We start from the raw sequence: 66,990 nt of genomic DNA, 5'->3' as shown, positions 1-66,990 counted from the left end.
GCAAAAAGGGAGCAGAGATGTAGACAAAGGGCGATTAAGAAGATTTTTGGCAAGTCGCCGAGTTCCTTCGTCGACCTCAATCTTCTTAAAAAAAGTTATAGAACCCAACATCAGATAAAGCATGAAATTAAATGCAAGATGGGGATCTTTGGTGAATCGCTGAGTGATTCAACGAGCTCGACCCAGCTCGCTTAACGTGCATACTTTCAATCCAACTTCTATAATTCAACCCCGCCACCCCAAAAATAAAATCAAAGCACGCAGTAGTCAAATTAAAGCAAGACTTATAACACCCCCCCCCCCAAATATCAACCCTAAAGAGGAAAAACCTAAAGCCTAGGTATGAATATCATTGCCAGAGTTACCTACAGATTTCATTGCGACGAGGTCATTACTATCGATTGCGACAGCGGCAGGAAAGCCTATTGCGATGGATAAAACAACACAAGATCGAACAACGCCAAGTACTTCTAGGGTTAAGATAATCCTAGACTTACTGAATAAGCATCCAAATCGTCTAAGACTACAGTTTTTGGAGAAAGAATCAGGTAAAATTATTGAACATTATTAGAAAATTGTCTATCATAATCACCGTATTGCACTCATTTTAAACATCAAGCACATGAAGAAAATATATGTCGCTTGTTGATAAGGGAATCAATGTCTTGAGGTGATGAAGTTGGGCAAGATTTTGCACTTATGCAACTTGATTCCGAGGCTAACAATACAGAACAATTAAATGGAGATGAACGTGTTTTTTTGAATGATAAGAGAGTTGGGCAAAAAGATATTGAAAAACCTGTAGATGATCAAAATATTTGGCAACAATTAGCCGAGAAATTAATTCAAACAAACATATTTCTTTGGTTATTTCTGAACTTAGAGCTTCGGAACTAAATGTCTATGTTGTAGCGACAATAGAGAATCAAATTCTTGTTCCAATAGAGAGATGGTACAACACCAAATGGATGTATCAGGTGGCTGCAATAATCAACAAGGTGTGGCTATTGGTGATATAGTTGATCATGTTGGAGTTAAAGAGCACAATAGTGAAACAATTTCAAAAGGTTTGGTCACAGCATCGCATGGCGATTCGGGGCAGAAACTAAATGGCAATGATGTTGGAGATCAAAGCGTTACTAATGCGAGGATTAATCTTGACAAATAATTTGATTATCTCTAAGGAAAAACAAGGAGAGATAAGTGTTTCTAGATGGGCAGATTTGGTTGATGAAGATGCACAAGTTTCACCTCCTTCTTTAAATAGCAAATTAAGCCCAGAGGCTCCAATATTTGTTCCCAAAAATGTGATCACAAAGAAGAATGAGTCACGAGCCTTAACATCATGAATTAGCCAATATATTAATTTGGGAAAGGAACTTTTTTGAAGAGGATGATGATTTGGGACAGGAATTCTTTAAAGAGGATGACAAAGATAATATGTTAGATATATGTTTGATAAAGTCGATATGGTGGGGGATCTTTAACCTAGGCAACAAATAAGTGGAAGCAACAAAAAAACATGGAAGATAACATAGTTGGGATGGTAAGGTGACTGAGGAATTTGTTCCAAGGCACCTACCTATGCGACTGGAAAAGAAGAATCAAATGACAATTTCAACAACTTTGACAAGATCCAATAAGTCCAATAAGAAGTGATAAACTATCAAGTGTTATTGGACGGATATGAAGTAGAAGACAAGATGAAAATACTTCAGGTTACTCTAGATGGACAAACTATCTTTTTTAGTTCATACATATATAAAAAGAAGTTTGTGGTTGATAACTCAACCTTCTTTGTGACGTATATATTTCTGCATTATTTAAGTATCTTCATTTGTCATATCATCATAGAGTGTATAATAAACTCTATGATGATCATAGAAGACTTAATTTTCTCTAGCTCTTATCTTCATGCTTGTTATATAGTAGAGGTTTATTACCTCATTAGGATTGGTAAGGTAAGGTCTAGTCCCCTTGCTTGTACTTGTTCACGTTGAGGTTTTTATGTTATTATTAATAAAAGGCCGCTAGACATCATGTCACTCTTAATTTTACTAACTCAAAGCTTGAGTCTTAAAACAAAGTTAAAACGTTTGTAAAAGACTTCTTAAAATACAGTTCATGCCAAATTATGGACGTGAACGTTTCAATGTAAGGTTTTCAACAACCATAGATAGAACTCACTACTTGGATCTCAAGAACTTCAGTGATACTACTCATTTTGAGAATTCTCAACTCATAGGGGTCATGTGGAATTATGAACATGAACTACTCAACTCAAGCACTCAAAGATACTTCTCATCTCAAGAATGTTCGACTTACAGGGTTCATGCGGAATTATGGGCATGAACACTTCAACTCAAGGACTTCATGGGTAACATGCAATAGTCCCATATTTATAAATATAATCTCAAAGGGTATTGAAAACTCAATTCTCAAGACTTAGAACATGAAGATGCTACTCCTCTTAATGATGCTTAAATTATGAAGTTCATGCGGAATTATGGGCATGAGCGACTTGACTCGAGGATCTACATACCAATATGAAACTCGTTTACACGAATCTTCTTATTCACATACTTACTTCCTCAAAACTCTATTTAAAACTCAAGTGTTGACTTTGAAAGACTTCTCAAGATTTATAACTCAAAATATGATTCATGCTGAATTATATACATGTACAAATCAACTCAAGGATCTTAATAAAAATATAGAAACTCAATAATTAGGAATATAATTTTTAAAAGAAACATGAACTCAAGAACTCAAATCAACTTATCTAAAAAATACACTGCTTCTATGTTTTAAAATATTATACCCACAAACACAATAAAATAATATTATCAATAAAAGAGTGAGAGACAAATTTATCTAACAAATAACTTTTTTGAAGAGTAATATCATTATCATATAATCAAATTATCAAAGAATTACATAGAGGTCTTAAGAGAACAAATTAAATACTTTTTAAAGAAAAACTCAAGATTTATATCTTCATGAACACATAAAAATGATATTAAATGCATGATTTCAACAAAGAAAGAGTTGTAATTATATTTGACATATCAAATTATCTTACCTTGTAAAATCAAATTATGCAAAAATGTCTAACCATTTTTATTATAGATAAACCCCTATGATTTGCAAAATATGATTAAATAAGTTTAAAAAATTATCTAGCAAAAGAAGAAAAAGATAAAGAATAAGGAGAAAATTGCATTTAATCATAAGTCCTCCTACACATATAATTAGTTTTGGTCAAAACACAAATAATTCAAGAAAAAAATATTACAATAGAAACATTACTTCTGACCCTCTTCTTTCCGTTCGGGTTGGGTTGACCCAGAAGTAAAGGTATAGAACCACTGGAGAGTCATCTTTGGTCAAGTTTGACTATAGACGACTGACTTTGGAAGCAGAACGCGAACCTATTTTCGCTATTCGAGTTCTTATTGAGTGTAGTGAAATCAAGGTTGATGATAAAGTCAATGAAGATTCCATGGTGTTCTACCTTTACATAGTTTCGGTCCACAGTGAAAGGCTCCACACCTATAAGAACCTAAAGAAAAAATAAAAAAATTAATACATATAGCTCAAAATCCAGTAATCTCCATCTCTGAATGATTTCATTTCATTCTATATACAAGAGGGCATGAAAAATACACTACTAAAAAATAGTGAATACCGACCTAAAAGTTTCGACCTCAAATGGAGGTCGGTATTGTCAAATAGAATATAAAATTCAAAAAAAAAACTTAATAAAACAAACTACAAGTACGATAAAATAATCAGTACTTATTAACATTAATGACCTCTTGATATAGGTATTAAATAAAATAAATAAATAAATAAGAATATTTTATTTTTTCCATTAAATATATAAAAAAAACTTGAGAAATATGTTGATTTAATTTTATTTAAATATTCTTACGGAGGACGATTTTGTATAAAATAAAAAATAAAAAATGTTATAATACCAACTTTTGAAAGTCGGTAAAATTAAATAGTACGTAATTAAATTAATTTTCATTAAAATATTTATATAGTGACTTCCATAAATCAATATATTAACGTTTTCAATTAAACTTTAAATAAATCATCTTCCGGATGACGATTTTACATGAATTAAAAAAATAGTCTAATATATCGACCTCACTAGGTCGATATTTTTATTTCATCCAAATACTTTAAATAAAGCCGAAATCTGGAGGTAGATTTGTTTAAAATGTTTCTATTAACAATAATTTTTCTAGCCTATTACTAAATTTTAATTTTACACGGATAATTAATTGTTTAAAAAACTTTAACAATTTTGTATACTTTTATAAATAAAAGGTTAGAATACGTGGAATAACCAGATTCATCATTAATCCATATTTAGAGTATGAAATTGCGTTAATATGAAAACTAACCACAAATAGTCGATTTATATGCAAAATGTAGAGGGAAAACCAAATGCCTACCTCTTGAGGTCGGAATTCATTCGAAAAAATGAATTACAATAATAACCGACCTCTTGATGTTGGTATTAAATAAAATAAATAAATAACAATATTTTATTTTTCCTCAATTAAATATAACAACAAAATTGAGAAGTATTTTGATTTAATTTTATTTAGATCGTCTTCCGGAGGACGATTTTGCATGAAATAATAAACAAAAATATTATAATATCGACTTCGAAAGTCGGTAAAATTAAATTATGTAATTAATTAATTTTTATTAAAATATTTATATGATGACTTTCATAAAATTAATAACTTAATATATTCAATTAAATTTAAATAAGTCTTCCTACGAATGACAGTTTTATACAAGTTAAAAAATAAATTAATATATTTCATCTTATTAATTTTAATAAAAGCAACTTTTGGAGTTCGATTTGTTTAAAATGCTCCTATAAGTCATAATTTTGCTAGCATAATACTAAATTATAATTTTACACCTAAAATTAAGTGTTTGAAAAAGTGTAATAATTTTGTATACTTTTATAAATAAAAAGTTAAAATTCATGGAATAAAAAAGATATTTATAATTCATATACAGAGTATGAAACTACATTGATATGAATTATGAGATAATTTGTCACGACCCAGGCCGTCATGATTGACACCTACACTAACTTTCGGTGGGAGAACCACTACAACTAAAACCAAGCAACTTAAGCAAAAACTAAGACATTTAAGTTACAAAAGCAAATTAAATAAGTGAAATAAGAAGTTCTCATAAACATTAACAAGGATTTTAGTGCACTAACTAAATATATGCCGAGGAAAACAACCTAGAACCTGAAAGTAAATGTAACAAAACTACTGAACGATAACTAAGTCTTAAATAAGAAGGGTCATAACCCCAACTATCATAAAACATCTAAGAACTAGTGTAAGTCCGAAATGTGTCCATAGACCCAAAGAGAATCCAAAACGTCTCGGAAAATGTTAGCTCTCCCATGAATTTGGAAGAAAAGTCTGTCAATAGCCACAGGAAGATTCCGTGTAGTCAATAAAAATAAGAGCAAGTGCAATATCAGTACACAACCACCGAGTACTGGTAGGATCACGAGGGTATCCCACTAAGTGCAACATAAAAAAGTTAATACGATAATATAACCATGCAATATGTCAAACATATCCACATTTAATATCATATGCTTCAACAATACACATTTATCACAAGCAGTTAGTCCTCTCATGGAACCCAAACCGAAACTGTTAGTGCATCGAAATGTGGCAATGCGATCCCAGTTAGTTATACAGGAACGTGGTAGTCCCATCCCATCAACATACCACAACCACAAACACAAGTGTACTTTCAAATCATATAATCATTTATCTATATCATTTTCAACAAGTGTGAATTCAACAATGCAACATTCGCATACATACATGCATCATAATAACAAGAATACATCACACAATCATAGAATCACAACCATCACCTACATCGAAACAAGCTTGAGTCTTGATCCTTCCTTTTCCTTATTCGGTCCGCTTGTTCTTGTTCTACCAATAATTAATACGATACGAACATCATTGCTCATCCACTAATTACCCGAATTTCTAACAATTCTTTAAACCGTAGATCGTACCCATGCTCCACGTACCCATCTAACTATTATGTACTATGGATCAAAAAATGGATTCAGAAAGTGAAAAGATTACATTTAGCCTCAAGAATGGTGAAAAATGAGTAGGAGTCTCCTGGAGTTCATTACTTAGCTCTAAAAATTGAAAAGTGTCAAATAAGATTGTTTAGGGGTGTATTAATGACATTAATCGCGTCTCGCCCACCACAGTGGCACCCATCCCGCCAGGGCAGCAAAAACCAAGACCAAAGCAACATTTCCGAGAAAAAGATCAATCTCAAGAATCGCAAAACTCCCATTTCACCACACTTCTCTAAACAATGACACTGCAAAAATATCTTTCATGCCAAGATCTATTTCCGGAGTTCTACTCACCCCAATTCAATTCCATAAAGTTGTATGGATTCCTTAACGAGTTATCAAACAACTCATACAATAAAAATTATAAATGTTTCACTCGATTGCTACCATATTTTTCCGCACCTCAAAGACTTTGATTTCTTTAAAATCTAGACTAGGTTGGAAAAAATTCAAATACTACAAAAAAGTTTTCCAACCCCAAAATTTTTCCCATTGGCTTTTCTATAACGGCAAAACTATAACAACCCAAACCGTCATTATTTGAGAAGAGAAAAATTTGCAAAAAATTTTGATCACTCTCCTTCTACAGCGCGACAGGCACCGCTATAGCGACAACTTACCCTACCAAAGCCGGATCGGCGAGGAAAATTCAAATTTTGAGAAATCCTTATTTTTCCATCTTTGCAAAAATAACCTATAGGTCATAAATTACCCTAGAAATCCAAAAAAAAAAGTTGTTTCAAGTTAGGGAAAGAAGGAGAAGGGGATTTCTAGTATGAGGATGGAGGAATCTTGCGTGATCTTGGCCAAACTCACAGTAGCAAATTCGAAAAAGCTGGAAACGAAATCATTCTCTGTACAAATTTCTTGGCCCCCAGGTAGGTTAGATTTTATGAGTTTAGTAGTTGTAAATACATGATTACCATGTAATATATGAATTCAACAGTATGTGGTATGTGTAGACCTTCATACACCATGTAAATTCCGTGGAAAGTTACTATAATTTAATGGTTATATAGTTAGTGTCATGTTGAGACTGTAACCACTCGAGGTTGTTGTTTGTGTTCTTGAATGGGTTTTTGGTTAAGTTTGGTACCTGAAAGGGGAAGGATTTATGAATATACTATTTTCAAACTTTGTAGTGATAATTGTGATAAAGAGTTGTAGTTAGTTTAAAGAAAACTAGTAACAAAACTTTACAAAGAACTAGGATTGGAATTGTGTAATTCTATAAGAAGAAGCTAAGGGAACTCATACGTAAATAAGCATGTTACTAGGTGATGGTTGAGAATCTATGATGATATGGTACACATTTATTTTGTTTTGTTGTGATACTTGTATATATATGCATGTTAAAATAATGGTCTTAGATGTTGAAACGAGATATGCGAATTATCGATGCTATGAAAGTTTTGCGTAGATGTGTGGTCTTGATGTGTGATTGGGATCAGATTGCCACGTTCCAACATACTAACTTGGATCGTATTGCAACATTCCGGCATACTAACTAATATCAGTTGCTAGTTTCGGCATAAAACTTTGATCGAATTACCATATTCTGGTATGCTAACTGGGATCGATTGCCATGTGTCAACATAATATTTGGATCGGATTACCACATTTTGGCATGCTAATAGATTGATTTTGGGTACCCCAACTACTTGTGATAAAATGCGCACGGTGGAATATGTTATGCTCAATATCGTAAGGTGTGTATATGTATCTATATGTTGGTGTATTTTATTTACGTTTCCATGGAACCTTAAGGGTGGTAGTGGTACTTGTAGTATACAATGTGGTTAAAATGTTTAAGTTATGATCTAATGGAACCTTAAGGGTGGTAATGGTACTTGTAGTATACAATGTGGCTAGTATGGTTAAGTTATGATCTAATGGAACCTTAAGGATGGTAGTGATACTTGAAGTATACAATGTGGCTAGTATAGTTGAGTTGTGAAATAATGGAGTCCTAAGTGTAGTAGCAATATTCGTAGATTACAAAGAGGTTAGTGTATTTAAGTTGTAACCTCGTAGAAAAAAGATAGGTGGTAATAGGAAGGCTAACTAAGAAAATGCTAGGATGGAGAAGCGAGGGGTCTAGACATGATCTTTTACTGTTCAATTCATATATAATAAGGTGGACATCGAGTTGACCGGAGATGCCTATCAGTATGTGTCGTTGTATTGATACTACTCTTGTTATGTCTTTTGACTTAGTCTGGATGCAAGATTGCCGATGTTTCCTTAGATGAAGACGAAGAAATCCTCCAACAACTTTGACGTTTCATTCCGCATGGTGAAAGTTAAGTCTTATGTTTAGATGGCCCTATTATTCTCTTAGTGACTGTTGTACTTATCAGACTAGGTCCTTGGGATTGATAAACTATTTTGTATATTTTAGTAAAGTTGTATTTCAAATGGGTTGATTCTTAAACTTCCTTAGCTTGCCTTCATTTTCATTAAATTCCGCATGTTTTCTAGTTGTTGGGTTATGAGGGTTCTCTTACGTAGGTATGAGAGTAGGTTCCTACACGGCCCGGTTAGTTAGGTCATGATAGGAAGCAAGTCATTAAAATAAATATCAATTTACCCATCACTTGTTCTCAAGTGACAAACTTAAGAAGAATATAGGCTAATGAAGGCGTGGAGTAGTACCTGATTTGATGAACAATTGGTGATACTTGTCTCGCACATATTTCTCGGTTTCCCAAGCAGCTTCCTGAACTGAACGATGCTTTTATTGAATCTTAATGGACTTGATATCCTTGGTCCTCAACTTACGCATGTCATGATCAAGAATTACAATCAGTTCCTCCTCATATTAGAGGTCCTTATCTAACACAATTGAGTCCCACATAATGATATATTCCCCCTCATCATGATACCTCTTCAACATAAACAAATGAACTATCGGATGAACACTCGATAGGTTAGAACGTAAAGTCAATTTATATGCTACCGTCCCCATACACTCAAGAATTTCTAAAGGACCAATGTACCTAGGACTTAGCTTACCCATCTTACCAAATCTTATCACCCATTTTATGGGTGATACCTTAAGAAGAACATTTTTACCAGATTTGAACGCCACATATCTCACCTTATGATCCACATACTTCTTTTTTCTACTCTGGGTTACTAGAAGCTTATCTTGGATACTCCTCACCCTATGTTGAATATCCTTTACTAAATAACCTCCAATGGTTTCACATACACAGTCTCGAACCGTCATGTGGGTGATATACATCCCATCCCATAGAGTGCCTCAAATGGTGTAATATCTATGCTGGAGTGATAACTATTGCTATAGGATAATTCACACAAAGGTAGGAAATTATCTCAATGCCCTCCAAATCAATCACACATGCTCTCAACATGTCTTCTATCACTTTAATAGTCCTTTCGCACCGCCCTTCTGTCTGTGGATGGAAAGCGGTACTAAAAGTGAGTTATGTGCCCAATTCATTGTGGAATTTATTCCAAAACTTGGAGATGAATTGGGTACCATGATCTAAGGTGATAGAAAATGGTACCTTATGCAACCTCACTATCTCTTTCACATATACTTTAGTCAATTGTTCCGCATTATAATCAATTCTTACTAGAATAAAATAGGCTAACTTGATCAATCTATCAACCACATCCCAATAGAATCAAACTTTATCAAAGTCTTGGGAAGACCAAACATGATATACATGGCTATTCTTTCCAACTTCCCATCCGGAATTGGCATTCTTTGAAGCAAACCCATAGTCCTTTGATGTTCATACTTCACTTGTTGACAATTTTCACACTTTACCACAAACTCTGATATGTCTTTCTTCATACCCCACCACCATTAAATTTGTTTAAGATCTCTATACATCTTGTCACAACCGAATCAATAAAATATTGCGAACAATGAGACTATGCTAAAAACTTTTCATTCAAGTCATATACTCTAAGAACACATATTCTCCCTTTAAAACTGAGTACACCATTCGCATCAAGAGTGGTCTCTTGTGCCTTATCAATTGTAATCCTCTTTCTAAGTTCCTCTTAATCTTCATCTTCAATTTGTCTAGCCTTGATACCCTCAATGAATGTGGCCCTTGCTTCAATACTAGCTAACAACCCACTTCTTTCTGAGATGCCCAACTGTGTTGACTTAGCCTCTATGTTCTGAAATTCTTTTGCCAAAGATCGCTTGGATACATACAACCAAGCTAGACTACCCATATGCACCGCTTTTCGACTCAAAGCGTTTGCCACCACATTAGCCTTGCCCGGATGATATTGAATGGTCACATTATAATCTTTGAGTAACTTCATCTATCTTCGATGTCTCAAATTCAGATCCTTTTGAGTGCACACATGTTTCAGACTACAATGATCGGTAAATACTTCGCATTTAACACCATAGAGGTAATATCGCCAAATCTTAAGTGTAAACACTACCTCTCCCTACTCCAAATCATGTGTTGGAAAATTCCTCTCATGCCCCTTAAATTGATGCGACGTATAAGTTATATCATTCTCCTCTTGCATCAACACAAAAACCAATTCAGAATGTGAAACATTATAATAAACAATAAAATCCACACCAACCATTGGCAATGCTAGAATAGGTGCGGTGGTCAAGAGAGTGTTGAGCTTTTGAAAGCTCTCCTCACATTTTTCAGTCCATTCAAATGATATCTCCTTTTTGGTCAAATTGGTCAAGTGAGTGGCAATAGAAGCAATCTTTCTTCACAAATCAACAATAATAGCTAGCAAGTCCCACAAAACTCCTAACTCAGTTACCGAACTTGATCAACACAATTCTTAATCGCCTCAATCTTTTGAGGATCTACCATTACCCCTTCCTTTGAAACTTCATGCCCCAAAATTCAATTTATTTCCACCATAATTCGCACTTGGAAAATTTAGCATACAAATTGTGTTTCCTAAGAACACCCAAGATAATACTAAGATGGTTGGCATGCTCTTTCTCGCTTTTTTGATAAACCAAGATATTATCAATAAAGACTATGACGAAAGAATCAAGAAATGGTTTGAACACCACATTCATTGAACTCATGAAGGCTACAGGCACATTTGTTAAACCAAAATACATAACTAAAGCTCATAGTGCCCATAACGAGTTCTAAAAGTCATCTTGGACACATTCTCAGGCCTAATTTTCAATTGATGGTAATTGTACCTTATATCAATCTTAGAGAAAACTAATGCCCCTTGCAAATGGTCAAAAAGATCGTCTATTCGAGGCAAAGGATACTTGTTTTCGAACAGTGACCCTATTCAATTGTCAATAATCTATACACATTCTCCTGCTGCAATCCTTCTTCTTAACAAACAAAACTGGAGCACCCCATGCAGAAGCACGAGGGTGAATAAATCCCTTATCAAGAAGCTCTTGAATTTGAGGCTTAAGCTCTCTTAATTCTGTCAGAGCCATGTGATATGGAGGGATGAAAATGGGACGAGTATCAGGATCAATGCAGAAATCTATATCTCTATCTGGAGGCATATCAGACAAGTTATTACAGAATGCTTCACTAAATTCAGACACCACAGGAATAGGCCCAATGGATGGAGACTCAATCTCAACATCCCTAATATGAGCTAAATAATCCAAACAACCATGCCTACTAATTTACTAGTCCGAATGGAGGATAATCTAAGCTTGCTTAGGCTTGTGCGCTCCTTCTCACTTTAATTTTTCCCTTTTTGGAATTTCTAGAGTCACATATTTAGTATTACAATTTAATACAACATAATAGGGGGACAACTAAGTCATGCCTAAGATTATGTCGAAGTCATTCATATCCAAAATCACCAAATCAGCCCAAGTCTGATAACCCATAAACAACATAGAACAAGCACGATAGACATGAGTAACTATGACTGCTTCAACTAGGATGAAAACATAAATATGACATCCAGATTGTCATAAATCATATCAATAGGCAAATTTCATGGATACATAAGAATAAGTAGAACCTGGATCAAACAACACATTAGTCATCTAGTCACAGAAAAGAATAGTATATGTGATCACTACGTCAGATGCCTTTACCTTATTCTTGCCTGGAAAAACATAACATTAAGCCCTCTTATATTGACAAGATACCTCCCTGCCTGGTTGCGAGTTACCTTTGCCCACGTTACAATTTACTCTACCTCTAAGGCCTAGTTGATTACCTTCTCGTCCACCTTGTGGATGTGTAGTACCATTATTACCATTCTCCGCGAGTACCACTACTCTAGATGACTGCTGCACGGAGTCCAGCACACGTGGATGGGGGGAAATCTCTCCTCATATGTCCAAGCTCTCCACAATTTTAGCAAGTATAATCAAAAGAGGTTTTGTCTTCTGTTAAAGGCGAGTTCTTGGCTATCCTAAAAATAATAAGATGGAGTTCCCGAGTAGTTACCTGTAGAGGCGAGCATAACAGACTGAATTGGAGTGGCTGTCAGCGTTATTATGCTGGATTCTATAGAATGGGAGCCTTAAAAATTTCCAGAATTCTTGTCTTTCTTAGCCAATGCATTAGCCTGACTGTCTTGCCTCACCCTCTCCATTTTCTTAGCATAATTTCTTATCTCACTAAAGCTCCTCTCTGCAGAATTCATAAGGACAGATAATACTTGCAATTTAGAATTCAATTCCCTAATTAAAAAGCGGATCCTTTCCTTCTTTGTAGTCACCAATTGAGTAGCATATCTAGACAAAGCATGGAACTTTCCCTCATAAGCAGCCACAACCATACCACCTTGCTCCAATACCATAAACTCGTGTTTCTTGATACCCCTCAAGGTTCTAGGCACATATTTCTCTAATAATAGAGCATGAAACATGGTCCAAGTGAGTGGAGGTAAAGTAGAAGAACTACACTCCATATAAGCTATCCACCATTGTTTGGCCTCACCTTGAAGTTTGAAAGACACGAAGTCAACCCCATTTTGGTGAACTATACCCAATTTATGCAGCCTCTCATAGAAACCCAGAAAGAACTCATATGCATCCTCACTCTCAGAACCAAGAAATATCGGAGGCTTAAGCTTCAGAAACTTAGTCAACATGTCATGCTCATTGCTAGTCATAACAAAACCCAACAAAGGATGGAAGAATGCATCATTATCTTTTGTTTTACTCACTTTAGAAGCAGTACAAGCAGTAGGAGGATTGACGAAAGCCTAATTTTCATGGAAAGTGGGGAGAATTCCAAGACCAACCAACCCTTTCAAGAATAACATGATCTATTGCGTATAGTATCCTCTAGCACCTCTTCTTCTTGCACAACTTCCTCAACATCCCCAACCTCAATATCCTCTTTTATCTCCTTACGATGTGCATGAGAAATCTTATTCATATGATCATTTTCAACCAGTACCTCATTTCCAGCTGGCACTACTCTTCCACGACCTCTACCCCTAGCTTTTCCTGTACCCCTACCTCGACCGTGACCTCTCGCTGCAGGTTCTTCAGATGGCGCATTGATGGGAGCGACGGGACGAAAACCATTGAATCTACCAATTTGTATTACCAGATACCAATTGGATCCAAGTTATAGCATGAAAAGTGACAATAGAAAAATATAGAGAGTTTCTAAAGTCATATAGCCTCTCGAAGAAAAGTAAAGGCATCCACGTATCGTTCTGCGAGACTTTACAAGACTCATTTTGGTAGTCCAAGATCAATGAACCTACGCTATAATACCAAATTTTTCATGACCAGACCATCATAATTGGTACCCACACTAACTGTTCGGTCGGAGAACCACTACTATAACTAAAAACCAAGCAACTAAAACAAAAACTACGACATTTAAGTTATCGAAGCAAGTCCATAAACTTCAATAAGGAATATAAAGAACTAACTAAACAAATGAGGAAGAAAATAACCTAGAACCTAAAAGTCAATGTACCAAACTACTAAACGATAACCAAGTGTAAAATAAGAAGGGTCAAAACCCACACTATTATAAAACATCTAAGAACTAGTCTATGTCCTAAATGTGGACATAGACCCAAAGAGAGTCCAAACCAGCTAGAAAATGTTAGATCACCCTTGAATTTGGAAGAAACGATCACAAATATTCTTAGAGTGGTCTGTCAATAGCCGCTGGAAGATGCCTTGTACTTAAAAAGAAAATAGAGCAAGTACAGTATCAGTACACAACTATCGTATACTCGTAGGGTCACACGACTATCCCATTAAGTGCAACATAAGCAAGTTAATATGATAATATAACCATGCAGTATATCAAGCATATACACATTGAATATCACATGCTTCAATATTACATATTTATCACAAGTAGTTGGTCCTCTCATGGAACCCAAACCTAAATTGTTAATGCACCGGCACATGGTGCCCGATCCCATAGTTATTCCAGAACGTGGAAATTCTAGCCTAATTTTATCCCGAAACATGGCAATCAAATCCTAGTTAGTTATGCAGAACGTGGCAATCCGATCTCATGAACGCACCACAATCATAAAAACAAGCATACTTTCAAGTCATACAATCAAGAGTGATTCATGACATATATTCATGCATCTATCTCATTTTCAACAAGTGTGAATTCAAAAATGCAACATTCACATACATACGTGCATCACAATTAAGCAATAATAAGAATACATCACACAAGCATAGAATCACAACCATCACCTACCTCGTAACAAGCTAGAAACATTAAGAATTTTGATCCTTCTTTTTTTTGATTCTATCCACTTGTTCTTGGTCTACAAACACTTAATACAATACAAAAATTATTACACACTCACTAATTATCCGAATTTCTTACCATTCTATGAACCCTAAATGGACTCATACTCCCATGTACCTTATTATAACGACCCCAAAAATGAATAAGTGAAACTAGACTTGTGCGTGTTTGAATATTGTGTGAAGTTTGAGATGGTTGTATGTTGTCTTGATCCATGGTTGAGGTTTTTAGGGGTTAGACTTCAAGGTAAGACCCCCCAAGGACCACCCTGGAGTTCCTTGAAGAAGACCCTAAGTCTAAACCCCAAGACCCTAAGGAAACAACCAAGTTGGCCAAAACATGGTGACCTATGGATGGGATTCACGCCCCGTGGATGACCTCCGTATATCAAGGGGAGTAAAAGCAAGTTGCAGCCCCAGATCATGGACCAGAAACACGACCCTACAATGGACTCACGGTCCGTGAGTCCAGGGCGTGAACCATACCTGTGTAATTTGGTTTTGTTAGGCCAAGTATAGGAGTGAATTAGTAAATTCACCCCCAAGTCCTAATAAATGTTTGGACGGTTATTTTAGGGTTATTAACCTATTTTAATAGTATTAAAACATTAAAAATACTATTTTAGATTCATTATTCAATTTTTCCAAATCAAAACCTCTCTCTTAAAATATCTTCTCTCAAGAAATCCATTGAAGAACCAAGAGAAAAAGAAGACCTAGGGCTTGAAAAGAAGGGCTAATTGAGTGGATTTGATGTTTTCATCTAATAAGGTGTGGTGATTCTTCATCTAGGATTAATTTTCACTTAGAGTCAATTTCAAAGTTTTCAAGTTGAAGTAAAAACCAAGTTTTACTCAATCTCATAGGTTCTTTCATCAAACGGTTTCAAAGATATTTTAAAGGAATATAATGATTGTATTAATGTTTGATTAATGATTTATTATGAAAATACTGTTGTGATGAAAAGATAAAACCAAAAATCTAACAATAAAGAACACCAAGTTTAATGTGGAAAAACCATTCAAACCGAAGGTAAACACCACGGGATCGACAAGATCTGAATTGCTTCACCATAACAATAAGAGGGTTACAAATATTCTTTTAATGTCTACACAACAAGTGCCAAAAGAGAACAAACAATAGCTACACCAACAAAAGATAAAGAGAAAGAAACACCACCCAAACTCAACTTCTGTTTGAGACCTAAAACATGATCTTGCTGACCTCAAAATTCGATCTTCACCATTCAAATCAACCACCAAGATGTCAGGGACACTCAGTCCAAAGTTCAGCCCGATCCAACAATTAGTTAATCGGGAAACACGATTTGAATGTGAATGGTCGGAGAAAAAACTGCAGCAAAAGAACCCTTTTCTTTCTCTCTTTTTCTCTTGTTGAAAGCTCTCTCAAAAACCTTTCTTATGTTCTAATGTATTTCAAAGACAATACCAATGATCAATTAATTATTCTCTCAAATCAATCCTCTATTTATAGAGTTGTGCTTTTCCTTACAAAACCAAAACCAACTACAAATAGGATTACTATTCCAATCATTTTCCTAATAGAATTGGAAACCAAATAAGGAGAATAATTCCAATTGTTTTTTCAAGTAGGATTAGGCCATGGGCCTTTGGCTGGAACATGGGCAATAGCCCAACAAAATCCCCCTCCAGCCAAGGGGCCAAATGGTTTTCAAGTAGATGATCTCTTGACGGGCTTCCTACCTGCCACACTTGTACAAAAACTCATGATTGTCTACGATGAGTTCTTTCCACTTATATCTATGAGTATCTAACATGACTTCATCATAACCTTCAGGTTCTCCCATATTAGTCAATAGAATTTACTCATCATCCATGGCTTGCTCCCACTTGATCGAATCCTCCACTTGTAGGGCCTCATCAAAAGACCGTGGTTCCCCTCATCAGTCAACAATAAATAGTGTAATGAAGGTGAATACCTGTCTGGTGCCCTGATGGATCTGGATGATCTCCTTAACACCTGCTCAGGTGTAACTTGCTACACTTCAGATTCTTCAGTAAGAGTTGGTTGAGTATCTGCTTCGACATCTCTGGGGTTACTCTTCTCCAACTCAACCTCAACTCTCACTTGTTTTGTAATCTATAGAACCTTCTGCTCTCTGTCCTTGTACAGGACAGACTCATCAAATGTCACGTCACAATGTCTCAGGATCTTTCTGTTCTTTTCATCCCAAAACCTGTAACCAAAAAAATCAGAACTATAGCCTATGAAGTAAGACTTCACAGCCTTGGCATCAAGCTTGTCTCTCTTTTCTGGATCAACATGAACATAACCAGTGCATCCACTCAAAGTGTTTTGAGCAACCCACAGTGTATCCTCATACTCCTTGCACGCTCATTCAATGTTCTGTTCATCCTCTCAGCAATTCCATTCTGCCTTGCCTTACCAGGAACTGTTCTCATCAATCTGATTCCCTCAGCTGCACAGAATGCCTTGAACTCTGATTTGTCATACTCTCATCCATTGTCAGACCTTAGACATTTGACTTTCAAATCGGTCTGATTCTCAACTTCAGCTTTCCACTTCTTGAAAGTTGCAAACACATCTGACTTATGCTTCAAGAAGTAAACCCATACCTTGCTGCTGAAATCATCAATGAAGGTAACATAGAATCTGGATCCTCCAAGTGATGATACTAGAGATGGTCCCCTAACATCTGTATGGACCATTTCCAACTGCACTTTCTTTGTCTCTCTAGGAGTCTTTGTGAAGCTTACTCTTTTCTGTTTGCCCATAACACAGTTCTCGCAAAGACCCATATCAACAGACTTCAGACCCTCTAATGCTCCTTTTTCAACCAGCATCTTCATTCCTTTAGTACTCATGTGTCCTAGTCTATTGTGCCACAGACATGAATCGGAAGCACCTTCAGCAACAACGTCCATGTTTATACACCCTGCAGTGGTGTAAAAGGTTCTAGATTTGGTGCCACGAGCTACTACCATAGCACCTTTCACGATCTTCCACAAACCTTTCCAAAACTCTGCTGCATATCCTGTGCTATCCAACTGACCAACAGAGATCAGATTTTTCTTGATCCCAGGAATATATCCGATATCCTCCAATGTCCACCGGTTTCCCGAGGTGGTCTTTATGTAAACATCCCCCTTTCCTTCAATCTCTAAGGCTTTATTTTCAGTAAGATATACTTTTCCAAAATTTCCAGATTTGAAATTTTGGAACAACTCCTTGCTTGGAGACGAATGGAAAGATGCACTAGAATCCAAAATTCATGATTCAACCGGGCTGTTCACACTAAGGTTTAGAGCATCCCCAATGTCCTCTGCTGAATTTACAGAATCATTGTCATCTCCAAATTTCTGATTCTGTTTCTTCTTTGGCTCTGCACAGTTCGTCCGAAAGTGCCCTTTTTCTCCACAGTTCCAACAAGTCACATTTGATCTGTTCAGGGATTTTCCTCGATTCTTTGATTTTGATCAACCATGTTGATTTTTTCCTTTCGTCTTACTTCTCCCTCTTCTATCAACGCTGAGAGCACTGCCTTCGTCCGAAAGTGCCCCTTTTCTCCTCAGTTCCAACAAGTCACGTTTGATCTGTTCAGGGATTTTCCTTGATTCTTTGATTTTGATCGACCATGTTGATTTTGTCCTTTCGTCTTACTTCCCCCCTTCGATCAACGCTGAGAGCACTGCCCGATGAATCTCCCACTTCTCATTTGCAAATACTTTCGCTAAGAACAATATCACAGATTTCATCAAACTTCAGTTTCTCAGATCCACGGGAACTGCTAATCGCAACAACAAAAGTATCCCAAGACTCGGGCAGAGATGACATCAAAATCAACGCCTTAATTTCATCTTCGAAATTAATATCCACATAATTGAGTTGACTCACAATCATATTGAACTCGTTTATATGATCAGAAACGGATCCATTCTCAGACATCTGTAAATTGAACAATCTATGCATCAAATATACCTTGTTCATAGCCGATTGTTTTTCATACATGTTTGACAGTGCCTTCAACAGACCGGATGTAGTCTTCTCCTTCACGATGTTGAACGCCACGTTTCTTGACAAAGTCAACCGGATCAACCCTAGAGCCTGGCGATCTTTGAGTTTCCACTTCTACTCCGTCATGGATTCCGGCTTCACCCCGGTCAACGGTTCGTGAAGATCTTTCTGGTATAGATAATCTTCGATCTGCATCTTCCAAAAACTGAAATCGGATCCATAAAACTTCTCAATTCCAAGCTTCGAACTATCCATCTTCAGTGATCATGTTGAATCTTCTTAACTCTGATACCAGTTGTTGTGATGAAAAGATGAAACCAAAAATCTAACAATAAAGAACACCAAGTTTAACGTGGAAAAACCCTTCAAACCGAAGGTAAACACCACGGAATCAACAAGATCCGAATTGCTTCACTATAACAATAAGAGGGTTACAAATATTCTTCTAATGTCTACTCAACAAGTGCCAAAAGAGAACAAACAATAGCTACACCAACAAAAGATAAATAGAAAGAAACACCACCCAAACCCAGCTTCTGTTAGGGACATAAAATAGGATCTTTCTGACCTCCGAATCCGATCTCCACCATTCAAATCAACCATCAAGATGTCAGGGACACTCAGTCCAAATTTCAGCCTGATCCAACGGTTATTTAATTGGGAAACACGATCTGAACGTGACTGGTCGGAGAAAAGACTACAGCAAAAAAACCATTTTCTTTCTCTCTTTTTCTCTTGTTGAAAGCTCTCTCAAAAACCTCTCTTATGTTCTAATGTCTTTCAAAGACAATATCAATGAGCAATTAATTATTCTCTCAAAATCATCCTCTATTTATAGAGTTGTGCTTCTCCTAATAAAGCCAAAACCAACTACAAATAGTATTACTATTCCAATCCTTTTCCTAAAAGAATTGGAAATCAAATAAGGAGAATAATTCCAATCCTTTTCCAAGTAGGATTAGGCCATGGGCCTTTGGCTGGAACATGGCAATAGCCCAACAAATACTCTATGAACCCATGAGATCTATCAATTACTCAATTTTGCCTTTAAAAAGTGGGTTTGATGATGATGAATGCATGTGAATATAATTTTCCTAAACTAATTTAGATACTAAATTATATCATTATCCATGCCTTAATTATAGTGAATTATTGGTGTGTCGGTGATTTGAGATTCATGGACTTGAAGGCAAGTCAATTGTTAGATGAATTAGAATTAAGAGTTTGATATTGATCCACTTGAAATGAGGAGGTGTTCACTTGATTCGTATATATGGAATTGAATTGAATGTTTTCTTCCTTGTATCTCTATATGCTTGAAGGGTCTATGTACTATCAGAAAGTGAAGTATATGTGCCATCTCTATGAATGTATTATGATTGTGCCTAGAATGTGATGATGTTAGGATTGAAGTTTTATTCTTAATTAACACTCATGAATGATGATGATGGAACGTGAATTGTTCTATAATGTAATATTGAATATCTTGAATTAGTAGGCTAAGACATCATTTTCTTGTATTGATAAACGTGATCATGAATGAAGCATCTAGAATTGGTAGGCTTAGGCATCATTTGCTTAAATAATGAATGTATCTTGTCTTAATTTCTAAATGATCATGAAATAGTAGAACTAATGTTGGTAGCCTCTTTATGAATAAATGAATGAATGTCTTGGATTGGTAGACCTAATGTCGGTAGTCTTTCTATGAATAAATAAATGATGAAGTAGTCTAGGCTAAACCTTAGATTGGTAGACCTAGTTATGGTAGCCTTTCATGAGGAGTCTAGGTGCTAAAATGAATGTAAAACCATCAAACGGTAGACCTAATGGTAGTTACCTACTTCTTGTGTGAAATGATGAACCTAGGAGCGATAGATCTAATGGTGATGGCTCTTCCTAGGAAGATTAATGATTTATCTTGGGAAAAGTACTTTAGGTCAGTAGGCCTAATGTTGGTGGCCCTCTCAAGTATACTAATGTAATGTTAATGAAACTACTCCATGGGAATGTAGACTAAGCATCGAGTAGATATGGTAAGATGGAAACTCTCCCAACATTAGGTTAGGGTCGAATAAACATCTTCCTATGCCATAATTATGTGCCCATATAGAGGTATATACTAGTCAGTTGTTATCAACCAAAGCTATGATATCACCTAGTCTACCTTAGGCAAGTGGACACTCTCCTTTTGGTGTGAAAGCAAAACACCAAATTTCATGATCTAGCTTTCGTGGTCTATGTTGTTTAAACGCTTATTCCCATATGAGATGTGCATTATGGTTCTTGAGAAGTTCTATGGCGTATGGATGGCATTATGGAATGCCATCAATGCATTACACGAGCAGGCTTTAAGAGGGTCATAATGAGTTCTCTAAGTCTTAATGGTTATTGTATGGAAGTCCTCTAAATGTATGAATGTCCTCACATGGTAAGGTTGATTAGAATGATGACTCAAGGTTTAATGAATGAAAGTAATCAAAATGAAATTATTGAAGAATGTTGACTTTTTTATGCTTAAATGTAAAGATGCATGCTATATTTGGATTGTATGATGAGTTACTTCCTTGTCATGATTTATTGTATATGAATGTTCTTGTCTAAGGTGACTTCAAAAGAGTACGTAGTGTGAATAGTAGTATGAGATGCTACTTGCACATTACATAAGTATGACTTAAAGTTATCTTAATTGGTCCTAATATGATAATGTGATTTATGTAATGTTTATGTTTCTTATATGCTTATTGTGTAAAGGTGATATGGTAAATTTACTTTTGGTGACCTTAGTGTTATTCCTCAGTGTGGGTGGTGGTAAGAAACGATATCCATACATTGCACAAGGTATATCATAAGGGTTACTTGAGGTGAAGCTCTAAGGTTAATGTAATGGTTTGTATGTGAAAGTGTCTAAAGGTAATGTTATGACTTGTATGTTGGTTGTGACTTATATTATTCCTCTCTTGTTGAATGATCATGAAGTTTTTACAAAAATGAGATAAAAGCATGACTTTCAAAAAAATGTCCCCTTTTAAGCATGTTTTTGCATGATCATCATTCTTCATACATTTTTGTATGATCACTCATATTTCTTCATGTTTTACTATAAGTGTAGGTTCTGGCAAGTGATTTACTTATCCCTAGTTGAAGTTCATGGATTTATATTCCTCCAAGACTTGGTATGTCCCCATGGATTCGAGGATGAGAAATCTTAGGGGCTGTTTGGTTACACAGTATAAAAGGGTGTGTAATTCATGTTTAAAACATTGTATTAAGTTTTACTATGTTTGATAAAAGTTTTTTATTATATTGAAAAGTCAACATGATTTATACTATGTTTGGTTGATAAATTCTAAATATTGTATAATAGTTATTCTTGTATTAGTTTTATACAATGTTTGGTTGCCTTTTTTTTTAATTCTCATAATTAATGCCTACATAACTTATGAGGGAATCTATGTATAAGTTATGCAAGATAGAAGGTGGAAGAAGTTATGTGTGTATTATTTATACATGTATTAAGAATATAAATTACACATTTATTCCTATTAATTTATTTTTAAATCTTCTTTTATTGAAAACTTTACATAACTATTCTATTTTTCTAGCTATTTTTGTTTCTTAGTCTTTTTTTTATAGGGATAATGCACAAGTACCCCTTAACCTATGTCTGCCATCTCAGAGACACTGTATCCTATACTAAGGTCCTATTACCCCCCTGAACTTATTTTATTAATAATTTTCTACCCCTTTTCGGCCTACGTGGCACTATCTTGTGGGTCCAATGTTGGTTGACTTTTTTTCCGAGTTAGTGCCACGTAGGCCGAAAAGGGATAGAAAAGTACTTATAAAATAAGTTGAGGGGGTAATAGGACCTTAAAATAGTATAAGTGTGTCTCTGGAATTTCGGCATAAGTTGAGGGGGTATTTGTGCATTTTCCCTTTTCTATACAAAATTTTTTTATTTATTTTCATTTAAAATCAAAAAAATATTTATTAATATTATGAATAGGAATGTATAGCGCATATGCTAATTATATATTTGCATTTTATATTACTAAATATATCCACATATTTAATTATCACGTATTAATTTTTATTTAGAATGTGAATTTATATAATATTTATAAATTTGGTATACTAAAAATGTAGAAACAATATATGCATCATATTGATAGAAATTTACATTATATAAAATAGGATAATATAATGTACTTGAAATATATTAATAGTATTTTATTTATAAGCTTTAGACATTAAAAAAAACACAAAATTCCTAATTAAGTATAGAGAAAATTTCTTTTTTAAGGGAGAATTTATAGTTTGTGCTTACTTATTTTATCTGTAAATAGTATCCATTAATTTATATTAAAATCAATATTCAATAGATAATTATTCATATAACGTAATCTCAACATAACTAAATAATATCTACATAACTAAATCTTGTATAACTAAATCTTGCATAACTAGTACTTTGCATAACTAAACTCTGCATAACTAATACATGTACAACTAAACCCTGCATAACTAATACCTCATAACTAAACCCTGCATAACTTTAACCAGTAACCAAACGGACCCTTATGTTTTATTTTTCATGTTATAGACATTTAGTAATCTTTTTAATTGTAAAGTGTTGTGTCCCTATTATGTTTTGAGAATTGTGTCTAAGACGACCATGTGACTTAGATTTTTTCTATACTTTCAAGTTTTCTTTTAAATAAAGTTTGATAGTTGAACTTAAATGAGTGTTAGTTCCGTCGTGTACGTCGTGTCATGCCTTGGGGGTGCTCTCGGGGCATGACACTAATTTATTGTTGTTTCCACCTTAAAATCTAGGGAAAATGCACAAGTACCCCCTCAACCTATGCCCGAAACCCAGAGACACGCTTTACTAAGGTCCTATTACCCCCTTGAACTTATTTTATAAGTAATTTTCTACTCCTTTTCGGCCTACGTGGCACTAGTTTGAAAAAAAAGTCAATCAACATTGGGCCCACAAGATAGTGTCACATACGCCGAAAAGGGGTAGAAAATTATTAATAAAATAAGTTTAGGGGGGTAATAGGACCTTTATATAGTATAAGTATGTCTCTGAGATTTCGGGCATAGGTTGAGGGGGTATTTGTGCATTATCCCTAAAACCTGTATCAAAACCTTTCTCTATCATTATTACCCATTATATTACATTCTACGGATTGAAAAATAAATTTGGGGAGTGAAAAACTTACCTTTAGCCTCAAGAATGGTGAAAAACGAGTAGAAGTCGCCTAGTTTTCGTTCTTTAGCTCTAAAAATTGAAAAACGTCAAATGAGATCATTTTGGGGGTATGTTAACAACATTAAGTAACGTCTTGTCCGCCACAGCGGCTCCTCCAGGATGGCAGAAACCAACCCCAAAGCGGGATTCTACAGAGCTATCTTAAGAATTACAAAACCCCTATTTCACAACACACCTCTAAAGAATGACACTTCGAAAATACCTTTCACGCGGAGATCAATTCTCAGAGTTCTAGTCATCGAATTCAATTCCATAAAGGTCGTACAATTTCTTAACGAGTTATCTAACTACCCATGCAATCAAAATCATAAATGCTTAACCCGATTGTTATATGATTTTCCCACACCTCAAAGACTCTAATTTTGTCCAAATCTGGACTAGATTGAAAAATATTCAAATACTACGAAAAAGTTTTTCGACTCCAAATTTATCTCATTGGCTTTTCTATAGCGATTGAACCCGATCGTTGTATAAATATACTTATATTTCTAGAGTAACATACAAATTGTATCAGTCCGTCGTCAAATCATGAACTTAATATATCATGTCACAATGAAGAGGTGAAAAACTAACATATAATCTATTAGAGTATGAAATGAATGATAATATTGTTATATATGTTCGATGTTAAATGGATGTCAAGTGTAGTGATCATATCGTAGGCAGTGATAACATGTAAAAGATAATTTATCGGAGTATGACATACGTCGAATAAATATATACTCCTCGCGTAGTTTAACAAATCAAGTATTTTATATATATATATATATATATATATATATATATATATATATATATATATATATATATATATATATATATATATATAGTAAAAGCAACCACAAAGAAATGAATTTATATTAAAATGAATTAATAAATACTGACTAAGATCGATATATTAAATTATTATTTTATTTAAATAATATTGACTTTGCAATGTCGATATTTATTAAATATAAACAATTATTTTAAATATTTATAAGGAAAAATTAGCAAACTAGTCAAAATGAATTACTTAATTAGTAAAAAATTCACTTCTTTAAAAAATGTTAGTTAAAATGTCAAAAATATCATTATTTTGAAAAGAGAATATATATCCTAATTAAACCCCCATTTTATCTCCTAAAAAAATAATTTATTTACATTTTCATATATATATCTATAGTTAATTTTTTCCAAATTATTTCAATTTAAAAAAAAATCAAAATCTACAAATTTTCCCCATATCTCTCTCTTACATATTTATCCCATAAGTAAAAAATTAAAATTCTCTCTTTCCATATTTTCATGTTCATATTCCCATTGAAACTTCAAATCCTTCTTCTCTTCAACTCCAATTTTTTTAATTATCTTCTACCGAAATGTATTTTTTTATCTTCAAAATCTGGATTCACACAAATTCGTCTAATTAAGGTATTTTCATTGTTATCTTCTTCTTTTTTTAGATTTATTTTATGATTATATTGTTCTTTAAATCATTGACGAAAGTAGGATTCTTCTCGCTTAGAACTATAAAGTACTTTTCAAAGAATGATTCTAATAGACACTATTCATCTTAGTAAAATGATTTCTAGTGATTTTCCATCATTTAATCTATATATTACTCAAGAAATAGCGGATATTGTATGATCTGTTTCTAAAATTAGGAAAGAGAGACAACAAGAATAAAGTCTTCATCAAATTCAGATTGAAAACATAACTCGTAGGGTTTCAAGAAAATGACGGTGAATACCAAATTGTTGATGAAGTGGTATTTAAATATTTTACATGTTTAGATTTTTTGATCTTGAGTTGAAGTTAAATAACAATTTGTTCAACATGTGCACTGAATATATTTGTAAATTTCTTGTTATATACATTGTGCAATATTTATTAGTACGTATTTTTTATTCAATTGTTATTTTATTTTTGTATTTCGGGGTCAGTTTTTGTTAATTTTGATAACGTATTATTTTTTCATTCCTTTGTATTTTTTCACATTTGTAGATATTCACTTATTTATTTATTACATTTTACATGACTATGACATTTCAGATTTTATTAATGAACTTTTGTTGAATTTGTGTTGTATGCTATGAAATTTTTATGTATTTTTATTTGTAGTTTTTTTTAATTTTATATCCTTTCTCAATTAGTATTCAAATTAGTATTAATTCTATTAATATTTATATTCATTCAAAATCTCATGTTGTATAGTTATAAATCTTGTATTTATTCCTAAATGAATCCATCCCAAATGTATACTAACTAGATATGTATATTATTTAAATGAAAAACAAAATCCTATTAGTTTCTTTTTATATAAATGTATATCCTTTCTCAATTTGTATTTAAAATCATATGTATATAATTAATTTTTGTATTCATTCAAAAATTATGTTGCATTGTTTAAGAATTTGACATTTTTTTCTAATTTTTATTTATTCTAAAGGTATGTCAACTAGTTATGTATTTTATATAAAAATGATTACACAAAATATTCAATTATTTCTTTTCAATTTTATATTTCATTCTTACTTTTTAATCATACTAATTTTTTGTATTTTATATATTATTATACAAAATTCAAAATAAAAACTAGAATAAATAGAAATACAAATAAAATACATATTGAAATTAATGCATACAAGATTTTTGAAGAAAAAAATAACTACAGATGGAAAAAAATATATGAATACAGATATATTTCTTAAACGACTATATGGATACATTTGGCATACCTATTGGAATGAATAAAAACTAATAAAAAACTATAATGAATATAAATAGATATACTGTGGAATAAATATAATTTAAAAAGGGTAAAAGTTTGGAGAGAAAAAAAGAACAAAGTTTAAATTTTATTTGAAAGTGTAACTGATGAGAACATTAAGTGATCCTTACCTTTTTTTTTGAAATGTTCTCACCCTTGATTTTCTCCCTTTTGTTATTAAATAATTATATTCTTTAAATAAAAACAAATAATAAAAATATAAAGAAGATACATAACAAACTAACATTTGACATTTCTACTAAATATTAAAAGTGTTGTTAATGAACCCTCTTAATTATCAAAATATTCACATTTAAAAAAATTCCCCTTTTCTAATTCATCTCCCAACTCTCAGTCTTCTCTCAGGTGGCCCATTAACCCACCCGACCCAATGTAACAATCCTAAAAAAAACCGAATAGATAGGTACTTAAGGTGATTTAATTATTATTTAAAAATCTGAAATTTTAAGGGCATAATGGTCCTTTCACGTGTAAATTAAAATAGATCAAATTTGTATTAATTTAATTAAACCCTATTTTGACTAAGTCTTGAATTTAGTTGTTCGCTGAGTGGTGTAGACGTTGAGGTAACTTGGACAGACTTTTGAGAGAGTTTTGGGCAGCAAATTCTTCGTTTGAACATCAATAAAGGTATGGGTTTCTTTCCTCTTGGTTCCTTTCCCAAGAGACCCCTTAAGATTCAAGATATTCACCCCGAAAACTATGATTGTTCCCCTCTTGCATGTTCCTGTCACTAGCTCCCATTGAACTTTAGGTTGGGTATGTTCGTTGATACAAAGTAGGGATGAAATGTATTTTCGTGATGTTTATGTTTATGTATGCATGTTCGAAATTATATGAAAAAGTGATGTGTGTCTGTGTGTGTGGCAGTGAAATTGGTCATTGTTTGGAGGTGTGCAAAGGCATGTTAATTTTGTATTTTATGTGCTAAAATTGTGTATAATGTGATGTTTGTATGGTGGGTGAAGTTACTAAGTTTGGAGTGAAAAGCCTGATTAATATAATTACTAAACTACACCTAACAATGCACTAAACGCTTGGTGAAACGCTCTAAGAAGCTAATATATAAAGGTTGGCAAAGGGAAGTTAAATTTTTTGAATAAAATTCCAGTTTAGTGTACTTAATTTCGTTCAAAAAGGGAGACTGAAATCTGGAAATTTTATATATTTAAAAGAGGTGAGGCCACCAGGATTAGCACTTGTGACCTCACCCCTGGCCCTGTCTTGCTTGAAAGGATAAAAGAAAAATGGGGCTGGGGGCAGGGATCGAACACGCGACCTGGGGAATGAGAAGGAGAACATTTAAGTAAACAAGTAAATGGGAGGCGTGGGGATCGAACCCACGACCTCCTAGTACACGAATGGGAGAAAAAAATGTGAGGCGTGGGGATCGAACCCACGACCTCAGCGCTGAAGAGAGAGGTGAAATAGCAAGAAAATAGAGTGATCCCACAACCTCACTGTCACTCGCCCCAATAAAAAAATGATGAAGATAGAGGGGTTGTGGGGGTTCGAACCCACCACCTCACAGCTCCCTCCTCAACGAAATCAAAAGAAAAATAAGGGGTTGTGCAGGTTCGAACCCACAACCTCCCTATTGTAGCAAATTTAATTTTAAAAATCAAAGGGGTTGTGGGGTCTCTAACCCCCAACCTTTCGGTTAACTAAGAGAAAAATTAAAATAGAAAATTAACTCTTTCATGTTAATATTGAGATTTAATTTAGAATTTTAACAAAAATAGAAAATTAATTCTTTCATGTAAATGTTGAGATTTAATTTTGAATTCTAATTAAAATAGAAAATTAATTCTTTCATTTAATGTTGAGATTTAATTTAGAATTTTAATTTAAATAGAAAATTAATTCTTTCATGTAAATGTTGAGATTTAATTTAGAATTCTAATTAAAATAGAAAAATTAATGTTTCATGTAAATATCGAGATTTATTTTAGAATGCTAGTTAAAATAGAAAATTAATCCTTTTATGTAAATGTTGAGATTTAATTTAGAATTCTAATTAAAATAAAAAATTAATTATTTCATGTAAATGTTGAGATTTAATTTAGAATTCTAATGTTATGAATATTAGAAATAAAATCAATGAAAAATATAAATGATATCCAAGTGATTCATGATTTGGGTTCCCGTGCCCAAACCTCTGTATTGATACATAATTCATACGCGAGTAAAATATTCAAGAATAATTCCATCAACTTAGATCAAAAATCAAGATCTTGGCATATATACAAGATACATAAGTCTTGTAATACATAATCTTAGGAAAGTAAGAATCACTCAATGAACTATGAATGAAGCCCTATGGCTCGTATGTATAGACACATAAATCTAATATACGTTTAAAAATTAAGTGAACCTAATTTTAGGTGCAGGCACAGGTGGGCGGTAGAGCTACAGGTTCGTTGTTGCAGCTATCCGGACGTCAGCATTCATCCGGAGTTTGGTAGGTCCTCATGCTTTCGAGGATGTTACTATTTTACATTCTAGCGTAGTTTTAGAGTTGAGCGTGGAGCATGTTCCACTAGCGTTTCTTTCCTGTTTTGGTTCAGACTTTGTATTGGTGCTGTTTTGGCCGTTATACAATTAATACTTAATGAATTATTTCTTTCAGTTGCTTATCTCTTAAATGTTAGATGGTTGATGATGAACGATTACGAAATATTAAGAATGTTTAGCAAGTATGTTTAAAAAATCAAAAAATTCAAGTTCGCTAAAATTAACCTACGTAAAGTAAGAATGACCTAAGTAGGCTTATTTGTGACCTCTGAGAGGTTAACGACGCCGGTCTCGTCTGGGGTCTAGATTCCAGTCGTTAAACCCAACCCCAGCCATCCCTGCTCCACACCAAGACACACCACCAAGCCCGACCGGCATTGCCTTAGCAAAAGCATATTGAGGGTGGTCGCAGTAGCAGGAGGAGGTTCTTAGTTCGCGCCTCCATCCAGATCGGGGCCGCTTCCATCAGCTGCTTTCTCTGTTCCCGCCGCCTCCATAAGGTTTGTTCTGTTTATTTTCTCAGGAATACCAACCCACTCACCTCTCTCTAAAACTATATAAAATGATTGTTCATTGGCCAAATTGCTGTTGATTTTTTTATGGGTGTTGATTAATTACTAGTACAGTGCGAATCCAGAAACGGAAAAAAGGGAGTTTGAAAGTGATATATTCGTAAAGTCCTCAAGAAAAACTTGAGTATGACCGCTTTGACCACTATTTGTACAACTTGAGTAAGACTCCATTCAGAAAAAATGGAGTTTGAACGGGAGGCTAACTTATTTTAACACAAAGTATGTCTACATTCTTTTTTGAATAATAAAACATATAATAACAGCTATAATATGAGGAAAACTTGACTTTAAAATCTAAGTATTTAACATTATTCACATTAATATTTAGATTTATTTATGCAAAAACAGTAGGAAAAAGACCCAAACAAAAAAACTCCACTTCAGAGCATGTGGGGAAAGGACAATTTTAGTTGAGCTTCATTCATGAAAAACATAATCATATACCTATAGACCAAAAATACATAATACAACAGGACTTCTCTACAAGTTTCCTCTGTTTGTACTGTCCACTCTTTGTGATAGAATGTATGCCTTCACTTAACGAGTAATTTACCAGGTCCCTTACTTTACTTCAGAAAATTACCAGAAAGTTAAATCTAGTAAAATCAACACAATGATTTTACGTGGAAACCTCCTTTCTTAAGGGAGTAAAACCACGACCTGTCTCACAGGATTTTCAATCGTTTTCACTAATCTTCAAAAGCAAAAGCGAAACACGATTACACCAAACGTAAGAAAGAGTTATCAATCTTACCGTTAAGCAATAGACCTCTACTGCTCAACAAGCCAAAGTAGAAAAACAATCTACTCACTAAGCTATCCCACCTGGACAACCTAGACTTTGAACATAACACACCAATTCCTTTATAGATTTAGTAGTGGTTTACAATTTAAGAACAAGAGAATAAATTCCTAAACAACTAGACGAAAAGCTCCAGATGTTGCTGTTGTCCTAGAAATGATTCTGCCTCTGCTTTGTATTAGCCTTTGCAAGAGTTCTTGAAAAGTGTTTATCAAGTTGCAAAAACTAGAGAGAAGTGTTTAGGAAAGTGCCTTTTATATGGGCAAGTCACTTTCCTAAACTTCTTTGCCATTGGCTGGAAGGGTCACACTTTCTGACGCCATCGAGAAGTGTGCACCTACTTTCTGCACCATCTCCAGCTGGCAGTTGATTGGCTCGTCATCATGAGAGCCTGGTACCTCTATTAGGTCCCTGAGTTTTGTTTCATCTGCAATACTTCGAACAATACACCTACAATACTCAAGTAGAAAACCCGGTACCTTTATGAGGTCCCTAAGTTTGTCAAATCATCAAAACTACAAATAACATTTTCCCTCTTTTTGATGATGACAAACAATGATACCAAAATCGTTCCCCCTGACTGTGTATTCCCCCTTACTGTATATTCCCCCTGTATTCCCCCTTACTGTATATTCACCATTAAAGTATGTTCCCCCTTATTTAGCTACTTACAGTTTACTTCCCCCTTTTGGCATCATAAAAAAGATATGCAGTAAACCATTGAGTCAACATAAATACTGAACAAGATCAGAGCGAATCAGCAATCAAACAGTAGAGGAAAAGCATTCACAAAAGAACATAGGAAGAACAACAAAGGAATAAAGTAACGAACATGCCATTATAACATAAATACATTAAAAATAAACTAAAAATCCATTAACACGATGATTAGCCACACAAAAAAAGAGACACAGGGAAGGATTGATTGAAAGTTTAGGAAGAGGGGTAGTTTTGGACAGGGACTGGATAACAAGAGTGAGTCGTGAATTGGCAGCATCATTATCCTTGATGGCCTTTTCTTGCAGGGCACTTATCTTCGCCTTCAACTCATTGTTCTCTTTCTCCAGGACTTGTACAACTGAAAAACCAGGTCCCTCACTCTATGCAGTAAGCAGCTCTGCTTTGAGTACAACAATTTCAGCCTCTTTACTACTCAACCGCACAGTGAGTTCTTCAGTCTCGTGTTTAAGCTGATCCAGGTCCTCAAGAAGTTGAGCCATCTTGCTTTTTGGTAAGCCTCTGCCTTCAATACACTCACATTCAAACAAGGTGTGCTCAGAGATGGTTTGTTTAATTGTCCCCACCTTTCCAATACCAAGAGGAATCTGAAAGTGCTTGAATACTTTAGTGAGAAAGTATCCATACCCCATTCCATAAACTCCTTTCCTCTCAATAACTGTTTTGTGAATGTGTTCAATCATGAGACTAGGAAGGCACAAAGCTTCAAAGCTGCACAGCCTCTCCATGACGTACAAGTCAGCAGCAGTAGCAAGTGTTCTCTTTTCAGTGCGAGGGAGAATCACTTTGTTGACAAACTCGAAGACCAGCTGATAGTCACTCTTCATAATTTTCTTATAGATCACAGCAACCTTGATTGTGGGAGTCTTAGAAATTAAAGATGCAAATTCTGAAGAGCAAGTTTTTCCCTGCACGGATCGGGTCCCCTCTGTAGGCACTCTGAGGATTTTGCCCAACACCTCCTCATTCAAAGAAATAGCAACATTGTTCACACGTGTGAGGAGACTCCCATCTTCCAGAAATTGAACATTGTAATAAAATTCACAAACCTTTTCTTCATGGAGGATGGGAGATTTCTTGCTGAACAGGTGCAGCCAAGACTGGATCTCCACCATGTCATGCAGAGAGTCCATGCCCAGAAGAGTATAATCCCCATATCAAACACTCTTCCAGCGAGAACTGCTTGTTTCCTCAGACTGTCAACTACTTCCTGCAAGTTGACATTCTCAACCTTCCTGGCTTAAGGACCAGGTTCCTGTGTCCGCTTCCTCTTCCTTTCAGATTTCTTCCCTTTTGACTGTGACTTTTCAACCTTCTTTGTAACCCTTTCCCTTTTCTTTTCTGACTTCTTCTTGTTCTTTTTCTTTTCAACCTCTTCTCCAGACAACTCAACCAATTTTTCTTTAGGTATCATAAAATTGGATACTTTGAAAGTTCGTGCACTTCTGACTGCAGCAGCAGATCGTGCACTTGCCTTCAAGGCATCCACCATCAATTTTTGTGCAGCAGACCTTGTATTAGGTCTTCTCTTAGGAGCCTCCTCCACAACCTTTTCCTTCCCCTTTCTACTCTCCACCTTACATTTTAATGGTTCTTCCTCACTTGCAGATTCAGATGAAGAGGAAGAAGAGTACCGCCCCAAATCTGGGGTTTTATCAAAAATGGGTTGAGAAGGCCTTACCTCTTCTCTTTCCAGGGCATCAGTGTGTTCTGTTCTGGCCTCTTCTCTCATCATTGCCAGGCTCTCAATCACAAGTTCCTCACTCGCTGCTAGAATATTTGACTCTGAAGCCCTGTGTTTTGGTAGATCTCCCTCAAACATGTTGTCAGGCAACATGTCTTCACATGTACCAGGTACTGTAGAGGTGTTTAGATCGATGGAGAAGAAAGGGTTATCTGGGGTATTTTGTGGAGGACTGAGTGGGGAAGGAATGCTGGCTTGAGCAGGGGTTGGAGAATAGAATGCGAGGGGTGCAATTTCACTAAGTACGTCCAGCATTTGCTTAGAAGAAGATGAAGAAGAAGACATATTTGTGATACTGGAAGGGGTCGTTGAAGAACAAAAAGAAGATGAAGACAGATTTGCCTTTGAATGTGAGAGGCCTTTGTGATAAATGAGAGAGATAAAGTTAAGAGACGGATGAGAGTTTCAAGAAGAAAAGACCCCTTTTTAAAAGACGTGAAAAGGTGCCAGGTCCTTGATTAGATGCGTCGTTTGAGAGAGAAACGATTGGACTGATCGGTCAGAGTAACCGATGACTGACACGTGGCATTTTCAACGGTCAAATTTTTAGTTTAAATTTAATGTAAAAATGCTAACCTGGACAGGTACCAGGTACCATGATAGAGTTTAACTTCATTCCTTTATTGTTCTAGCCTCTTCTTTTGCTGAGCAGGTCCCTATTGAGAGTATACCTACGAAAGATACAAAAAGTGATCTTGTACAAATATTTAAAATTCACACAAAGGATACCTGCACAACAATTCTAACCATCAAGGGAGTTCTACTGTTGAAGGCTAAAAACATCACTTGGAGATCAACATCCCCAACTTTAGTTGATTTCTCTCAAATTTATCCTTGCATAGAGCCTTGGTGAAGATGTCTGCAATCTGTTCCTCTGTTGGACAGTATGTGAGCACAATATTTCTCTTCTCAACATGATCTCTCAAAAAATGATGTCTTACATCAATGTGCTTTGTTCTCTTATGATGAACTGGGTTTTTTCCCATACTCACAGCACTAGTGTTGTCACACATCAGAGGAATTGCTTTGATGTGGATCCCAAAATCTTATAAGTGTTGCCTGATCCACAGCAATTGAGAACAACAAGCTGCAGCAGCTACGTATTCAGCTTCAGCAGTTGAGAGAGCTACAGAGTTCTGCTTCCTAGTGCCCCAAGAGACAAGTGATGATCCAAGGAAATGAGCCATTCCAGAGGTGCTTTTCCTGTCAACTTGATAACCTGCAAAATTAGCATCTGCAAAGCCAACCAGATCAAAAGTATCACCTGCAGGATAAAAGAGAACCAGGTCCCCTATTTTCTTCAGGTATCTGAGAATGCGTTTTGCAGCCTTCAGATGTTAATCACGAGGACATGCTTGAAATCTAGCACACATTCCAACACTGTAAACAATATCAGGCCTGCTAGCAGTCAGATATAGCAAGGAGCCAATGATTTCTCTATACATTGTCTGATTCACAAGGGGATCAGATTCTTCTACTATCATCTTGGAATTTGTTCCCATATGAGTGTCAATAGGTTTGGAATCAAACATATTGAATTTCTTCAACAGCTCTTTGATGTATTTCTCCTGGCATATTGAAGTTCCATTTGATGATTGCTTGATTTGCAGCCCCAGAAAGAATGTCAACTCACCCATCATACTCATTTCAAACTCCCTTCCAATTAATGATGAGAATTCTTCACAGAGATGTTCTGAAGTAGCTCCAAAAATTATGTCATCCACATAAACTTGAATGATAAGCAATTCTTGTTCTCTTTTTAGTAAGAACAAAGTATTGTCTATCTTGCCTCTTTTGAAATCATTCTTCAGCAGAAACTTTGACAATCTTTCATACCAAGCTCTTGGAGCTTGTTTCAGACCATATAATGCCTTATTCAATGTGAACACATGATTTGGTAGCTCTGCATCTTCGAAACCAGGAGGTTGCTTGACATACACCTCCTCTTTGAGATCTCCTTCCAGAAATGCACTCTTCACATCCATTTGATACAGCTTGATCCCTATAAAAGCAGCAAAAGCTATTAAGATTCTAATAGCTTCAATTCTGGCAACAAGTGCAAAAGTCTCATCATAGTCAATTCCTTCTTCTTGATTGTATCCTTACACCACCAGCCTGGATTTATTTCTAGTAATAACTCCATTTTCATCAAGTTTGTTTCTGAATACCCACCTGGTTCCTATTATTGTTCTGCCTTCAGGTCGAGGAACCAGGTACCATACCTTACTTCTTTCAAACTGATGAAGTTCTTCTTGCATAGAATTAATCCAGTCTGCATCACTTAATGCTTCTTTGACATTCTTAGGCTCAATGGATGATATGAATGCTGAGAATGCAACTAGATTTCTTGTTTTTGATCTAGTTTGAATCCCAAAATTCAAGGGAGAAATGAGATTATCAAGAGGGTGTGATGAACTATGCTTCCATCCTGACCTTGCAACAGACTGATTTGGCAGATCATCATGATCTTCTTCATCAGGAGTGACATCATCTTCTGGGGAGTCTAAGTACTCTGGCGGGAGTTTTGAGTAGTACCAGGTACCCTATCATCCTGTTCAACCTTAGCATCCTCTTCAGGTGGACTGTGATTCTGATCATCACAATCATTATTCAGTTGTTGATCTGCATCAGTTTCAGCACCTTCAATCTTCTTGAATGTTAGCATTCTGAGTACATCATCATCATCATTTGATCCATCATTCTTCAAGCTTCCATTTTCATCAAACACAACATGAATTCTCTCTTCAATGCATTATGTTCGTTTGTTGAATATTCTGTAGGCTTTGCTGGATGAAGAATATCCAACAAATACTCCTTCATCACTTCTGGGATCAAATTTTCCCAGATCATCCTTCCCATTATTCAGCACAAAACATCTGCATCCAAAAGCTCTAAGATAGTTCAGCATTGGCTTCCTGTTGTTGAGCAGTTTATATGGAGTCTTGTTAAACACAACTCTTATTAGACACCTGTTGGTAACATGACATGCTGTGTTAACAGTTTCAGCCCAGAAACTTTGAGGAAGATTTGATTCAATAATCATAGTTCTGGCAATGTTCACCAAGGTTCTGTTCTTTCTCTCCACCACTCCATTTTGTTGAGGAGTTCTTGGAGCAGAGAGGTTGTGGCTTGTACCATTTTCCATACAGAATCTATCCAATGTTGAGTTTTCAAACTCTGTGCCATGATCAGATCTAATGCTGCAAACAACTTGATTCAATTTGGTTTGAATCATTTTGAAGAATACCACAAGTTCATCAGCTGTCTCTGCCTTTGATCTCAAAAATCTCGTCCAGGTGTATCTTGAAAAGTCATCAACAATCACCAAGATGTACTTCTTTCCATTTCTACTTTGAACCTTCAAGGGTCCACAGAGGTCCATGAGAAGCAGCTCTAAGGTTCTTGATGATCTAATCTAATTCTTGGGAATGATGATCTGATTTGCTTTCCTTTAACACAAGCTTCACATATTTTATTTTCAGCAAACTTCATTTTGGGCAACCCTCGGACCAGGTCCTTTGAAATCAACTTATTCAATAAAGATGAACTCACATGTCCCAGCCTACGATGCCAGAGATCAGCATTTTCATTTTGAGCACTGAGACATGTTAAGTCATCTCCATGAGAGATTTCCAAGTTTGCCACATACATATTTTTACTTCTGTGTGCAGTGAGAATTACCTTGTTTGTAGTTAAACTCACCACAGTGCATTTTTCAGAAGTAAATTTGACCTCATTTCCTTTGTCACAGATTTGTGACACACTTAGCAAGCTGTACTTCAACCCATCCACATGGTAAACATTGTCAATTGAATCTTCAAGAGATCTTCCTACTTTGTCAACTCCCAAAATGTACCCCTTCTTGCCATCACCAAATGAGACACCTCCACCTTGGAGGGTCTTGAGTGAGAGGAAGTTCTTTACATCACCAGTCATATGTTTAGAGCAGCCACTATCCATATACCAACATTGACTGCTGCCCCTCTCACTCACCTGCACCAAAAATCACTTGTTAAGCTTGGGAACCCATTTCAGCTTGAGTTCCCAGTAGGCAGACAAAGGAGTGATCAGATTGTACTTGGTCCAATATGGTAGACTTTGAATCTTTCTAACAAAGGACCTAGGAGCAGGAACAGATTTGTTCTTTGAAAATCTGTGAGTTGAGACAGGTTCTTTAGGACCAGGTTTCTCATTTGGTACATTCTGTCTTTCAGCATAATTAGAGTATCTTTCACATGAGTTTTTCCAGCTAACACACTCATTCTTCAAATGTCCATTCTTACCACAATGCAGACACAACAGATTGTCAGACACAAACACATACTTACTGTGAGGATTATAAGGAGGACTTATGTTCAGACTTCCTAGTCCTTTCTTATTGAAATTACTCTGTTTTGTCACATTTGACAGCAGTTTTGAGGATTTGGTCCACTTAAGAGATTTTTCAAGTTCCTCCTTAAGTTTCACAACATCCTGTTCTAATTTGTTATTCTTTTCAAGTGACAATCTGAGATTTGTCTTGGATTTTTTCATATTTTCTTGAATTTCAGCTTACAAACTGTTTGGCTTTCCATTCAGCTTTTCAGCTTCTTTAGTAAACTGACACAACTGATGCTTAAGTTCAGAATTTTTTAACTCTAGAGACACCATTCTTGCCATTGTCTCTTCAAATTGAACTTTGTTTTCAGTTAAAATCTCAAGTTCAGCATTCATAGCATCTCTTTCAGATGTTAAATCTATCACAGAATCTAGCATGACTTTTGCCAAGGTTCTTAATTTCTTAAGAGAATATTTATCCAAGTCAATTTTCATGTCAAGCAGAGTTACCTGATTGTCCTCTTCTTCATTTTCTGTGTGTGCCATGAGAGCAAACATTTCATTGAAGACAATTTCCTCCTCATGCACAGCAACCATAGACACATCTTTTGGCTCATCAGGATCTTCTGAATCACTTGAAGAATCCCCCCATGCAGCAAGAGCTTTTTTGACAATCATATCAGCAGCAGCTTTACGATCTCTATTTCTAAGTACCAGGTCCCTTTTGTTTTCTTTGTCACCCCTGTGTTTTTGATGTTCCTTGTTTTCAGTCTTGAGCAAAGGACACTCTCTGATGAAGTGTCCAGATTTTCCACACTTGTAGCAAGTATCTCCTTGAGCAGCATTTCGAGTCCCATTTGTTCCTCTTTTATACATTTTGTTCTTTCTCACAATCTTTTGAAATCTACTGATGAGATATGCCATATCATCATCATCACTTGAATCTTCATCTGATTTATACTTCAACATCAATGATTTGTCCTTCTTGATTTCCCTTTTTGACAAATAATAGTTTTGATTCATCTTATGTGTTTTAAGATTGCCAATCAAGGCATCCATGGTTAGCACCTTCAAGTCTTTAGCTTCAGTAATGGAATCAACTTTGCTCTCCCAAGACTTTGGAAGAATTCGAAGTACTTTCCTGACTTGTTTGGTCATGCTTATAGGTTCACCCAAACTTCGCAGCTCATTTGTAATAGAAGAAAACTTGGTGAACATGTCATGTATAGTTTCTCCTTCCTTCATTTTGAAGTTCTCAAATCGTGAGGTGAGCATATCAATCTTGGATTCTTTGACTTGTTCAGTTCCTTCATGTGCAGTCAACAAGCAATCCCAAATTTCTTTAGCAGACTCACAGGCTGACACTCTGTTGTACTCATCAGGTCCTATCCCACAGACCAGAAGAGTTTTAGCTTTGAAACCCTTTTCAATCTTTTTCCTGTCAGCATCATCATATTTCTGCATGGGCTTTGGAACAGTAATATTCCTTTCTCCATCCTTTACTTCCATCATTGGAACAAAGGGTCCATCTAGTATAATATTCCATAACTCGCTATCTTCAGCCATGAGATAGTCGTGCATTCTAACTTTCCAACAACTGTAGAAGTGTCCATTGAAACGAGGAGGTCTGTGTGATGACTGACCTTCTTGGAGGTTAAGTGGAGCTGCCATTCTTAGAACAAAATAACTTCCTTGGTGTTAACCAAATAGGTAGTGCCTGCTCTGATACCACTTGATAGAATGTATGCCTTCACTTAACGAGTAATGGACCAGGTCCCTTACTTTACTTCAGAAAATTACCAGAAAGTTAAATGCAGTAAAATCAACAAAATGATTTTACGTGGAAACCTCCTTGCTTAAGGGAGTAAAACCATGACCTGTCTCACAGGATTTTCAATCGTTTTCACTAATCTTCAAAAGCAAAAGCGAAACACGATTACACCAAATGTAAGAAAGAGTTATCAATCTTACCGTTAAGCAATAGACCTCTATTGCTCAACAAGCCAAAGTAGAAAAACAATCTACCCACTAAGCTATCCCACCTGGACAACCTAGACTTTGAACACAACACACCAATTCCTTTATAGATTTAAGAGTGGTTTACAATTTAAGAGCAAGAGAATAAATTCCTAAACAACTAGACGAAAAGCTCCAGATGTTGCTGTTGTCCTAGGAATGATTCTGCCATTGCTTTGTATTAGCCTTTGCAAGAGTTCTTGAAAAGTGTTTATCAAGTTGCAAAAACCAGAGAGAAGTGTTTAGGAAAGTGCCTTTTATATGGGCAAGTCACTTTCCTAAACTTCTTTGCCATTGGCTGGAAGGGTCACACTTTCTGACGCCATCGGGAAGTGTGCACCTACTTTCTGTACCATCTCCAGCTGGCAGGTGACTGGCTCGTCATCATGAGAGCCTGGTACCTCTATTAGGTCCCTGAGTTTTGTTTTATCTGCAATACTTCGAACAATACACCTGCAATACTCAAGTAGAAAATCCGGTACCTTTATGAGGTCCCTAAGTTTGTCAAATCATCAAAACTACAAATAACACTTTGCTTCACATAACCAAGAACAGAAAAGGACATTTCCCCAACAAAACCACCCTAACCACAAATGCAATTTTTTCGTTATATTATTATTTTGTGAGTATTATGTTTGAGTTAAAGAAACTTTCAATAAGTTGATTAACATTTGTTTCTTTTCGTGCTTTTCGTTCTAGGCAACTAAGGAAACTTAACATCAAAAGTTGATACAAGATCATATTGCTTCTTTCATCAAAGTAGGAGATAAGTTTTGGTGCTTCTATATTTATAAAGTTCAAGTACAACTGTTTTATATAAGTGTTTGTGTCCATCTATTATTGTTTTGTGAGTTTTATGTTTGAGTTAAAGAAACTTTCAATAAGCTGACTAACATCTGTTTCCTTTCGTGCTTTTCGTGCTAGGCAACTGAGAAAACTCAACATCAAAAGTTGATACAAGATCATATTGCTTCTTTCATCAAAGTAGGAGCTAAAGTTTGGTGCTTCTATATTTCTAAAGTTCGGGTACAACGGTTTTATATAAGTGTTTGTGTCCATATAGTATTGATACTTTAACTTTAATTTTGTGATAACTTGTTTGTGTCTATCGAGTGTTTGTTTTGTATAAGTACCAACACTAGTTGATCCTATTGATGACAAAATTAATTTTTTTTGTAAGATCGATTTGTGTCTATCTAGTGTTGATACTAAACTTTAATTTAGGAATATGTGTGTGTTAAGTATAAGTACCAACAATACTTGATCCTATTGATGACAAAATTGATTTTCTTGCAAGATCGATTTGTGTCCATCTAGTGTTGACACTTAGCTTCAAATTTAGAAATAATATATTTGTCAGCACTAGTTGATCCTAGTGATGACAAAATTCATTTTCTTGCAAGATCGATTTGTGTTCATCTAGTGTTGACACTTAACTTTAATTTAGGAATAATGTGTTTGTTAAGCATAAGTACCAACACTAGTTGATCCAAATGATGACAAATTGATTTTCTTTCAAGATCGATTTGTTTCCTATCTAGTGTTGACACTTAGCTTTAAATTTAGAAATAATATATTTGTTAACCATAAGTATCAACACTAGTTGATTCTATTGATGATAAATTTGATTTTCTTGCAAGATCGATTTCTGTCAATCTAGTGTTGACACTTAGATTTATATTTAGAAATAATATATCTATTGATAAATTTAATTCTTAGAATTAAGTAAAAAATAAACTAGTTTAAGTGAAAAACTTGTTAAGTTGTTTTAGTGCCCGTTTGGATTGGCTTATTTAAGGTGTTTTTAAGCCAAAATAGCTTTTAAGTAGTTTTGAAGTGTTTGGGTAAAGTTAAAAAATGTGTATACGCACTTATTTTAAAGCCAAAATAACAAAAATAAGCCAAAACTCATAAATTAGAAATCCTAACTTGTGAATTATGACTTATAAGTCATAAGCTAAAAGTCAATCCAAACAGGCCATTAATAAAATTCAAATAAATAATTGTGTTTGGTATAAATTAGAAATCCTAACTTGTGAATTATGACCTATAAGTCATAAGCCAAAAGCCAATCCAAACAGCCATTAATAAATTCAAATAAATAATGTGATTTAGTTGATGAATTTAGTTGTTGTATTAAGTCTAAACTAAACTAGTTAAAGTTAAAAAGTTATTAAGTTGTGTAAATAAGTTAAAATAACTAATATTGTTTAGTTGGTGAATTTAGTTATTAGAATTAAGTCAAAACTAAACTAGTTCAAGTGAAAAAGTTGTTAATTTGTTTAAATAAGTTCAAATAAATAATGTGGTTTAGTTGTTGAAATTAAGTCTAAACTAAACTAGTTAAAGTTGTTAAGTTGTTCAAATAAATTACAATAAATAGTGTGATTTAGTTGTTGAATTTAATTGTTGGACTTAAGTCATACCTAAACTAGTTAAAGTTAGGAAGTTATTAAGTTGTTTAAGTAAGTTAAAATAAATAATGTGGTTTAGTTGGTGGATTTAGTTGTTGCAATTAAGTCTATACTAAACTAGTTAAAGTTAAAAAATTATTAAGTTATTTATAAGTTAAAAAAAATAATGTGATTTCGTTGGTGAATTTAGTTGTTGGAATTAAATCAAAACTAAACTAGTTCAAGTGAAAAAGTTGTTAAGTTATTTAAATAAGTTCAAAAAATAATATGGTTTAGTTGGTGAATTTAGTTATTGGGATTAACTCTAAACTAAACTAGTTAACTTTATTTTTGTTTTGGTAAATAACAAATGTTATTACCAAAGAGTCATGTAAATACAAAGAAAATGCAATCTATATAGCCACATCCTTGCAGATCAAATTATTCAACCATTCTAACTAGCTTTGGATAGTAATCTAGACTACTTTAAGCACCAACTAGTTTTGCCTTCCTCGCTTCTCTAGTTTGAATTTCCTAGACATTTTTTCTTATAAGAACACCAGCTGGCCTCAATTTGTTCTTAAATATTCTATTGTTCCTCTCCTGCCACACTGCATAAATACATGCCGTTAAGCCATTAGAAATATTTCTGCTAATGCATGTTTTCCTTTAAAATGCATTAGTGCCCATGTTATTTCCTCTTTCCACCCCCATACCTCTCTGTTTATGTGCATCCATTGCAATATCGTCAGCTATAATGTTTCTGAATACCCACATACAAAGAACAGATGCTCACTACTATCCATCCCTAAACTGCACAACACACATGTTGAGTCATACACTATTCCCCAAGGAATTAGCCTTTCTCTAGTTTATAGTCTATCATTTATGGCCAAGTATAGTATGACGGTCCACCTTGGGGGTTCTGCATTGTTGCATATTAATCTTCTCCGCTCTACTTTTGGAAAACCCCCTCTCATCCTTATATAATATCTTCTTCACAGAGAATATTGGCCACCTCAAGATCTCCTCTTCATTCCATCCAACCTCCTCATACTACTTTTATCTTCTGAACCATCCAAGATGCTTACTTTGGCTGCACCTCCCATATGGATCCATTCTTACCATAATATATATGCACCCATTGAGTCCACATTTTGTCTTTTTTCTTGCTAAAATTCCACAACAGTTTACATACAATTGCCTTATTCCATGTGGCAATGTCTAGGAAGTTCAGCCCACCAAAAACTTTGGGCCAGCATAATGTTTCCTAGGCAATAAGTGCTTTCCTTGACGTATCAACTCCTCCTGACCTAAGAAATTTCCTGCATATGGATTCTATGTTCTTGACAGGGGCGGATCTATGGGTACCCGTGGGGTGCCATGACACCCACTGATCTCGAAAAAAAACTTTATATATATATACATACATACATACATATATATATATATATATATAAAAGAAAGTAAATATATATTTTCTTTGCCACTCGCTAAACAATATGGTGAATAGTCAAATTGGCAAAGCAGGTCATTTGCCACATGGCTAATAAGGGTTCGATACTCATCGATAATAACATTAACTTTTGGAAGCTTTCAGCTTATTCTTTCTTTTTTCCCCCGTTTTTTCTCATTTTTATTGAACTTTTTCTTTCTTTTTTTTCTATCTCTCTTTATTTTGTCAATTTTATTAATATACGAAGGATTTTGTTTCCTTCCATTCATTTTTATTTATTTATTAGTGTTATTTGCAGTTTTGATGATTTGACAAACTTAGAGACCTTGTAAAGGTACCAGGTTTCTTGCTTGAGTGTTGAAGATGAAACAAACTCAGGGACCTTGTAAAGGTACCAGGATCTCAGAGTGAGGAGTCGGTTGACTGCCAGCTGGATAAGGTACAGAAAGTAGGTGCACTCTTTCCAACGGCGTCAGAAAGTAAGACTTCTCCAACCAATGGCAAAGATTTTAAGGAAAGTGACTTGTCCATGTAAAAGTCACTTTCCTAAACTTCATTAGTAGTTTTTGAAACTTGACAAAGAATTTTTCAAGAACACTTGCAAAGGCTATCAGCAAACAAAACGGTAGAATTATTCAAACCACAGCAGAAATCTCTGGAGAATTTAGTATAGTTGCTTAAGAATATATTCTCTTGGTCTTACATTGTAAACTATTCCTGAAACTATAAAGGAATCAGTGGGTAGTGTTGAAATTGCCTTAAGCAAAAAGGTTTCCATGTAAATCGTTATGTTGTTTCAAACTGCATTTAACTTTCTGTTTAAACTTATTAGTGTGTCAAGAGACCTGGTCCATTGACTGATAAGTGACGGCACATATTCTATCAAGTGGTATCAGAGCAGGCACTCTCTATTTGATTAACCCCAAGGAAGTGATATCTGTTCTAGAATGGCTAGTCCACTTAATCTAGAAAAAGTCAGTCTTCAACAAGACCTCCTCGTTTCAATGGATATTTCTACAGTTGGTGGAAAGTTAGAATGCATGATTTCCTTATGGCTGAAGACAGTGAACTATGGGATATTGTACTAGATGGACCGTTTATTCCAATGATAGAAGAAAACGATAGAGAGAAAACCAGGCTTGTTCCGAAGCCTAGACAAAAATATGATGAAGCTGATTGAAAGAAGATAGAAAAGGGCTACAAGGCAAAAACTCTTCTTGTCTGTAGGATAGGACCTGATGAGTTCAATCGTGTCTCAGCTTGTGAGTCTGCTAAAGAAATTTGGGATTGTTTAAAAACAGCTCATGAAGGAACTGAACAAGTCAAAGAATCAAAGATTGATATGCTTACATCTTTGTATGAAAACTTCAAAATGAAGGAAGGAGAAACCACTCATAAGATGTTCACAAAATTGTCCTCCATTACTAATGAGCTGCGAAGTCTTGGGGAACCTATCAGTATGAGCAAACAAGTCAGAAAAGTGCTTCGAATTCTTCCAAAGTCCTGGGAATGCAAAGTTGATGCCATCACTAAAGCTAAAGATCTGAAGGTGCTAACAATGGATGCTCTCATTGGAAATCTGAAGACTCATGAGATGAATCGAAATCATGATTTATCAAAGAAGGAAGTCAAAAAGGATAAGTCCTTGATGATGAAGTACAAATCAGATGAAGACTCCAGTGATGATGATATGGCATATCTCATCAATAGATTTCAAAAAATTGGGGAAAATAACAAAGGTTTTAAAAGAGGAACACATGGTCCTCGAAATGCTACTCAAAATGATACCTGCTACAAGTGTGGAAAAGTTGGGCACTTTTTAGAGAGTGTCCTCTGCTCAAAACTGAAAAACAAGGAATATCAAAAACCAAGAAGTGACAAAGAGAAGAGAAGTGACCTGGTACTCGGCAAAAAATGATCGAAAAGTTGTCGCTGACTATGTGGTCAAAAAGGCTCTTGATGCATGGGGAGACTCTTCAAGTGACTCAGAAGATCCTGATGAACCAAATGATGTGTCTATGGTGGCGGTTCATGAAAAGGAAACCATATTCAATGAAATGTTTGCTTTCATGGCTCATACAGAAAATGAAGAAGAGGATGACAAGGTAACTCTTCTCGATATGAAAAATAATCTGAATTATTATTCTCTTAAAAAATTGAGAACATTGGCAAACGTTATGATTGATTCAATAATTGAGTTAACCTCTGAAAGAGACATTATGAATGTTGAACTTGACAAATTAACTGAAAACAAAGTTAAACTGGAGGAGAAAATGTCAAAAATGGTGTCTCTAGAGTCTGATAACACTGAACTTAAAAGCAGTTGAATCAGATAACTAAAGAAGCTGAAAAGCTAAATGGAAGGTCAAATGGTTTACAAGTTGAAACTGAAACTAAAAAACACTGAGAAAAATCTTGGATTGTCTTTGGAGAAGAGCAACAAATTAGAAAAGGATACTGTCAAATTTAAGGAAGAACTTGAAAAATCTCTTAACTGGACAAAATCCTCTAAGTTGTTGTCAAATGCAACAAATCAGAGTAATTTCAATAAGAAAGGCCTAGGAAGTTTGAATATCACTCCTCCTTTTAACCCTCACAGCAAGTATGTATCTGTGTCTGACAACTTGTTTTGTCTTCACTGTGGCAAAAATGGGCATTTAAAAGGAGAGTGTTCTAGCTGGAGAAATTTTCATGAAAGACTCTCTAATTATGCTAAAAGGAAAAAAATATCAAAAGAGAGACTTGGTCCTCCAAAACCTGTTTCAACTGATAGATTTTCAAAGAAAAAATCTGTCTCTGCTCAAATGTCCTTTGTTAGAAAGTTTCAAAAACTGCCCTATTGGACTAGATACAATCTAATCACTCCTTTGTCTGCCTTCTGGGAACTCAAATTGAAATGGGTTCCCAAGCTAAGCAAGTGATTCTTGGTGCAGGTGAGTGAGAGAAGCAGCAGTCAATATTGGTATATGGACAATGGATGCTCTAAACATATGACTGGTGACATCAAAAATTTCCTCTCACTCAAGACACTTGAGGGAAGGGGTCATTTTGGTGATGGAAAGAAGGGGTACATTTTGAGAGTTTGAAAAGTGGGAAAATCTCTTGAAGAATCAATTGACAATGTGTATCATGTTGATGGGTTGAAGTACAGTCTTTTGAGTGTGTCTCAAATTTGTGACAAGGGAAATGAAGTCAAGTTTACTTCTGAGAAGTGCACTGTGGTTAGTCTAACCACAAAGAAAGTGATTCTATCTGCTTTCAGAAGTAAAAACATGTATGTGGCCAACTTAGAAACGTCTCATGGAGATGATCTGACATGTCTTAGTGCTCAAAATGAAACTGCCGATCTTTGGCATCACAGGCTGGGGCATGTGAGCTCATCTTTGTTAAATAAACTGATTTCTAAAGACCTGGTCCGAGGTCTGCCAAAGTTGAAGTTTGCTGAAAATAAAATATGTGAAGCTTGTGTCAAAGGAAAACAAATCAGATCATCCTTTAAGCCAAAGAAGCAAGTGACCTCATCAAGAGTACTGGAGCTGTTGCACATGGACTTGTGTGGACCTTTGAAGGTTCAAAGCAGAAATGGCAAGAAATACATTCTGGTGATAGTTGATGATTACTCAAGATATACATGAACAACATTCCTAAGATCAAAAGCAGAAACACCTGAAGAATTGGTGGTATTATTCAAAATGATTCAAACTAAATTGAATCAAGTGATTTGTGGGATTATATCTGATCATGGAACTGAGTTTGATAAGTCAAAACTGTATAAATTTTGCATGGAAAATGGTACTAGCCATAACTTCTCTGCTCCAAGAACTCCTCAACAAAATGGAGTAGTGGAAAGAAAAAACAGAACCTTGGTGAACATTTCCAGAACCATAATTATTGAGTCAAATCTTCCACAAAGTTTCTGGGCTGAAGGTGTCAACACAGCATGTCATGTTACCAACAGGTGTCCGAGCTATCTTAGAGCATTTGGGTGCAGATGTTTTGTGCTGAACAATGGAAAGGATGATCTGGAAAAATTTGATCCTAGGAGTGATGAAGGAGTGTTTGTTGGATATTCTTCATCGAGTAAGGCATACAGAATTTTCAAAAAAAGAACTCAATGCATTGAAGAAAGCATTCATGTTGTATTTGATGAAGATGGAAGCTTGAAGAACAATGGTTAAATTATGAAGATGAAGTGATTAAGTTGTTCAATTCACAGAAAATTGAAGGAAGTGAAGTTGATGCAGAACAACAGTTGAAAAATGACTATGATAATCTTAATCATAGTTTACCTGAAGAGGCTGATGAAGTGGAAAAGTGTGATAAGGTACCTGGTACTATTCTGAATTCCAGTCAGAGTACATCAAACTCTCCAGAAAATGATGACACCCTTGATGAAGAAGAACATGTTTATCAGCTGAACCAGTCTGCTCAAAGACCAGGATGGAAACATAGTTCATCACATCCTCTTGATAATCTTATCTCTCCCTTGAACTCTGGAATTCATACTAGATCAAAAACAAGAAATCTAGTTGCATTTTCAGCATTCATATCATCTATTGAGCCAAAGAATGTTAAACAGGCACTAAGTGATGCAGATTGGATCAACTCAATGCAAGATGAACTTCATCAGTTTGAAAGAAGCAAGGTATGGTACCTGGTTCCTCGACCTGACGGCAGAACAATAATAGGCACCAGATGGGTGTTCAAAAACAAGCTCGATGAAAATGGAGTGATCACTAGAAACAAATCCAGGTTGGTGGTTCAAGGATACAATCAAGAAGAAGGAATAGACTATGATGAGACTTTTGCACCTGTTGCCAGGATGGAGGCTATTAGAATTCTAATAGCTTTTGCTGCATTCATGGGATTCAAGCTGTATCAAATGGATGTCAAAAGTGCGTTTCTAAATGGAGATCTGAAAGAGGTGGTATTTGTCAAACAACCTCCTGGGTTTGAAGATGTCGAGCTACCAAATCACGTGTTCCGATTAAATTAGGCTCTGTATGGCTTGAAACAGGCTCCTAGAGCATGGTATGAAAGGTTGTCATGTTCCTGCTGAAGAATGGTTTCAAAAGAGGAAAAATAGACAATACTTTGTTCTTATTCAAAAGAGAACAAGATTTGCTTATTATTCAAGTTTATGTGGATGATATAATTTTTGGAGCTACTTCAGAAAATTTGTGTGAAGAATTCTCATCATTAATGGGAAAGGAATTGGAAATGAGCATGATGGGCGAACTGACATTTTTTATTGGTCTACAAATCAAGCAATCATCAAATGAGATTTCAATCTGTCAAGAGAAGTACATTAAGGAGCTACTGAAGAAATTCAATATGTTTGACTCCAATGGGAACAAATTCCAAGCTTGTAGTAGAAGAATCGGATCCTCTTGTGAATCAAACCATGTATAGGGGAATCATTGGATCCTTTCTATATCTTACTGCTAGCAGACCTGATATTGTTTATAGTGTTGGAATGTGTGTCAGGTTTCAAGCATGTCCTCGTGATTCCCATTTGAAGGTTGCAAAACGTATTCTAAGATACTTGAAGAAAACAGGGGACCTGGTTCTCTTCTATTCAGCAGGTGACACTTTTGATCTAGTTGGCTTTGCAGATGCTGATTTTGCTGGTTATCAAGTTGACAGCAAGAGTACTTCTGGAATGGCTCATTTCCTTGGATCTTCACTCATTTCTTGAGGAACCAAGAAACAGAATTCCGTGGCTCTTTCAACAGCTGAAGCTGAGTATGTAGCACCAGCTGCATGTTGTTCACAATTGTTATGGATCAAGCAACACTTGGAGGATTTTGGTATAAACATCAAAGTTATTCCTCTTATGTGCGACAATACTAGTGTTGTTAGTATGGGAAAAAATCCAGTTCACCATAAGAGAACAAAGCATATCGATATTAGACATCACTTTCTGAGAGACAATGTTGAAAAGGGGAATATTATGCTTACATATTGTCCAACGGAGGAACAAATTGCAGACATCTTCACCAAGGCTCTCAATAAAGATCAATTTGAGAGAAATAGGTTGAAGTTGGATATGATGATCTCTAAGTGATGTCTGTGGCTTCCAACAGTTGAATTCCCTTGATGGCTAAATTTGCAATGAATGTATCCTTTGTGTGAATAATTAAATATCTGGATTAAGATCATTTTTGTAGGTATACTTTCAAGAAGGACTGGCATAGCAAAGACATGACTAGAAAAACTGGGTAATGAGGATAAAACTATGTTATGGTACCTGGTGCCTGTCCAGGTTAGCATTTGTACATTAATTTTAAACTGAAAATTATGACCGTTTATAATGCCACGTGTCAGTCATCGGTCATTCTGACCGTTAGTCAGATCGCTTATCCCTCAAGCTACACGTCAAATTACGGACCTAGCACCGTTTCAAGTCTTTTTAAACCCTCTTTACTCCTTTTTAATATTCTCATCCGTCCTTTAACATTTCTTCTGCTTAAAAGGGGAATCAAGTAAAAGTTAAAAAACAAAATATGTTCTTCTTTCTTCCTTTTTCTCTTCGAAAAGCTATTTTTTGTTCTCATTCTAGTCAAAAATGTCTAATCCTTCTTCCACCTCCAAACAAATGCTCACTGCTCTCAGTGAAATAGAACCCATCGCTTTCTACTCTCCTTCGGCAGTGGAGTCCAGATCCAGTGCTCCTTCAAGTTCTTAGAAATATACACCTGGCTTGCCTACAGGACCTGGTCCTTGCCATGAAATGCTACCTGATAATCTTTTTGAAGGAGACCTTCCAAGAAATAAATCGTCTGAGTCTAACATCTTTGCAGCAAGTAAAGAACTAGTTATTGAAAGTCTTGCTATGAGTAGGGAAGAGGCTAGGGATGAGCAAATTGAGGCTTTACAGAGGGAAGAGGTAAGAGACACTCAACCCATTTTTGATAAAACTCCAGATATTGGAAGGTATCCTTCTTCCAACTCCTCAGACTCTGAAAGTGAGGAGGGACCCCTAAAATGGAAGGTTGAGAGAAGAGAGGGTGAAACATCTAGGAAAGGAAAAGAGAAGGTTGTGGAAGAGGACCCCATAAGAAGACCTACTACTAGGTCTGATGCTCAAAAATTGATGGCCGATGCCTTAAAGGCCAGTGCTCGTTCTATGGCTGCAATTAGAAGTGCCAGAACCTTTAAGGTATCAAACTTCAAAATGCCTGAGTCTGATGTTATTGAGTTGTCTTCTGAGGAAGTTGAAAAGAAAAGCAAGAAGAAAAGGTCAGGAAACAAAAAGTCAAAGGATTCGAAGAAGGTTGAGAAAACAAAGTCTAAAAGGAAAAGTTCTGCAGAAAAAAGGAAGAGATCACAGAGACCTGGTGCCCAAAACAGGAGTGATGAGAGTGTAAACATGCAGGAAGTTGTTGACAACCTAAGAAAGCAAGCCGTCTTGGCTGGGAGAGTCTTTGATATGGGAATAATCAATCTTCCCGGTATAGACTCTCTTCATGATATGGTAAAAATTCAATCATGGTTGCATCTGTTCAACTGAAAATCTCATATCCTCTATGAAGAAGAAGTGCACAAATTCTATTATAACATTCAATTCAAAGAAGATGGGAGTATCCTTACAAGGGTAAATGACATTGTTGTACATCTGGATGAGTATCTGCTGGGAAAAATTCTCAAGGTACCTAGAGAAGGGACCGGGTCTGTGATTGGAAAAACTTACTCTACTGAGTTTGTGTCATTGGTTTCTAAGATACCCACAACAAAGGTTGCTGGGATTTTTAAGAAGGTCATGAAGAGCGAGTACCAGTTGGTGTTCGAATTTGTTAACAAAGTTCTCCTTCCTCGTACTGAAAAGAGGACTTCAGCAACTTCTGCTGACTTGTTTGTGATGAAGATATTGTGCAGATTTGAAGCTCTGAATTCCCAGGTCTTATGCTTGAGCACATCTACAAAATTGTCATCGAGAGGAAAGGGATTCACGGAATGGGATACGGATACTTTCTCACAAAAGTATTCAAGCATTTTAAAATTCCTCTCAGTGTTGGCAGGGTTGGGACGGTGAAACAAATTGTTTCAGAGAGTACCCTGGTCGAATATGAGTGTATTGAAGGGAGAGGCAATCCCAAGAGCAAGATAACTCAACTCATAGAAGATCAGGATCAACTCAAGCATGAGGTTGAGGAGCTCACTGTGCATTTGAGTGGTAAAGATGCCGAAATTGCCATACTCAAAGTAGAACTACTTACTGCATAGACTGAGGGACCTGGTACTTCCGTGGTTCAAGCCCTGGAGAGAGAGAATGTTGAGTTGAAGGCCAAGATTACTGCCTTGCAAGAGAAGGCAATTAAAGATAACGATGTTGCCAATGCCTGACTCACTCTCATCATCCAGTCCCTGTCTCATCAACCTCCTCCTTCCTAGCTTGTTAAAAAACCTTCCCTGTGTCTTTTTTTGTGTGGCTTATCTTTGTGTTATTGGGGTATCAGTTTGACTTTAATGTACTAAATGTTATTGTGGAATGTTAGTTAACTTATTCCTCTAGTGTTCTAGTTATAATCTACTGTGAATGCTTTTTCTTTGTTGTTTGATTGCTATCTAGCTTTGATCTTATCTGGTATTACTATTGACATTATTGGTTTACTGTATATCTTTTTTATGATGCCAAAAGGGGGAAGTAAAACTAGTAAGTAGCTAAATGGCTGAGTTATATGTGTGAGGGGGAATACAGTGAGGGGGAACAACGTGAGGGGTAATACAGTGAGGGGGAACAAAGCTGGAGTGGTTCCTGAAAGTATTGTTTGTCATCATCAAAAAGGGGGAAAATGTTATTTGCAGTTTTGATGATTTGACAAACTTAGAGACCTTGTAAAGGTACCAGGTTTCTTACTTGAGTGTTGAAGATGAAACAAACTCAGGAACCTTGTAAAGGTACCAGGCTCTCAGGGTGACGAGTCGGTTGACTGCCAGCTGGAGAAGGTACAGAAAGTAGGTGCACTCTTCCCAACGGCGTCAGAAAGTCAGACTTCTCCAACCAATGGCAAAGAGTTTAAGGAAAGTGACTTGTCCATACAAAAGTCACTTTCCTAAACATCATTAGTAGTTTTTATAACTTGACAAAGAATTTTTCAAGAACACTTGCAAAGGCTATCAGTAAACAAAACGGCAGAATTATTCAAACAACAGCAGAAATCTCTGGAGAATTTAGTGTAGTTGTTTAAGAATATATTCTCTTGGTCTTACATTGTAAACTATTCCTGAAACTATAAAGGAACCAGTGGGTAGTGTTGAAATTCTAAGTTGTCTAAGTGGGATAGCTTAGTGGGTAGATTTATTTCTACTTAGGCTTGTTAAGCAATAGATATTATTGCTTGAACTTGAGATGAAAAACTTCTTCTCACATTTGTTGTAATCGTGTTCACTTTTTCTTGTCAAGATTAGTGAAAACGATTGAAAATCATGTGAGACAGGTCGTGATTTTACTCCCTTAAGCAAGGAGGTTTCCACGTAAAATCGTTGTGTTGTTTCAAACTGCATTTAACTTTCTGTTTATTCTTATTAGTGTGTCAAGGGACCTGGTCCATTGAATGATAAGCGAAGGCACATATTCTATCAATTAGTATTTTTTATAAATTCGAATAGACTTTTATTCGCTATAATTGATTCTTAAGTTTCTTTACTTTCTCTTTCACAAATTATTAATCTTTTGATATGAGTGTTACATGTTTATTCTTTTATCAATTAAGGAATACTGAATGATGAACGTGACATAAATATTATTAAGAATATATTTAAATAATAGTTTTAAAAAAAATAAAAGTTTTTAAAAATGGCGAATATTATTACTAGAGTTATTTTAATTTGTAGGTTCTTTCGATCTTCACCAATGTTCTTGGTAAGTAGGATGACTAATCGAACTAAAATTTGTATTCTTTTTGTTATATTTTGCAACAACACATAAAGTCGATATAATAAGTTAACACTATTAGATAGTTTATAAAAGCTCGAATTTTAGTATGAAAATTCTTTTCTTTCCTCAGTTTTAGCGAATAAAGCCACTAATTCCTAAAAAAATAAACATTGAATTGCTTAATTAGTATCTAAAAGAAAATAGTACTAACATGCATATTTAATCGATATGTTTATAAAAATCAAAAAAATATTAATAAATCGATTGTAACCTAAAATTAAAGCAACCGACTCGCTTTACTTAAACAATGTGGCACCTTCAAATCCTAGATCCGCCTCTGATTCTTGATCACTTTCTTTGGCATATAAAATATTTGAGCCCAAAAAATTTGAACTTAAAAGAGCACACTTTTAATTACTTGAACCCGTCCTGCATATGAGAGAAATCTTGATGTCCAACTTTGAGCCCTTGCCTTAATCTTTTCAATCAAAATTTGAAATTATATAATAGATGTTCTAATGGAACTAAGAGGTATCCCAAGGTATCTTATAGGTAGTGTATCTTGTACTAAGCTCAAAATATTTACTATTTCCTGTTGTATCTCTTGTGCCACACCCCCAAAATAAATAGAGCTCTTATCTTCATTTTCTTCTAAGCCTGAAGCCTTCGAGAATGTCGTAAAGATTTCAAATAATATTGTTAATAATATGGTGTCTCCTCTGCTGAATAAAAGCAGGTCATCAACAATGCTTAATTGTATCACATTCATCCTGGCACACCTTGGCTGATGGTTAAAACTGGATTGTGCTTAAGTTGCCTCAAGCCCTTTTAGCATTAAAAGGTATACTAGGATGCCCATTAATCAAAATGGAATAAGAGACAGTTCTTACACATTGTATGATCCAATGTTTCAATTGTTCAAGAAATTGTAAGCATTCCATCACTTGTTCCAAGAAACTCCATTCAATTGAGTTGTATGCTTTTCGCATGTCTACTTTCATCATGCACCTTGGGGAGATATTCTTCCTTCCATACCCTTTGACCAATTCATGTCTAAGGATAATGTTGTCTTTGATTAGTCTTCCAGGAACGAAAGCTGACTGGTTCCTGTCTACTAGGCATTCCATCACTTGTTGTAATCGACTTGTCAATACCTTCGAAATAATCTTACTAAGAAGAGTGTAGCATGATATTGCCCTATGCCTTCTCCATCATAGGCCATGCCTTTTTGAAAAATAATTCATTGAATCCATCACATCCCGGGGCTTTCAGATCATTTATCCCCTTCAGAGCATCCACCACCTCCTCTTCAGATACAGGTTTCACTAGTAGCAGTTGTTGGTTTCTATTCAGTACTTCTCCATCCTTCATTATGAAAGGATTGGCTATAGGCAGCTGTTCATCACAAGACCCGAAGAGTGATTTATAATATCTAATAACTTCGTTAACTATTTGTGTATACTAAGTTACCACCACCCATGTTGATGTTGTTAACCTGTTGATCCTATTATGGGCTGACCTTTGCTTCAAGTTTGCATGAAAAAATGTTGTGTTCGCATCTCCCCAATTTAAGCCACTGCACCCGTGATTTTTGTTTCTTGATACTTTCCTCCACATTTAACCATTTCTCAAGCTGCAATTTTATTTGTTTTTTAGCTTCTATTTTCTCCATAGGTTGTCCAGGTGCTCTCATATTTCCTGAGCCATAGCAAGTTGATGTCTACAACTATTAATTTTCTCTTCCACTCCTCCAAATTCAGTTGCATTGTTTCATAGCTTGCTTAACATGTTTAAGGTTTCTCCAAATGTTTGCCATTCTACACCTTCCCCTCCTCTTAGTCCACACTTCTCCAATGGTTTTAGGACATTTCTCATGGCCAGCCACATGATTAAGAAACTTGAAAGGCCTCGGTCTTGTATCTTCATCTTGTGCTAGATATAAACTCAGAGGGGAATGATCAGAGCATCCGGGGTCCATAATGAAGAGCTCATGTAAGGCCATTGTCATTATCCACCAAGCATCTACCAGTCCACAGTCAATAGTGTTGTATGTATTGACATTCGTCCAAGTATATTCTCGACCACTAGCTCTTAGTGTTGTCATTCCTGCATCCTCTAAAAATTCATTGAAATCTCTCAACTCAGATTCTGTTGGAATACCACCATTCACTCTGTCTTCCACTGCTCTAATTGCATTATATTCCCCATGGAAAGCCATGGTTCTTGCTGCTGAATGTAGATGCTCCGCAAATCATTCCATAGTCCCATTCTGTCACCTTGTGTATGCAAACCATATATAGCAGCAAAAGCAAATGTGAGGCTAGAGGCTTTAATTTGAAGTGTAGTGCGTATGAATTGCGCAGACATAGATTCCAAGCTAATATTAATGTATGCAGGATTCCTTATCACCCATATTCTTCCCATGTCACTATAATCCTAGTTGTCTAGCCACGGCCATCCAGGTGCAACCGTCCTCATAACCTTGCTTACATGTTGCTCTTCTATTTTATGTTCTATGAGTACTAAAATACTAACATTATTTGTTGTGATGAAATTTCGAGCCTCTTGTTGCTTGTAGACTTTATTCAACCCCATTATGTTCCATGTAACTAGCTTCATGTAGGTAACGATTGTGAAGTTGTAGTGATCACCACCCCAGAATATCTACATTATTCTCTTCCTTGATCATCTAGCACATTGAAATCATTCACACTAGTAACACCATGCATTAATAAAGGTCTCTGCACACTTCTTGCTGCAGATTTTTCTCTTACCTCCCTCCATTTATCATCCTCCTTTCCTATGGTCAGCTCCCCTTGTCTCTGCCTTAAGTTCACTTTTGGAATGTGCATTTCTACCGGGGTCATTTGGCACTCATTTGACTGTAATCCTGTAGGATCAACAGAATTTGGTAAGGTTGCCACTCTTGAGCTCGTGACTTATCCTTCCAAACAATGGGTTTGGTTTGTACATTAGGTGTGCATTTATGTCCAACCTGGAGACACCTTGGACAATATGCAAGTGTACATTCATAAATCACCTTATGATCAAACACTCTTCCATTTGGATCCTCCATTCTAACTGAAAGTGGGAGTTCCTTTGTTATATCAAGCTCAATCAGAACTCTAGCAAAGGAGATTCTAGCTACCTTAGTTGTGTATTCATCAGCATACAAGGCAATCTCGAACCACTACTAATTTTGCTCAATGATTGTATCCTCCAACAGTTTAAAGGAAGATTTGGGAATTTTACCCAAATTGGAATAGTTTGCAGGACCTATTTATCTGGAGGCCAAGTTTTCGAAATGATCAGCCTGTTATTCAACATTGTGGTCCTGAGTATAGCACCTCGTCTCTATCATCTATGCTAGCAAATCGTACACGGAAATACCCATCATTGTGATAATATACAGTATGTTTAGTGATGTAGTTCAATTGTGCAGAATGTATATCTCCAGACTTGCAATTGTAGGAGATGCACCGACTACATACAAGATCAGGGCAGGCTTTCATTTTCTGCATCTCCAACTGCACCTCCTCCTTACAGAGTTTCACCAACTTTCTCCCCATTCTGCAGCATTGGTGCGATAAAATTCAGTGTCATCCCTTTTTCTGAAATAGATTTGTCCAAGCTACTTTTTCTTTTTCATTCTATGGTTGTTCCTCCAGCACTAGTGGCTGCATCTCACTTCCCCCATCTGGGATTTTTTTCCCCGCACTCCTTGTGGACAATATAGGCCATGGATCTCCTGTATGCTGAGCAGGAGTTTGTTTCAGGGATTGGTTGTCCATTCCATGATCTTCCTGACTGTTGCTATGGTTCGACGCTGAACTTCGGATACCTAATTTCGTATTAGGAGAAGAGGCGTCGACCTCACAATGGTGGGTGACCTAGGGTTTTGCCATGCAGCAGTTGCTGCTAGTTTTTCTGGCCTCCTTTGATGAATTGCAGCTAGCTTTCTATCTGACAGTGGTATCTTATTGATTGCTTTCTTTTGTCGTCCCTTCACCATGCCGTTGCCGGCTCATGGAGTTGCACCAATCGGTGAGTGTAAAAATGGAGCATTAGAATGATACTAAACCACATTATTTATTTTGACTTTGTTAAACAACTTAACAACTTTAACTAGTTTAGTTTAAACTTAATTTTACCAACTAAATTCACCAATTAAATCACAATTGAGCCCGTTTGAATTGAATTTTTGATTTCTAGAAGTGTTTGGCAAATACAAACAATAACTTAAAATAAGTCAAAAATGACTTGAAATAAGTTATGAAGTGTTTGTCAAAGTTGAAAATGTAAGTCAAAAAATGACTTAAAATAAGTTGGAAACCAAAAATTTATCTTCCTACATTTTATTTTTTAACTTAAAAGTCATTTCAATTAACTTTATCTTTTGACTTAAAAGCTACTTTATTAAAGTAAAATCCAAAAGGGATCTTAAACAACTTAACAACTTTTTTCAGTTGAACTAATTTAGTTTTGACTTAATTCCAACAACTAAAAATTCACCAATTAAATTACATTATTTATTTTAACTTATTTAAACAACTTAATAACTTTAATTAGTCTAATTTAGACTTAATTCCAATAACTAAATTCACCAACCAAACCACATTATTTATATTAACTTACTTGAACAACTTAATAACTTTTAACTTTAACTACTTTAGTTTAGACTTAATTTCAAAAACTAAATCCACCAATTAAATCACATTATTTATTTAAACTTATTTAAACAACTTAATAATTTTTTAAGTTGTTGGTATTAAGTCAATATTAAACCAGTTAAAGTTAAAAAGTTATTAAGTTGTTCAAATAAGTTAAAATAAATAATGTAGTTTAGTTGGTGGATTTAGTTTTTGGAATTAAGTCTAAACTAAACTAGTTAAAGTTAGAAAGTTATTAAGTTATTTAAATAAGTTAAAATGAATAATGTGGTTTAGTTGGTGAATTTTGATGTTGTATTAAGTCAAAACTGAACTAATTAAATTTAAAAAGTTTTAAAGTTGTTTAAGTAAGTTCAAATAAATAATGTGGTTTAGTTGTTGGAATTAAGTCTGAACTAAACTTGTTAAGTCTTTTAAATAAGTTAAAATAAATAATGTGGTTTAGTTGGTGGATTTAGTTTTTAGAATTAAGTCTAAACTAAACTAGTTAAAATTATTAAGTTGTTTGAATAAGTTAAAATGAATAATGTGGTTTAGTTGGTGAATTTGATATTGGATTCAAGTCAAAACTAAACTAGTTAAATTTAAAAAAATTAAAGTTTTTTTTTTAAATAAGTTCAAATAAATAATGTGGTTTAGTTGTTTGAATTAAGTCTAATCTAAACTAGTTAAAATTGTTAAGTTGTTTATGTAAGTTAAAATAGATAATGTGGTTTAGTGGTGGATTTAGTTGTTGGAATTAAGTCAATACTAAACTAGTTAAATCTAAAAAATTGTTAAGTTGTTTAAATAAGTCAAAATAAATAATGTGGTTTAGTTGGTTGTTGGAATTAAGTCTAAGCTAAATTAGTTAAAGTTGTTTAAATAAGTTAAAATAAATAATATGGTGGAATTCTACCCTCCTAAATTCTTCAAAGGAACACGTACAGACAATGTGTTTCTATTAGTTTGAAACTTTAACAATAAATAATTCAAGAAACACTTTGTATTATTTATAAACTTCAAATAATATAACGATTACAAGCCTATGCAACCTAAGGAATTATAAACTTTAATTCCAAGCTAAGAAATAAATAAACTCTAATTCCTAGCTACCCAAGACAAAAAAAACTCAGGTTTAAGTCTCCTATCGTCCGTCAAGTTTCTCAAACTTGGAATTAAGTCTAAACTATACTAGTTAAAGTTAAAAAGTTGTTAAGTTGTTTAAATAACTTAAAGTAAGTCAAAACTAGTTAGATTTAGAAAATTGTTAAGTTGTTTGATTCATAAGTTGACAAGTGTCCTTCCGTTAAAATTAGGGGTATATTTGTACCAAAGTATAACGGTAGGGGTATGATTGAACCGAGAGTATAACGTTGGATATATTTAAAATGTTTCCAATAATACAGGGATATATTTGACCATTTTCCCTTTTAAAATTATAGAATCAATGTGACGTAAAAACGAATGACACATTGTAATAAATACTTAACTAACAAATTGCATAGTTTTAGGGACCGCGTATATACTAGATTGCATGTGAAGGTATTCCACCAATACTCGGCTAGTACAACGGATTCAAGATTTTTACCAAGGGGTTAGAAAAATAAAACATTAGCACATGAAGTTTGAACTTGAAATCTCAAGGTGGATTCATAAAAAAATAATGTCATTTTAATTTTAAACATTGATATTTACTCAAATTCAAGAACTACAATACACCAGAAAGAAAAAAAAAATAACTACAATACAAACTTCACTTTCAAACTGTTTGAAAAAAAGTTACCTGTCAATCATTTCATGTTTGTGCAGCTAATGAAGACTACAACTATGTTGATTGCCTTTTCATACCATGGCCATCACCAATTTATTTTTTCTATCTGGTGTCTAGAGTCCGTATCGAAGCCCTCTCACTAAATTCGGATAAAACACTGCAGGAGTCGAGCGACACTCTCAACAAGATTTTCTTCATATTTAGGACTCGAACCCGAGATCTTTGATTAAGGATGGAATAGTTTCACCTTGCACCACAACCCATGTTAGTAGCCGTTAGTCACCAATTAATGATCATGGACTTGGTTAAATTAGAGGTCTCATCTTAGATTCATATGTGGATTATAGTTGTACACCAATCTATCTGATTTTGGCCCTACACAACTATGACCCGTTTATTTCCTAATGATGGTGACAACTAATCAGTTTGCAAGTATAACGATTATTTTACTAGATACCTGCATAACAATACACTACATAAAGACAATTTTCGTCGAAAGAAATTAAAGCAAAATACTTTAAGAGGATACAAAATTCAAATGAGTCTCACGCAACTAACTCACATAGTAAAAAGATCACCATGTAAACACCAATCAATTGGAACTTCACAAACAATATAAGTTTTAGAATTTGACAAAGTGGATGGGAAGCTGATAAAATTGTGAAAAGACTGATGCAAAGGAGCTCAAAATGATACAGCAGTCCAGCAGCCAAGGGATAAACATGTTTCTAGGGCTTTGGCAAAGAGTAAATTTCACCACTGTAACACGTACTTTAGCACTGAAGGCTAAGAAGACGAGACTTGTTATCTGTTGTTTCATTAATAATGTGTTGTGATTAAACAACGATTAAGCACCAATCCACAAACTAAAAATTCATAATTGTACCACAGCTCTTCACAGGGCATGCCAAAATTTGTATCTGTTGCTCGAAAGGATCATGGAAGGATGGGGAGCTCAACTTTGTTGAATGTGAAAAAGCTCAAACGTCCATGCTCAACAAGACAGAATTTCAACGGAATACCATGAGAATGTCTCTCAAGATCTTCAATTTCTTCTTTGGAGGGCGGATACTCACTGCACACGAAAATACATCACTCATAAAATAGAGCTACTTTTACAGTTAATGTAGATCAACGAAGTCTGATAAAAGAATTTAGGGAATCAGACAGGGCAAGAGTGAGGGATAAAGTGGAAAACATTAAAGAAAAACTACTTCTTTTCCGGAATACCATCCAATCCAACAATCCATCTTACTCTTAAACATTCTGCAATGTTCACCCATAGAATTGCTTAGCTAGTTATGTCAAGTTCCTATGATCAGCTAAATAATACTAGGAGAAGATTCAGAAATTTTAGTAGGCACCTTAATATAATGAACACATTAACGAGGGTATCGTACCTAGCAAGACAAAGTACAAAACAGGGATCACCAGGAGCAGACTTTCTGAATCTGCTATTAGGAGGGTAAACGTCAAAGGCCAGTTTCAATCCACCAATCTGCATATTATTAATCATTTCATAGATGAGAATGCTGTTTCTTGATTCTTCATCTCCACTTTGAGCAGGCTCCAGCGTGTCTTGGTTAACAATACTATTTGCTTTTGACCTTCTTCGTGACCAAGGAATCCCATGACGCCCAACTATATAACCAAGAGATTTCAAGTGCTTATATGCTTCATAATATTCCAAGGAACATCCATTTTTTCCTTTTGCAACCTTGTTGTATACATGTTCCAGAGAAATGGGCGTGTCATCTTCACTGAGGAGATGTAAAGCCCCAATTTTTGCAAGATATCTACATGAAAAAATCAGTATAATTCTTTAAACACTGGAAATTGGAGAAGATAAATCTCAAATGATACATAGATTTTTCACTTCAATTCCTAATACAAATAGATGTGTCAGATAAAATAATTTACCTTTAAATACTTGTTATCTATCTCTTCATATGATTTATCCATTTGGTTTTATACTGCTTTTTTAACTAGACTAATTTTAAACGTGTCGAAGCAGTAGACATGTATGCAACCAAAGTTCCCTCAGAAGAGTAATGATACTATCACTAGGAGTACCACAAATCTGTACCAAAAACTCACCAGAAAAGTATGCCAATTTATCAACTGCGCAATGCACCAAAATATACAAGTGGTTTGTTGAATTTCGAAGCTCACCTAAGAAGGAAGCAGCGGCGTCTGGCGGCTGCTGCTTTTCTTGATACGCGGAGTCGCTGTAGCAGAGTTTTCGTCAGTCGGAGGTTCGCTGGGCGTTGGAGTTGTTGGCGCTGCTACTGCCGTCCTCGACGAGCTGCTGCTGTTCGCGGTTGCTGCTACTGCTCAGAGAAAAAGAGAAGAAGAGGATATGGGGAGAGGGAGAAGAAAGGAAAAGAGGGAGGCGGAAGAAGAGAAGAGGGAGAGACGGGAGAGGGGAGAAAGACGAAGGAAGGGAGGAAACAGGGGAGAGAGAGATGGTCGTTTGTTGCTCGGGCTGCTGGTGGGCCGTTGCTGTCCATGCCGGTCGCTGCTGCTGGCGGTTGTCTCCGGTTGCAGCGCTGCCCTCTCCTACTGGTCGCTGCTGGTTGGAGCTGCGTGGAAGCTCGCTGGAGTTGAGAAGAGGAAGAGAAGAGCGAGCAGGATTCAAGGAGGAGGAGTAGCGGCTGTGAAGAGCGGGTGGGGCGTCGCTACCTCTGGCGTTCGCCGGAAAAATTTGAGAGGAGAGGGGGATGGCTGATTTTTGGAGAAGAGAGTGAAAAAGTTTAGGTTTTGGTCATTTGATGTTGAGAGAATAAAAGAGTTAATCACAACTGTTAGATTAGATAGAGATGAAGGGTTAGGATTCGATCTAGGATTTATTTTTTAAGATGGACGGATGAGATTAAAAGATGATGTTTTGAAATTAGATTGACAAAGATATAGAATAGCTAAAATTGCAATTAAAATGGCTATAATTGAAATGAAAGAGAGGCTATGATTGTAATAAAACTCTAATTCAATTGGCTAGAATTGAAAGAAATTGGAATAGAATACGCTAGAATTTAAATAATTTTAAGGAAAGTGTAAAAATTATTTAAATTTTAAACATTTGAAATTCATTAATAATTTTAAAATATTTTAATAATTAATCTACGATAATTTTATAAAGTAGAACATACTAAAATATATAATTTTCAAGCAAAGTCGACTAAAAATTCTAAAATTTAAAATACGTATTTAATTGAATAGTATTCCTAAAAAAGGTCAAAGGTCGGTCAAAATTGGGTGTCAACAGCTGCCCCTTGGTTGATTGAGAATGAAGAATGAATTGTCAGGCAACCAACGTTGACATAGTAGCCGATTTTGTCCAACCGACGACAGATGTCAGCGGTTCAATTGAAGCGAAGTAGAGTTGAAAAAAGGGTACGACCGAGACTTTGGTTTTAAATAGCCTACATATCTCTGGTTATACGAGAATCAGGTCGTGTGTAGTTCTAGATTCAAGAGAAAATGAAACTCTTAAAAGTTGAAAGAGCGCTAAGGTATTTGAAAGGTACGATATTGGCTTGAATGGATAAGATTAGAGTAGCGAGAAGAGAGAGATTGAGAGACTAAAAGAGTATGACAGAGAAGCGAGAAGAGCATGATAAAGTGAGGTTATTAGCCTTTGAGCAAGGTTCGGAGTATGAGTAGCAAAGAATTGATAGGGTCTTTGTTGCAATGATAACATAATAATTGTAATCAAGGGGTTAAATTGGAAAGTGGTAACATATAAGCATTTTATAAAACAATAAATAAATAAGCATAAATAAATAAAAAGAATTTAAACATATAAAGGTGTAAAAATAAAAATCACGCAAATAAGGAAAGAGAATAGGGGTTTAAATGTAGTAAACAAATAAGGAAAACGGGGGAATGTGAAACATGATAATAAACAAATAAGAACGGAGAAAAGGGGTGGAACATGAAAAGAACATAGTAAACAAGGCAACAAAATGATAGCTAAATATGATGAACACCTAGCAAATAATGAAATATAAAGTGAACCCCACATAAATAAGCATGAAACACGTAATGGTAAAAACCTAATGTCCCCAGCAGAGTCGCCATTTTGTCGCGCCCCATTTTCGTAGAAAACGGGTTTTGTTCGCGACCTAACAACTCTTTTGGGATTTCGAGTTTGGAGTCGCCACCTAACGAATTAAGGCGCGTTAGGGCACCTATCTAACCTACCTAAGTCTAACTAAGGTCAACGAGCCAAAGATTAGGGTAAGGGTTCAAATTACCTCGAGGGGAAGGTGTTAGGCATCCCTCGAGGTCCACAAGTATGGGTCTCGGCTGTTTCTCATGCAATCTATAAGGGGGTTACAATTAACAATCAAAGTCACTTCATTTATTAATTTATTTAATCTTGCTAAGTGAAAACAAATGCAAAAACAATTAATACTATTTTTCATTAATTTAAGCATGCAAGGCTAGGTGATAGCAATAAATAAACAATCAAGTTTTATTTTTATTTAAACATGTGAGACTATGTTATAAACAAAATTTGCAAATATTAAGCAATTAATATGTGCGAAAGTAAAGTTTTGAAAATTGAGCAACTTTAAATATGAATTTTTTATTAAAGAAAAAAAATGTTTGTTTCTTTATAGGGATGATGCCACGATATCGTTGATCGCGCTCCTCCACCATAGAAACAATTTTGATTTGAGGTCGGTCTAAAAATAGTTTATGTTTTTGAAAATGATTTAAAAGATTTAGTTTGCATATAGGCACATAAACATTTGCATATAAATACACATAATTTCTTTTGAAATTCATGGGTAGGTGGTACTTCCGGGGACGCGCCGGGTTTAAAAATTGGAACTAGACCTCGTAGTTCCTTTGACTTTCCCACTAACGATAGGTTAGGAGATAGTGCTTATAATTTATTTTCAAAATAAACAATGTCATAATCAATCCAAAGTTTTAAAGAAAGATTGAATAATGTTTTTTTAAGAAAATTATGTTGCAAAGTTTTGATATGAAATATTTTTAAAAGCCAAGTAATTTGCTAAATGCATGAAATGATTCTAATTTAGTATTATTAGAAATATTGCATCATGAATGCGGAAGACAAATAGGATTACTAATTAAATAATATTAAATAATTTTGGTGGGAGGGCACAAATATGCACAAACAAATTATATTTTTATGGATATGTTAAAAGTTATTTACAAGCCTATAGACATGAATTTCTAGGTGTTCAAAAATAAAACATATATGCATGATTTTTATAAATCTAAATGATATGAACAAATTAATCCTTAGGCATGGTTTCTACATGACAGGACAATGCTAAAAGTTATAACATTATTAAAACACCTAATCAGCCTACTAAATTATTATGATTTGATTTTGATATTAAAAATTAATGGAATCTAGTTATTATTTTTTAGACTTATTAACAAAGCATCAAAAAATTGATTGGATTATAACATCTACAAACAATAATTCTAGGTGGTTAAAGACAAACCTATAGGCATGATTTCTAAAAATTTACAATGAACAAGTAGGCATGTAAATTCCCCTCCCCTAGACGCCCCCCCAAATAAATTTATATATATTATCTTTATAGTTACAAATGTTACAACATTCGAATAAATAAAATAGGAAGAAAAAAAAAATATATATATATATACATTCAAATAAACAAATAAATCTTTCTTCAATTAATCTTCAACTTGAACTTCAAGTTTGAAACCTGTCAAAGCAATCAAATAACTACACAAGTAATACACTTATTGGTCAAGGTGAGACAATATGCAATTGTTTAATGACGAATTCTACATATAGAAAAAAAACAATAGCTTACACAAATGTGTGAATGTAAAGATAGTGTGAATGTTAAGAATACTAACTAGTTAAGCAAAACAAACTGATTCAACTTTTACTCGAACAAAGTAGTAAAATAGTGAAGAAGAACACTTGAATAATTACCGGATTCTTAATGTATTGTTAGAGTAGCAAGAGAGCAATGAGAGAAGGGAGAGTGATGAGAGAATTTGTGATTTAGAGTGAATGAGTGTATGTTGAAGTCTATCCAAAGAATGAAAAGGGGCATGCTCATATAATAGATGAGAAAGCACAACACTAAAGGAAGGGAATAAATTAAGAGGACAATTATAATATATTTTCCTTAGATTAAACATTACCAAATCAATCAAATATTTTACCATAATAATTCACAATTTTATCAAAAATAAAGCAAGTAAAAATCTACTTAAATTTAATTAAAACAGGAAAATAAACAATTAAGGATAGTCAATTAATGCAATATAAAAGCAGGTAAGGAAAGAAATATTTACGCAAAGGTTAAGGATCAATTACATATCTTCACATACTTATTTATGGGACATCTACCTAGCTTAACTTATTGAAACAAAAGTTAACAGATTCTAATAGCAAAGCAAATAATCAGCAACTATTAATTCAATCATAAAAATAGTAAGGTGGTTTGGACTAATCGATAGAAATAACCAGTACAATTTTTGGCAAATTACTCAATTAATGCCCAATCTCATCGAATCACTGCAAAAGTCAGCCACAAGCAACTAAGACTAGCATATTCACAGAAGGCAGCCGCCATATGGAGAAACTAATCTTGAAGGAAGATAGGATCAAAATCATAATGCTACTTAAATAATGCCAAAACAAATGAACGAATTCATACTTAACATGAAATCCGCCTAAAACATGTACAGGAAGAGATAATCTGAGCGAGCATTGCACTTTAAGGATAAATATGTTAATCAAGAAATTTAAAAGAAAAAACAAACCGCACAATGCACCAAAATATACAAGTGGTTTGTTGAATTTCGAAGCTCGCCTAAGAAGGAAGCAGCGGCTTCTAGCGGCTGCTGCTTTGCTCGCTACGCGGAGTCGCTGTAGCGGAGTTTTTGCCAGTCGGAGGTTCGCTGGGCGTTGGAGTTGTTGGCGCTGCTACTGCCGTCCTCGACGAGCTGCTGCTGTTCGCGGTTGCTGCTACTGCTTAGAGAAAAAGAGAAGAAGAGGATATGGGGAGAGGGAGAAGAAAGGAAAAGAGGGAGGCGGATGAAGAGAAGAGGGAGAGACGGGAGAGGGGAGAAAGACAAAGGAAGGGAGGAAACAAGGGAGAGAGAGATGGTCGTTTGTTGCTCGGGCTGCTGGTGGGCCGCTGCTGTCCA

The 66,990-nt window shown here is 35.2% G+C and overlaps 3 protein-coding genes across 3 annotated transcripts; 1 reads left to right on the top strand and 2 right to left on the bottom strand.

Moving 5' to 3' along the window:
- Positions 1–37,877: 37,877 nt before the first annotated feature.
- Positions 37,878–39,314, bottom strand: LOC138347681 (uncharacterized). Its single transcript, XM_069295984.1, has one exon. It carries the CDS (start codon positions 39,312–39,314, stop codon positions 37,878–37,880), a length of 1,437 nt encoding a protein of 478 aa, XP_069152085.1.
- Positions 39,315–50,076: 10,762 nt separating this feature from the next.
- LOC138347680 (uncharacterized) lies at positions 50,077–51,854 on the top strand. Its single transcript, XM_069295983.1, has 5 exons — positions 50,077–50,176; positions 50,222–50,962; positions 51,044–51,362; positions 51,530–51,684; positions 51,766–51,854. Exons 1-5 carry the CDS (start codon positions 50,077–50,079, stop codon positions 51,852–51,854), a joined length of 1,404 nt encoding a protein of 467 aa, XP_069152084.1.
- Positions 51,855–60,378: 8,524 nt separating this feature from the next.
- Positions 60,379–63,906, bottom strand: LOC101263683 (uncharacterized). Its single transcript, XM_069295982.1, has 5 exons — positions 63,867–63,906; positions 62,264–62,535; positions 61,984–62,093; positions 61,212–61,607; positions 60,379–60,886 (listed from the first exon to the last, which is right to left on the bottom strand). Exons 1-5 carry the CDS (start codon positions 63,904–63,906, stop codon positions 60,748–60,750), a joined length of 957 nt encoding a protein of 318 aa, XP_069152083.1. The 3' UTR covers positions 60,379–60,747.
- Positions 63,907–66,990: the final 3,084 nt, after the last annotated feature.

The sequence above is a fragment of the Solanum lycopersicum genome, chromosome 3 (assembly GCF_036512215.1).
Source record: "Solanum lycopersicum chromosome 3, SLM_r2.1".
Lineage (NCBI taxonomy): Eukaryota > Viridiplantae > Streptophyta > Magnoliopsida > Solanales > Solanaceae > Solanum > Solanum lycopersicum.
This window is presented reverse-complemented; position numbering and strand designations above follow the sequence as displayed.

Coding starts and splice junctions, on each gene's coding strand:
- LOC138347681 (XM_069295984.1), bottom strand. CDS start 39,314: ATGGCAGCTCCACTTAACCTCCAAGAAGGTCAGTCATCACACAGACCT.
- LOC138347680 (XM_069295983.1), top strand. CDS start 50,077: ATGTCTAATCCTTCTTCCACCTCCAAACAAATGCTCACTGCTCTCAGT. Junction 50,177..50,221: donor GGCAGTGGAGTCCAGATCCA/GTGCTCCTTCAA, acceptor GCTTGCCTACAG/GACCTGGTCCTTGCCATGAA. Junction 51,685..51,765: donor GCTCACTGTGCATTTGAGTG/GTAAAGATGCCG, acceptor CCGTGGTTCAAG/CCCTGGAGAGAGAGAATGTT.
- LOC101263683 (XM_069295982.1), bottom strand. CDS start 63,906: ATGGGGCGCGACAAAATGGCGACTCTGCTGGGGACATTAG. Junction 62,094..62,263: donor CGACCATCTCTCTCTCCCCT/GTTTCCTCCCTT, acceptor CGGCAGTAGCAG/CGCCAACAACTCCAACGCCC. Junction 60,887..61,211: donor TTTGTACTTTGTCTTGCTAG/GTACGATACCCT, acceptor TTTCGTGTGCAG/TGAGTATCCGCCCTCCAAAG.